The sequence below is a fragment of the Citrus sinensis genome, chromosome 5, assembly GCF_022201045.2.
Source record: "Citrus sinensis cultivar Valencia sweet orange chromosome 5, DVS_A1.0, whole genome shotgun sequence".
In the NCBI taxonomy this organism is placed as follows: Eukaryota; Viridiplantae; Streptophyta; class Magnoliopsida; order Sapindales; family Rutaceae; genus Citrus; species Citrus sinensis.
Genome location: NC_068560.1, coordinates 34,119,966 through 34,189,085, shown reverse-complemented (window position 1 = coordinate 34,189,085; position 69,120 = coordinate 34,119,966). Strand labels below are relative to the sequence as shown.

The 69,120-nt window shown below is 34.9% G+C and overlaps 9 protein-coding genes across 19 annotated transcripts; 5 read left to right on the top strand and 4 right to left on the bottom strand.

The window, feature by feature from the left end:
• Positions 1–269: 269 nt before the first annotated feature.
• LOC102630324 (transcription factor VIP1) lies at positions 270–4,207 on the top strand. Its single transcript, XM_006472904.4, has 4 exons — positions 270–986; positions 1,193–1,325; positions 3,355–3,439; positions 3,671–4,207. Exons 1-4 carry the CDS (start codon positions 427–429, stop codon positions 3,928–3,930), a joined length of 1,038 nt encoding a protein of 345 aa, XP_006472967.3. The 5' UTR covers positions 270–426; the 3' UTR covers positions 3,931–4,207.
• Positions 4,208–4,215: 8 nt separating this feature from the next.
• LOC102630025 (abscisic acid 8'-hydroxylase 3-like) lies at positions 4,216–7,547 on the top strand. 2 transcript variants are annotated; one of them, XM_052442499.1, is made up of 10 exons: positions 4,216–4,355; positions 4,448–5,221; positions 5,347–5,665; positions 5,763–5,915; positions 6,095–6,361; positions 6,452–6,538; positions 6,630–6,708; positions 6,781–6,887; positions 6,977–7,095; positions 7,208–7,547. In XM_052442499.1, the coding sequence occupies exons 2-10, from the start codon at positions 5,013–5,015 to the stop codon at positions 7,296–7,298; spliced, it is 1,431 nt and encodes a 476-aa protein (XP_052298459.1). In that variant the 5' UTR covers positions 4,216–4,355; positions 4,448–5,012; the 3' UTR covers positions 7,299–7,547. The 2 variants fall into 2 exon arrangements, with proteins under 2 accessions (XP_052298459.1, XP_006472966.1); XM_006472903.4 differs by having other exon boundaries at positions 4,347–4,870; positions 4,996–5,221.
• Positions 7,548–7,709: 162 nt separating this feature from the next.
• Positions 7,710–11,218, bottom strand: LOC102629552 (serine decarboxylase). Of its 2 annotated transcripts, XM_006472902.4 has the most exons (6): positions 10,780–11,218; positions 10,299–10,658; positions 9,460–9,691; positions 9,160–9,353; positions 8,916–9,052; positions 7,710–8,429 (listed from the first exon to the last, which is right to left on the bottom strand). In XM_006472902.4, exons 2-6 carry the CDS (start codon positions 10,597–10,599, stop codon positions 7,863–7,865), a joined length of 1,431 nt encoding a protein of 476 aa, XP_006472965.2. In that variant the 5' UTR covers positions 10,600–10,658; positions 10,780–11,218; the 3' UTR covers positions 7,710–7,862. The 2 variants fall into 2 exon arrangements, with proteins under 2 accessions (XP_006472965.2, XP_006472964.2); XM_006472901.4 differs by having other exon boundaries at positions 10,299–11,218.
• A 1,017-nt stretch (positions 11,219–12,235) lies between these two features.
• Positions 12,236–13,842, top strand: LOC102629268 (SKP1-interacting partner 15). Its single transcript, XM_025096832.2, has one exon. It carries the CDS (start codon positions 12,522–12,524, stop codon positions 13,623–13,625), a length of 1,104 nt encoding a protein of 367 aa, XP_024952600.1. The 5' UTR covers positions 12,236–12,521; the 3' UTR covers positions 13,626–13,842.
• A 10,978-nt stretch (positions 13,843–24,820) lies between these two features.
• LOC102628716 (serine/threonine-protein kinase STY46-like) lies at positions 24,821–33,656 on the top strand. Of its 4 annotated transcripts, none has more exons than XM_006472899.4 (16): positions 24,821–25,338; positions 26,143–26,257; positions 26,714–26,826; positions 26,992–27,108; positions 28,367–28,433; positions 28,543–28,653; positions 29,205–29,255; positions 29,771–29,910; positions 30,005–30,112; positions 30,957–31,030; positions 31,612–31,787; positions 32,295–32,390; positions 32,517–32,597; positions 32,683–32,733; positions 33,050–33,190; positions 33,287–33,656. In XM_006472899.4, exons 1-16 carry the CDS (start codon positions 25,157–25,159, stop codon positions 33,293–33,295), a joined length of 1,632 nt encoding a protein of 543 aa, XP_006472962.2. In that variant the 5' UTR covers positions 24,821–25,156; the 3' UTR covers positions 33,296–33,656. The 4 variants fall into 4 exon arrangements, with proteins under 4 accessions (XP_006472962.2, XP_015384188.2, XP_006472961.2 ...); XM_006472898.4 differs by having other exon boundaries at positions 24,823–25,338; positions 33,277–33,656; XM_025096289.2 differs by lacking the exon at positions 24,821–25,338 and adding an exon at positions 25,775–25,935 and having other exon boundaries at positions 33,277–33,656.
• A 6,812-nt stretch (positions 33,657–40,468) lies between these two features.
• Positions 40,469–41,942, bottom strand: LOC102627738 (extensin-3-like). 4 transcript variants are annotated; one of them, XM_052442569.1, is made up of 3 exons: positions 41,174–41,942; positions 40,934–41,038; positions 40,469–40,783 (listed from the first exon to the last, which is right to left on the bottom strand). In XM_052442569.1, the coding sequence occupies exons 1-2, from the start codon at positions 41,892–41,894 to the stop codon at positions 40,965–40,967; spliced, it is 795 nt and encodes a 264-aa protein (XP_052298529.1). In that variant the 5' UTR covers positions 41,895–41,942; the 3' UTR covers positions 40,469–40,783; positions 40,934–40,964. The 4 variants fall into 4 exon arrangements, with proteins under 4 accessions (XP_052298529.1, XP_052298528.1, XP_052298530.1 ...); XM_052442568.1 differs by having other exon boundaries at positions 40,934–41,173; positions 41,240–41,942; XM_052442570.1 differs by having other exon boundaries at positions 40,934–41,080; positions 41,240–41,942.
• A 4,886-nt stretch (positions 41,943–46,828) lies between these two features.
• On the bottom strand, positions 46,829–48,239 carry LOC127902716 (extensin-3). 2 transcript variants are annotated; one of them, XM_052442566.1, is made up of 2 exons: positions 47,220–48,239; positions 46,829–47,133 (listed from the first exon to the last, which is right to left on the bottom strand). In XM_052442566.1, exon 1 carries the CDS (start codon positions 48,237–48,239, stop codon positions 47,253–47,255), a length of 987 nt encoding a protein of 328 aa, XP_052298526.1. In that variant the 3' UTR covers positions 46,829–47,133; positions 47,220–47,252. The 2 variants fall into 2 exon arrangements, with proteins under 2 accessions (XP_052298526.1, XP_052298525.1); XM_052442565.1 differs by having other exon boundaries at positions 46,829–47,111.
• A 3,742-nt stretch (positions 48,240–51,981) lies between these two features.
• Positions 51,982–54,693, bottom strand: LOC102627431 (RNA-binding protein 2). 2 transcript variants are annotated; one of them, XM_025096015.2, is made up of 8 exons: positions 54,535–54,693; positions 54,349–54,441; positions 53,319–53,455; positions 52,936–53,230; positions 52,753–52,814; positions 52,537–52,618; positions 52,254–52,406; positions 51,982–52,145 (listed from the first exon to the last, which is right to left on the bottom strand). In XM_025096015.2, exons 2-7 carry the CDS (start codon positions 54,428–54,430, stop codon positions 52,303–52,305), a joined length of 762 nt encoding a protein of 253 aa, XP_024951783.2. In that variant the 5' UTR covers positions 54,431–54,441; positions 54,535–54,693; the 3' UTR covers positions 51,982–52,145; positions 52,254–52,302. The 2 variants fall into 2 exon arrangements, with proteins under 2 accessions (XP_024951783.2, XP_006472956.2); XM_006472893.4 differs by having other exon boundaries at positions 51,982–52,406.
• An 8,063-nt stretch (positions 54,694–62,756) lies between these two features.
• Positions 62,757–68,831, top strand: LOC102627137 (PH, RCC1 and FYVE domains-containing protein 1-like). Its single transcript, XM_006472892.4, has 9 exons — positions 62,757–63,265; positions 63,719–63,805; positions 64,264–64,353; positions 64,478–64,564; positions 64,676–64,795; positions 65,115–67,220; positions 67,330–67,476; positions 67,789–68,297; positions 68,392–68,831. The coding sequence occupies exons 1-9, from the start codon at positions 63,218–63,220 to the stop codon at positions 68,549–68,551; spliced, it is 3,354 nt and encodes a 1,117-aa protein (XP_006472955.2). The 5' UTR covers positions 62,757–63,217; the 3' UTR covers positions 68,552–68,831.
• Positions 68,832–69,120: the final 289 nt, after the last annotated feature.

Sequence of the window (69,120 nt, the reverse complement as noted above, 5' to 3'; positions counted from 1 at the left end):
ACGAATGCAATTTTATTAAATGTTTAAGTAATAAATATCAAGTTAATTCACAAGAATTATATTAACAATTATTTTAATAAGTAAATAAATACGAATTAAGCTTATTATGATTGTTTTACTTTGTTCATTACTACTTCGTTACCTTATTTTTTTTCTCTAAAGAAATGAGGGGAAAAAGAAACTTAAAAATAAAAAGAAACACTTGTCTATTAATTACATTGAATTCCCAAAATCATTTACTGTTTTCAAGGAAGCCCCGTCACCAAGTCAAAAACTAAAGTTATTACATAAGTGACAGCTTACACAACCGCGTACACTCTTTTGCGTCGCAACTCGCAATGCCGAATTATTGAAAAGTCCAACTACTACCACCACCACCACTACAAACAACGCCACCGTTTTGATCGACCAAAACGACAATTAAGAATGAATCCTAGCAAAACGACCGGCAAACAACCGATGGCCGTAGACATAGACGACATGCCGGAGACGCCTCAGCACCGTGGGATCCACCACCGTAGGGCCCACTCCGACACCTCCTTCCGCTTCGATGACTTCTTACTCTTCGACCCCTCAGACCTCGACCTCTCCGCCCTCGACCTCCCCTCGCCCAATCCGACGCCGCCACGTGGCGTCCCCATGGCCCTAGATTCCTCCGAGGACTCCTCGTCCAACAGCCACGGCCAGAAGCAGCAGAAGCAAAGCCAAAACCCGCCGAAACCTAAGCCTATCAACCACCTCCGTAGCCTCTCCGTTGACTCCGATTTCTTCGACAGCTTGGGTTTGACCTCCCCCGCTTCAGGTGGCGGTGCAGGAAACAGTGCGGCGGGGGCGGGAGGAGGAGGAGAGAAGAGAAGTTACCATAGGCATAGTAACTCAATGGATGGGTTTGAGGTAGAGTCTATCTTAGGTGACGGTGTTAAGAAGGCCGTGGATCGTGATCGCCTCGCTGAACTCGCCCTCATCGATCCCAAACGAGCTAAAAGGTTTGCTTTCTCTTCAACTTTTTCACTATTACGACGACATCGTTTGATGATTTTGTATTTATTTATATTTGTTTGCCATCTATGTGAAAGAAAATAAAAAAAATAGTATTTCATATGTGTTAATATATATATCTTTCTCAAGAGTGAAATTAACTTTTGGGAGTGGGTACAAAGATTGTTCTAATGGGATATGATCTTTTTTGTAGGATTTTAGCTAATAGGCAATCAGCGGCTCGTTCAAAGGAGAGGAAAATAAGATACACGAGTGAGCTAGAGAGGAAAGTGCAGACACTTCAAACTGAAGCAACCACCTTGTCTGCACAGGTCACAATGTTGCAGGTAAGGTTTCGTGATTGCATATAGTAGCACTAGATGAGAGAATTGTTGACCTGCTGATGTATTTAGGGTGTGTATGCGTGGTTTATGATAACCTTTTTTCTGTCATTGTTTTTTAGTTTCATACTCCAATTACAGTTGTGATCTTCTGTTAAACTTTCTTTAGATTTTCATGTACTGCACATTTTTATTCCATAAGTCTGTGATGTACGAGGTTTTTTCTTTTGGCAGATTTTCTCCACCCCCTGATGAACTTATTTTTGAGCAGTTAAGAGGGGTTAATGATAGGATGTTTTATCGATCTAATGATTACATTATTGAAAACTCTTAATTGAGTGATTCTTCGTGAAAGGTGCTTCTAATGCAAGGGGTGTCTTGTGTGCATTATTATTATCATTATTATTATTTTTAAAACTAAAGCAATGCTGTTTCTCAATACCAATTGCTTGATGTTTAAATGCAGGCTTGTTTGAGACTTCGATTTGCACTATTATTCTTTAATGCTTATTACTCCAGGGCTTGGCCATTTCTTAGATTTTTGTCCTTTCTGCGTTGCCCTGTTTTGTCTATATCTGTCCACAGTAGGAAACTAAAGTCTACCCTTCTTTCCTGTTGATTCTTTTTGTGCACTCATTATTTCACTACTATTTATTTTATTTCCCATTTCATTGGCCTTCCCATCTACATGTTAATTTCTTAGTTCTCATCAGTCATGGCTTTTGAACATTGTGTGACGCATCTCATCTTACCATCACTCTGATTCTCTGAATCCCGTAGAATATGGCCCAATCATTTGGCGGTTCTGGTGCTGAGCTTTGAGTTACATGCAATGTTGGTGTAGCTCTTGTTTTGACTTTTGTGAAGTTAAAATGGCTATACCAGTGTAAACCCAAGTTATACTGTATTGGATACACTAGATTTTGTATTATTGAAACCTTCATCTGCAGTGATCCGTCATCTATATATCACCCGCATCAATTCGTATTTTCATGTATCTTATTCTCAATTTTCAAGGTGAGAAGTTACGGGTGGATTTGTCAATTTTGACACAGCCATTAATATTAGTTGCTGTGGACTATGTATGGTTGATTTCAGATTAATTAGTTACCAATATTAGTAATTACCACATTTGCATTTTAGTGGAAGCTAGATGATATGATTGAATTTAGATTAATTAGTTATTAATATACCTAGTTTTGTCACATATACATTCTAGTAGAATCTTATAGTTATCCATTTGATAGCTTATAGATAAGTGCAAAGGCATAAATTATGGACCACGAAAAATAAACTGCAAAGGCATCAAATATGGACCACAAGAAATAAACTTTGAATATAATGATGAATATAATATTATTTGAAAGACAGTGGAGTGTACACACATGCAGGTGTAATTTAGATGTGTGCCTGTGTTTGCTGTACTGGTTAATTCTATGTTTTGAAAAGTAAATGAGCAAAGGTTCAGTAAGTGGTATGAATATCTGTCAAAAATGACATAATGTAGATGTGTGCCCGTGTTTGCTGTACTGGTTAATTCTATGTTTTGAAAAGTAAATGAGCAAAGGTTCAGTAAGTGGTATGAATATCTGTCAAAAATGACATAATGTAGATGTGTGCCCGTGTTTGCTGTACTGGTTAATTCTATGTTTTGAAAAGTAAATGAGCAAAGGTTCAGTAAGTGGTATGAATATCTGTCAAAAATACAGTAATAGTTTCCTGCAGAAATCATGAATGGTTCTTCTGGTGCTCCACATTTATCCCTATTTTCCCACTAGCTTTAATTCTTACTTAGGCACTTTTCTGGCCTTAGCTTAATTTACTTTAGAATTATACCATTTTATCTTCACGAGCTTCTTAATCACCTGTGGTTCTGTACAGCTTTCACTGTTCTGGATACGGTATCAATTTGATAATACTCACGAAAAGCATTTTAAAAAGAGGGTTGGGGAGGGGGGGGGGGGGGGGGGGGGGGGATGGTAGTATATGCAAAAGAGATCATCTATGTTCATTTACATTGTTCTATGTGATGCAGAGAGACACTACTGGGCTAACAGCTGAGAATAAGGAACTCAAACTGCGGTTACAAGCTATGGAGCAACAAGCACACCTTAGAGATGGTATTAATTTCCTGGTAACTTATCATTTTAAATGGAGTTTGTAAAGCGGACTAACTTATCCCATTCCCATTTCATGAAAAATTTCAACTCTTGAAGTTAATGGAATGTCTTAAATTGAAAAGTGTTAATATAACAATTAAAACAATGCTAGACTTAAAAGAAATGCACAATGAAAAAACTAGATTTATTTTGAGTGCTATTTCTAATATTCTTTCCTGGTGGCTTACACAGCTTTAAATGAAGCATTAAGGGAAGAAGTGCAGCGGCTTAAGATAGCTACTGGCCAGATTCCAGCTGCAAATGGGAATCCTTTTGGCAGAGGATTACCTCCCCAGTTTCCCTCCCACCAGCAGGCCATGCATAACTTTGGTGGCCCCCAGACTCAGCAGCAGCAGCAGCAGCAACAGCAACAGGTGCCTCAGCCATCGACCAACAATCAGACTCATGGGCAGTCACGCCCGAACTTCATGGACTTCAACCAGAGGGTCTAGTTCCATTCAAGAAACTTCATTGTCGGGAATCTAATCATTGAGAAAGTAGAAGGATATTATGCATGCCATTTGGTATCTCTGTAAATAGAAATGTTGGTGCGTTGCAAGATAAGGTTGTTAAAGAGTGTTGCTCCCAATCAGCCCCTTGTATCAGTTGCACATATGGCTATGTTATTCGGTAGGATAGAAGATTAGTCCAAACATGATGTAGAAAAACTAGATGGTAATGGTATAATTGATGGCTGGGAAATGGATGGTTGGGATCTTTCTTTGCTTTTGTGGAACGGTTGTAGAATTGGTATGACCCAACGGACGTCATGTTAATGATTTTTTTAAAAAAATTTTACAATTAGTAATTGAAATGCCCTAGTGGAGGGTGACTCTGATAGGGATTTGGGATCTTGAGCAACGCAGTAACTGGCAAGGTACAAGGAGACGTAATTTTCTTGACGGCAATTTTGATGATACTTTCTTGTGATTGAATCATTGAACTTTGTTTATTTTTATTAACTTGCAGGTGAGAGTGGATACAGAGATGCAATCTTCATTCATAATAATATACGAGAATAAATATTATCGGTATTATAAGTGAATTTTATGCTTTGGGAAGGAAACATTGATGAAGCCAATTGCAAACTCAACAGTCAACTTAGTTACGGGCATCTCGTAGCCATTACCAATGAGTGAATGAAAAATCAAGTGCTGAGCAATTTTGTTTCATCCACTTTTAAGTGGCCGAAAGTGACAAGTAATTGATAACATCAAAGATGTTTACCTGTCAACCCAATAATGTTAACATGTACAAACAGAGATGAGGAACAAAGCCTGCAGAGATACCAACTGAAGAATAAATGAACAGACTTAACGCCATACAAGTTGATCTTTCATTGAAAAGTATGCTCAAGGAATTTCCAACTGTGTATTACACACCAACAACATCGTAAACAACAAACTTTGTCCTACATTCCTTTCGAGTGTTTCACATGTAACAAAGTGCATAAATTCCGCAACCTATGATTTGATAAATGCAAACATAACTTTTTTTTTTTTTTTTTATCTGCCAAGTGATACAGAGACTGACGATGGAGCTAAGCATCTTATTGACCATGGTGCTCTTAGCTGTGTTTTTACTTTCATTTTTCTTCTTAATGCGATCGATGGCTTCACCAAAAGAAATGGAGGGAATTCCAGGGAGCCTGGGCTTGCCTATAGTAGGTGAAAGCTTCGCATTTTTATCTGCTTTTTCAAAACCTTCTGGCATATACAGCTTTGTGAAAGAAAGGCAGCAGAGGTACAAAAATAACATATACTAGTTCTTTATTCAAAAAGTGCATAATTTAAATTAAAAAAAAAAGAAGGTTAAAAAACGAGAGACTTCTTATCATCTCATGTACATGCATCAATTTTGCTCCCCAGGTATGGGAAAGTGTTCAAGACTTATACGTTGGGAAGATTCTCAGTGATAATGACTGGGAGAGAAGCAAGCAAAATTTTGTTAACAGGAAAAGATGGGATGGTGAGCTTGAACCTTTTTTACACAGGGCAGCAAGTGTTGGGTCCGACCAGCTTGCTTCAAACCAATGGAGAAGCACACAAGCGGCTGAGACGTCTGATTGCTGAGCCCCTCTCAGTGGATGGCCTGAAAAAGTACTTTCAGTTTATTAACACACTGGCTATTGAAACATTAGATCAATGGTCTGGGAAAAAAGTGCTAGTACTTGAAGAGGCTTCTACAGTTGAGTCTTGATTGTTGAATCAAATGGGAAAATTTATTTGTCTCCTGGAAATATTACATTGCTATAGTATTAACTAAATATTTTGAATTAATGCAGTTCACTCTCAAAGTAATAGGGAACATGATAATGAGCTTGGAACCTACCGGCGAGGAGCAAGAAAAGTTCAGAGCCAATTTCAAACTCATTTCTTCATCATTTGCATCGTTGCCATTAAAGATACCAGGAACTGCTTTTTATCGCGGTATCAAGGTAATACTTCTCAGTTGCAATATAAAAGAGTCAAATGCACACCTTATATATGCAACAGCAAATGTTAAGATCGAGATTTGAACTCCAAACCTCTTGTACCTCTCTAAAAAATCCTACCGGTTGCAAAACTAGTATTCACATTTTTTGTTTCCCTCTGGCATGATGTTTGATATGATCAGGCTCGAGATAGAATGTATGCCATGCTAGATTCTATAATTTCCAAGAGGCGAAGTGGGGAAAGCATCCAGCAAGATTTCCTGGAATCTTTGATAATAAAGCATAGCCAAGCAGCAGATGAAGAAGCTAATGAAGATAAACTAACTGACAAACAATTGAAGGACAATATACTTACTCTTCTTGTTGCAGGTCATGATACCACAACTGCGGCTCTCACATGGCTCATCAAATTCATTGAAGAAAATCCGGCTGTTCTGCAAAAACTCAGGGTAATGTTAACTTAACTTTCTGCTGAAAGTTCTAACTTCCTATGCTGGAGATATTTTACTGGAATTTGGTGATAGTTTTGATTTTCGCAGGAGGAGCACCGTGAAATCCAAGCAAACAGAAATGGTGGGTCAAATCTGACTTGGTCTGAAGTTAATAACATGCCTTATACAACCAAGGTAAGCAGCATAAGAACAAATGTTTGCTTTCAGAATCATTTCTCCATTGAAAGCTCACTGATTCTTGGTACTTACCTACATTGAAATTCAGGTAATTAGTGAAACTCTTCGTAGGGCGACGATACTGCCTTGGTTTTCAAGAAAAGCCGCTCAAGATTTTGAGATTGAAGGTACGATTCTGCTAAAGCTGATATTTTCAGCAAACTTATGAATTTGTGGTTCTAAATTGTTTTGAACTCCAGGGTACAAAATCGTGAAAGGTTGGTCAATTAACTTGGATGTTGTCTCTATTCACCATGACCCTGGAATTTTTGCAAATCCTGAAAAGTTTGATCCCTCCAGATTTGATGTAAGCTCATTTCAGTTTGTAATTTGTTCATCAACTTTCTGACTCTCTAAATGCACTCCAGGAAATAATTTGTTTTTTTCCAATGGCAGGCACCAATTAAGACTTTCAGCTTTCTTGGATTTGGCAGTGGACCGCGAATGTGCCCTGGAATAAATTTGGCTAAATTGGAAATCTGTATTTTCATCCATCACCTGGTGTGCAGATACAAGTAAGTTGAATGATAACATGTCAAAATAAAGTTACTGAGGTACAAAATGAATCACAGTTTAGGCAGCTGTATCCTGATTCTAAAGTTGTGAATTTGTTCTCTCTCATCACAGGTGGAGAGCTCTGGAGAAAGATGACTCCGTACAACCAACACTTGTCCGGATGCCGAGAAACAAATACCCAATCGCTGTTGAGCCTCTATAAAATGTCTCTCATCAGAGAAACTGCTAAAACCATTAGGAGAAGGATAATAAGAGCTGAAAACGAAGCAAGAACGAAAACCAACACAGACCAAGTAATAGTCTGTGAAGCCCAAATTCAACTTCTTGTTTATGCCCCTGCAATGAAATAAAATTTATAATTTTCGAAATAAAGACAAATTATGAATTACGTGCTACATCAAATTCACACATCGTAGAAGGATTGATTTCCTTCAATGGGTGATTTTAAGTTGCCTAGCGCAAATTTTTCAATTATTTGTAGAAGCAAATACGATGACTCTTCATATATGAATGCTGGAGAACAAATCAACAAAAGGTTAAAAACAGACAGGAAATCTCTCCAGAGTTGAGACTTCTAATTTCTGATGCAGTTTTATTTATGGCAATTTGGGAATAAATTCATTGGGACGATATATTAAAAACGTAACTAATATGAAACATTATAGAACCTGGAAAATGTTGCCGATACAAATTCTGATTCCATTACAAATAAAGAATTCTGCTACAACAAGACAACAAACTGAAACAATCCTAAGCCATAATGATTTCACTTGTGCGCAGCACAAACACAATTCTCACTTCCTATATCTGCTGCAATGCAAGGAGGCTGTCTTTTTCCATCCTCATACCATGTTGAGCGATTGTCTATTAACTCGTTCAAGAAATCATCCAGCTTGTCAATTGTGACATTGGGCATCACTACTACATGTGCAATGTTACCTTGGCAAGCAAGCTGCCACCTACGGACAAACTCTTCATCTTGAGGACGCTCAAACACAACGGTGCTGCTAAGCTCATTCAACATGGCACTAATCCCAGCATCAAGAAGGCGGTCCTTCAAGTAGTGAGCATTTCTAAGACACTTCTGGACTTCTTTCTGGAACCCTTTGTAACCTTTTCTATTGAGGGTGTACCAGAGGAAGATAGGAGCATGGCCATTTCGGCTTCCCATGATTGTGGCATCTCTTGAAGCAAGGTACTCTACATTGCTTGAAAGGACATTGATGTGTTCCATTCTCGTTATTTGAACACCACAAGGCATTGGACATCCCACAAATTTGTGGCCTGAGACACTCACACTTCCAATGGGTTTCTTAAAAGAAACCTTTGGTGCCTGCACAGCGACAAGAACAGTAAGCCCAAACGGTTTAATAAGTTCCACACAGGACTATGCATGGACCAATATTCACGGAAGGTTTCTGTTAAATTTGAGTAACAAGAAGCTACTGCACATACTAAGCTTCTGGGACTAACATTAATGCGATGACATTATTCAATAATCCACTAGTGAAATGTGACAACGTTCTTCACAAACTAATATTATGAACAGGACTTTAGGCAAAAATTGATTAAAACAATGCCTGAAGATAAACATGGAAGACAAGAAAAGAAGGTGAACAAACTTGTCAGTATCAAGCATATTTGACGAATTGATATTAACCAGCGTTCCACAGACCATGATTGGTTTATACAAGGGCATAGGATGCCATTTAATATGCAGGGGGCAATCAGCCTCTCTGAGAAATGGGCATAAAATGCAAAATAAGGCAACCAAAATTTTTAACTTTGTCTGTCAATAGTGGCAAATGGGAAGACTTACTTTTTTAACAAAAGGCATCATGAGTCCAAACAGAGCTCCATCACAATGAATGTAGAAGCGATCTTGCGTAAATCCACTTTCTTCAAGAGTTTGAATAACAAGATCAAGGTCATCAACAGCTCCTTTAACAGTAGTTCCTGCAATACAGGTAATCCATCAAACCAGGGTTGTGATCCCTGCAGACTCATACCCACTGTTCAATGTGTGAACATGTAAGGAAGGGAGCAAAGATAGAAAAACAGACCTATATTAACATTAATGATAGCTGGCTTGTCCTTGTTCTGGAGTAATTTAGCTTTAAAACCAGCACAATCAATTTCACCGGAGATCAAACAGTCAACCTTCACACATTCCATTCGATACATACGTGCTGCTTTAAAGACAGAATAATGCGATTCTCGTGATGCATAAAGAATTCCATCAGGAAACACCTCTCTCCTGCACAATCAGATTATTTTCTATATCACATATCTGTGACAGAAAAAACATATAATTTTGTAATACCGAAAGAAACACCATGAAGCTAAAGCCACAAGCTACTCACCCAACTAATATTCCATGAAGGTTGCCTTCTGTACCACAGTTTGTAATGTATCCCCAGTACTCATTATTCTCTAGTTCCCAAAGACGGGCAAACCAATCCAAAACACCAACTTCAAACTGTCTTGAATGAACACCATAGTTGCTCTCAATAAATGGATCCCCAAGATTATTGATGGAGAAATGCTGCAACTGAGCAAGAGCACCATAATCGAAGTCCAGATTATAAGGATAACCTGAAACAATGACACCAGTCAACACAACTGGTCACAAAATAGAAAAAAGAAGTAATGTGCAAAAAATGGAAAAAAAAAAAAAATCTTGGAAGCAGCAATTTTTTCACCTTCTTTAAGTTTTCCATTTTTTTAACTCAAACATCAGCATACACATAAGTAACCTAACTTGCATTAAAAATTTCTGATATTACATTACTACATGTCATCACCACCCAGTAGCAAAGAAATGAAAAAATAACAAATGATGATGATAACAATTTTCTGAGACATGGTAATGCTTAATCACGACCCATGAAACTAGGCAACTTGTTCCTCTCTTCAGGCAGTTGGCATTTAGCAACTAAACTAACAACCAACAAAACTTCCATGACAAGTTACTAAAACTGAGGAAGCACAAGTTCATCATTGCGTTTCCCGTACGGCGGGTTTTAATCATTTTAACCTTAAGCATAAATGGTGGATGACAAGCGAGTGACCGAATCATTAAATCAAACACTTTCGTTTGTAGTTACAAAAGTACCCTTCATTAACAAAAGTATTACTTCATGTTCTACCAAAACGACATAGTTTATGAAACATCTGTGGTGGCTCTGATCTTTTAATTTACCTAAATGGTGTTTGGTCCGTTCCATTAAGGTCTTCCTATATCGAGCCAAGACCCCAGCCATGTAAGCCTCCTTGTCGCCAGTGAACTCGTCGTCTGCCTCGGGTTCCGTGACAGAGAAGCACGACGCGTGTACGTTCTTCCCAAGCACAATCTCTTTCTCGGCGGTCTTATGCTTCAGCTCATGGCCGTTTTCCGTCACCACCGGAGGCACCGGTTCCGCCACCACGGCCGTTGGATCGAAGACCGGACCAAATTTCTCGGCCAACCCTCCGTTCACCTGCTTCATCATCGCTTCAGCCATATAACTTGCTAAAAATAACTGATCCTTTGATCTGAGAATGGAAATGAGAGTCCTTTGATCTGAAAATGGAAATGAGAGTAATTCCTTGTTACAGCAAGCAAATTGCTCTAGATTTTAATTTGTATTTTAACAAAAATAGAAAAATTGCAGATCTGAAATGAAGAGAAAGAGGGACCGCACTTGATTGGTGGACTAAGAGGCGGTGTACTCGTTCAATCAGACACGAGAGAGAGCTGCAAATTTGGAGAGTGAAAACAAGACGGCTCTAGCTCCCTATTTAATATTTATAGTCGCGATTCTCTGGCTGGAGAGATTTTTTTTTTTCTTTTAATTTTTTTTTTAATTCCCAATTACTGAATTATTATAAGGCTAATTACATTGTGTTTCACGGACAAGGCTAGGTTGCAGAAGCTGCAACTAACAGCCAAGGCAACAGCTGCCTTGGCCTGGTTGCATCGGCACCAACATGCGTGGGGGATTCCCATTGACTATGTTACTTGCAGAAGCTGTGACATAGCAAGGTCCTGTGTTACACAACTTATGTAAAACTGTTACGGAATTGTGGTTTGGCTATTAATAGTTATCATAATATGCCAGCTCCAAATTAAATAAAAAATAAGAAATAATTTAGTTCATCAGAGCCCGATCATGTTTATTATTTCATCTATCTCTTTTAAGCAGCATGTGAAAATCACATGATTAGACGAGTTTTCAGACATGGCATTGGAAGGAGACCCAACAACCAAAGCCGCACATGCACAATGCGCTGCTGTGAACAGCGTTAAAGATTTATCTTAAACGGTGACGTATCTATCTCTCTCCGTGCGTACATTGGTGGAAAATTTCCTTTAATCATTATCCAAATTTCATCACAGCGCAAAAAATAAAAATCATCAAAGCGAGACTCTCCAACGTGGAAAGATCAAGATTCGGGATGGATAAGTGTCGACCGGACACGTATGTGAATCACGGCAAATGAGTCTAGTAATTAGCACTCTGTGTTCCAACAACGGTAAAGATCAAGGGCATGTAGAGGGAGGGATTATCTATCTTCTTACATATAAATTTTTTGTGATTTTTTTAGTGAATTGAGAAAACAGAGCTAGATCTCAGTTTCTAGTTCTTGAGAAAGTGTTTTGAGAGTGATGAAAAACAATAAGAAATAACCAGATATATATATATATATATATATATCATTTCGACAGCATTTCTTAAGAAAGCATTTTGTGGCACAAATTGATTATTGATGTTAAAAATGTGGATAGTGGTTTGGAGATGCTGTTGGGATGTTGCTAGCTACTGTGCTTATGAATTAATTGTAATGAATACGACACTCATCGATAAATATAGATTCACTGATGATGTAGTTTATCTATCTTATTCCAAATAAGAAACTAGTTGTTTTTCATCACTTCTATGATTGTCATCTCCAATCAATATTCAAGGGGGTCGTCAATGTCCCGATACGGTATGATTATAATTTTTTCTATCTGTGAGCGATATGATATATCACTAAAAATATCAAGGATTCAAATTACAGGATCCCATTTGTATTACTGGAGGTTTTTGAAAACGGGTGTTTCGTTGAAAGGTATTTTATTTTTTATCCCAGTTTTGTGATAGTCTCGTGGCCTCATTTGATTTGTAGAGACAAGCTATGTCATTAATCGTGAAACTATAAAAGAAGAAGAATCGTGGCGTTATTGACCCCATATAATTTTTGAACTTTTTACCCGCACAAAGACACGAGTGAACTGAGCGGTGAAGATCCCCGATTTAGGTATTCAACAAAATTCCCAACAGGTCCCCTGCCCCTCCCCTCTTTCATCACACGGTATCAAGTATCAACATCCAAATCTTGGAAGAAAAGGAAAAGAAAGAAAAAATCGCCCGCGCCCCCCCAGTCCTCTACGCCGCGTAAAATGGACGCACCCCCGATCTACGGTCTCCCGCAGGACACGCTTCACCAAATCTTCTCATCGCTCCCGCTCCGCCAAATCATGATCTGCCGGTCAGTTTGCAAACTCTTCAACCAAATCCTGACGTCATCATCCTTCATACACCTCATCTCCACCCAAAAACCTCCCCTCTCCCTCCTCGCCCTCCGCCCACCTCACCACCAGCGCCACGTGTCACATTCCGCGGCCGCCCTCCACGTGTACGACCCCAACCAAAACCAATGGCTCAGATTCGATCTCAGCTTCCTCCCTTTCAGGTCACTGCACCCCGTCGCTTCTTCCCCAGGTCTAATTTATCTCTGGGGCGACTTGCCTGACTCTCCCGAGTCAAACAAGTCACTCATTGCTTGTAACCCGTTGACTCGTCTGTACAGAGTCTTGCCTCAGTTGGGCTCCGCCTGGTCGAAGCACGGATCCGTTTTAGTTGACTCACTTAACAAAGTAATGGTACTCACCGAACTCGCTGCTTTATTTTTCTCTAATTCAAATCACTGGCTTAAATTCTCTTCAAATTTGCCATCAAAACCTAGGAGTCCGATCCTTATGTTGAATTCGGTTTACGCATTATGCGACGTCGGATCGCCGTGGAGGAGTCAGTGGAAGTTATTCTGTTGTAATTTATCGAGTTTAACAAATTCACAGCAGTTTTGGCATTGCCTCGAGAGGCGCGAGTGGGGGGATGTGTTTGATATTCTAAAACGGCCTCGCTTGGTGCGGGGTGTGGGGAATAGGATACTGATGATTGGGGGATTGAAGTCTTCCTTTACATTGAATGCTTCGTGTTCGACAATATTGATATTGAGATTGGACTTGGATTTGTTGGAGTGGGAAGAAGCAGGGAGAATGCCGGTGGAGATGTACAGGTGTTTCTCAGAGTCCAGTAAGTTTAAGGTGTTTGGAATGGGGGATAAGGTTTGCTTTTCGGCCAAGAGAGTTGGGAGATTGGCGTTGTGGGAGTGTGAGAAAGGAGGGGGAGGAGAGTGGAGATGGATTGATGGGTTGCCTGGGATTGGGGATGGGCCTTGTCGTGGATTTGTGTACGAAGCTAGTCTTAATGCCTTGCCTTGATTCATTTTCAGAGGTTCGTATTCTGCTGTCAAACTGTAAACGTTGTATTGCAATTTTTTTTTTTTAATTAATGGAAAAATGTGTAATGTTGTTTCTAGTTCATTAGCTTTTTACTTGGAAGAAAATGGAAAATTGGATTAAGTTTTGGTGTTGGTGTTTGTCAGAATTCAACTGAGTAGAAGGATATAATCCCAAAAGGAGATATGTTATTTTCATATGATACCTCGTAGCTGTGTACATTATCCTCAAATTTGTCACCAGTTCACTGTTCTGTCGCCATAGCTGGTGAATGCTGCAAATTCCTGTGTTGAATCTTAGGTTGAATTGATTTTTTGAAACATGTTGTGAGAAATAATACACTTAAAAAATTAGTTTTTGGCTGGAGACTAGTTAGAGGCATATAACTAGTGCTTTTGCCATTCACTGAGGCTTAAAGATAGTCCACAAGTGGGGTTTCAGTGTGCTTGAGGTCAGAAGTTACCATGTGAGAATTGACAGAATGCACAGGTTGTTAGGAGTTCTAAGTGCTTGTTTGGTATGACTTATCCAATGGCCATAGTCTTTATTTAATCCCAAAAGTTCTTTTCACAGTTTTTTTGTTGTTTGGTTTTATTTTGAGTTTTTGCTGATTAAATAAGATATTTTCCCTTTGCTAGTAAAAGCTCAAATTTTAGGCTTTTGGGTGGAGGTTGGAGAGCTTTCTTGAAAAGTTAAATTGTCTAACATGTCCATTATTTATTTTATATTCTTACTTCATTCATTTCAGAATATAACTTTAAAAACTTGTTTCTTAAAGTAATTTTACAATTTTTTGTAAAAGCTCTCATTGACAACCCAATAACTAAAATTTTTTTAGTAAAAGCTTTACTTGAATACTTTGAAAAGTTAAACCAAACAGAGCTTGACACGCACATCCTCTAGTCACCTTATTTCCTCTATTTTGTTTTTTGGGGTGGGGTGGGGGGGGGGGGGGGGGGGGGGGTTGAGGATTAAAGAACCCGCGGCTATCGGAAAAACTACAATTAGTGTTAACCAAGGAAAATAATTCGTGGTAAAGACAAGATACACTTGGCCCAGAAAGACCCCTGCTTGAAACTCAAAAATATCTTGTGGGATTGTGACATTGTGTGACATGAGACAATAATACCACTTCTATGATAGAGCTCTTCATTCCTGCTTTGCCTCATCCGGTATGTTGTGATTGTAATCATTCCAGTTTTTCTATCATTTCAAATATTATAACCTGAAATGCTTGATCATGAGCCAGATGGAGACATAATGATAGGTGTAAGAGTTTGAAATTGAGCTTTTAGGGGGATTAGTGATCAGTTAGAAACTATGTAACATCAGAACTGGTGCCTGTTTGGTGTGGATGTCAAATCTTTCTAGCACTCACATGGCATGAATTTTGTCAGACACATGAAGGATGAGTTGCCATAAACATTATTTATAGTTCTGAAATGTTTCTTGGGGTCATATGGTTCTAGCCTCCTAATAATTAAGAAATGTCTCCAAGTTGCCTATTTAACCTTTTGAGATGATAAAGTATTTGCTGGAAGCAGTTGGCACATGTGCACTTCACTCATTCTGATGTATCAATGTAAATTCCTAGTAATTTGTAATTTGTTGGAGAAGAACCTTCAGAAACTTTCAACAACCGTGAGTTTCTTTCCCTGGAACCTTTTGTTGAGGCATCTGTGACATTGTGCCCATATGTCTTGAATTATCCATGCGATTGACTGCCATTGTTGAGGTTGTTCTAATTTATGTTGGATGATGCAAGGAGATATGAAGATTGATGGATAGTAATGTCTGTGTTTTGTTTGTTTTAGAGGTTTTGGGGCTAATGACTAAGGTGTTAAATGTAAATGTGTATATATGTTTTCTTTGAGATGGAATCTCACTTTCCCTCTCATTCTCTTTTCCGCCTTTTATTCAATGCTTTTAAGCGTGTGAGTTTTGAATTTGCTTAATGTGAGTCTGCATTTTCAAAGTTATGGAGAACCAGTCTCTGTTAGTATGGGAATCTCTACTGAAAAGCACTTTCGTAGGTTGAATAAATTTCGGTTTTCTGCTGGTAATCTCTAAGGGAGTGTTTTTGCTCATTGAGCTGGAGTGCCCACAGTGAAGTTTTTCATTCAAATGGAAACCAGATCCACATTATTTATTGAGACTTGTGTAGTTTTTTAAGCCATGCCTAGTGCCCTATGATTAGTTAAGATATTCTTGTCAAGACAGTTTCTCTGAACTGTAGTATGGAAGTAATACAAAGGCTCAAGCTTTAGATAATTTGTGCCGTTTGACAAAACGAATGATATCAACCCCACATTGATAAAAATTGAAATGGGTGTTTTCAAAGGAAAAATGTATGCATGCAAGATGTAAATTAAGGGCCTGTTTGGTAACGTTTTTCGTTCAGTATTTTTTGTTTTTTAAGAACAAAAATTAAATATATATATATATATATATATGTTTACAGCCCTTGTTTCTGCACTGTTACGATTTTTAATGGGAACGAGATCTTCTCATTCTTCATTTTTGTGAAGAAAAGCAGAAAATGACATTATGATGTTCTTCAATATTCATTTTAGTCGCCCTGCAGGGAAGCAATTATTCTAATGGTCCCACAAATGCTATCAAATTACTTGCTAAATGAGTGATGCTTTATAATATTTTATTTAAGTTTTATATTTCTAACAGTATATTAATGTAAGTGATAAAGTAAAGGTTTCTCGTTGGGTTAGTCTTTTTTCGAACGCACTATTTTTTTTTTCTTTTATTCCTTTATATTGGTTATTATTCTAGATAATTAAAATGGTTTTTTAAAATCGCATTTATTAGGTAAAAGAAAACTACATCCAAACCACAACTAAATTAATATAAAATATGTGCTATTAAATTAACAAATTTTAGATTTTCTAAAATAAATAGATATATACTAAACAAAAATTATTTCAAATTGAAACATGAAAATTTCTTGATTTTACATAATTTAATATAACTTTTATTTTGTGTTCTAAAATATATTAATGATTTTAATATTTTGATGGTAAGTTACGTCTAAGAATTATCATGAGATGATGTAACTCTTTTATCTTATACTCTTTTCATATAAATAGATATATACATAGGTAGATGTATATATTTGTATGTAAGATAATAATATATTAATTTTATGTCTTTTTTTGAAAAAAAAAATCAACATGAACAATACCTATATATGTATAATGGATTGCAAATTTCAAAAATTATAGCATAAACTCACAAAATATAATATCATTATTAAAAAAATCTTAATTAATAAAATAATTCTCCCACTCTATTTATTATTTCCAAATTTTCATATATCGTATTGAAAATAAACTATCAAACATGTTTTCATTTTTTAAAATATCACATCAAAAATATTTTTTTAAAAAGAATTTTAAAAATATCAATTAAAAAAATAATATCAAACGCATCCTAAATTTCAAGAAAAGAACGAAGCGATGTGAGAGGTTTTGCACATAATAATTGTTTGAAAAGATTTCCGTAGGTGGAGAGTTGTAGTACTAATAAAATTAAAGCCCAAGTGTGTCAAAGCACCGGCTTTGATGAGTTGTGAAGCCTGTGATTGGGGCTTGGCCATGAAGCCCACCAAATCGAATATTTTTCTTCTGGTACTCATTATATCAAGATGTAAAGCAAAAGAGTTAGAAGTCATTTTCCAGGTCTCTCTTTTTCAAGAAAAATGAAAGGGAAAGAAAAGAAAAAGTTTATAACACTCTCTCTCATTGTGGGATAAATATTTTCCCTAGCTAAGCTTTTCCTCAGGCGACTTTGCACCACTCCTATTACTGGGCAATTCACATGTTTTATGTGGATAACAAACTTGTACATCTTATTTAAATTTTTCTAAGAGTTGCTTCTATTTCAAGTGTAAAACTTACATAATATATCTACATTCATATATATATATATATATATATGGAGAGCGATGTGTGCGCACATTACCACCGTCGCGAGTAATGGGTGGCCCATGATTGAACAGCATCAGATAGAGAAAATCAAATATGGACCCCACATTCCGCACCTTTTTATTTGTTCACCGAACCTTTCAACGATAACAACCCTTAACCCAATTAAATTCCTTGGACGGTGACCATTTTTATGTATGTCTCTGTTTTTTTGCATAATGTCTGTAGCCCATCTTCAAGGCAGTTTGAACTGGTGGGCCAAATTCAAAATTTGATATACATATGGGGGAATCATTTCTCTACTATCTTTTGATCACACGAGCTAATACATGATTACATGGGTGTTGTTGTTAAATAGAGTTTGTACAATCTGCTAGACAATGGGTTTTTTGGGGGCGTCAAATTTATGTTTCATTACATTGTAGATATATTTACATGTAAAACGTTTTCAATGATTGGCTGGATGGGTTACTCTACTAGCGATTTCAGCTTCTCTTTCGACTTATTAATATTTTTAATTTGCAAAACACTTTCGTGCGTCATGCAATCATGTGGAAATGAATAAATAAATCTAGAATTACCAATCCTTGGGGGAAAATATGGATGCTGAGAAGTGAGAAGAAGCGTATGAATGCTGTCGCAACTCACAAAATGCATCCAGAAAATAACATCAATGTTACTTAATTATGGTAGACACCAGCACTTTCTTATCATTTGGCACCTGCCCACCCTTTTAGTTCACTTGTTATTTTAGATTTTTGCTCAGCAAGTGGGGATGGATTCCTGATTTCTGTTAATTATATTTGAGTGTGCATTTTTTTTTTTTTTTTTGTGTCCACATTGAAGCAGAAAACCAATCACCCAAAGCCCCCCTTGATAATTGGAACTTAATGAAATTATCAATTTATCCTTTAATTAAATAGAGTGCGTGATACGTAAGGCTATGGTTATTAATTCACGTTATCGTTAAAATTCAAACTTAGGAAACATGTACCATTTTCATCATTTAGTAACCCCTATATTTATAAGTATAACATGTACCATTTTCATCGAATTAATGTGATTTCCTTATTGTTTATATTGCCAGATTTTGATACAGAAAGCATAAATTTTTCTTTTATTATATTATTTGTGATTTTTGTGCTAGCTTGAAAGACAATGAACCCCCTGCTTCTAGTGAATTGTGAACAATTCATTTAACATTGACAACACATGGTGGGTGGGTATTTAAAAATGTTTCTTTGACGGCTAGTGATTGAGAAAGGGGGAAAAAAAATGGGAAATTGCAAATTCTTATCCCGAAAGGAATACTTGAAAACTAAAAATAAGTAAATAAAAATTCCATCTTTGGAAATTGGAATTAGTACTTCAATTAGTTTTCACCATTCTGTCAATCAACAATTTCGGCACTTAAAAAGACAGCATAAATTGATTGAGGAAATGGACCTTTAGAATCTCACAAATGGGAAACCAATTATGAGAATAAAATCTTAATCATGTCCAGAGGAGATTTTACACTCCCCATGTGTCATTTTTTATTCAACATGTATTCAAGATTTGTGTTTAATGTGTCATCACTATCAGAAAAGACAGTTGCAAAATCAATGCAAGGGACAGTGATTAAAGGTCGCAATTAAAGGCCAATACTGATCAAGATAAAATACTTTAGCCCATCAACTTTAGGATAAAAAGAATGGTCCTTTCAATTTTCTTTTATATATTATAAAGTGTCAGTGTAAATTTTACCTCAACTTATTAGGTAGAAATTTTAATTAAGGGTGGTCCTTTTAGGTTAGGGCTTTTATTTTATTGGATTCGATGATGATGAATTTATCCTTTGTTGATTTTAATAAGAGTCTACTTAACCACTAGGGCTTGCCCCGGTGGCTAGAGCCACTCTCTCACAAGTGTAAGGAAAGTGATTTGAGCCCCCACAGACGCATTGCAGGAGTTTAATTTAAATTTTTTTTCTCAAATCTTGAGTGAAGACAATCTTTCTCTTAAGAGGGGTGAGATAGTTAAAATCTGAGCGGTATCATATTAGAGTTGATGTAAACCGATCTCATTAATCGTATGATTGTAAATATCATGAGCAATAGTCTCCTTAAAAAAAAAAAATAGGAGTCCACTTTCCTAGAAGATAAAGATGTCTTTGTCGGATAATACTTTACAAACAAAAGAAAACCATGAGAGGGCTGACTTTGCCAACGTAAACTCTCGGACAATTAAGTCAGTTATTGGATTTTTAAAAATATGACTTTAGAGAGAGAAAATCAACATTTCCCCTATTGAGTCAATTTTTTGTTACCTTTTAGTAAAAATATAGGGAATATTTATAGGCAAAATTGACTTAACTTGAGTCCTGATTACTTTGATGAAAAGTGTCATTATTCTTGTGACATCTTGCGACAATCGTCTTCTTACGACCATGTTGATTGATACATGGATATGCAACTTGTCTATAGATCAAAGAAGGAAGCATTTTAATCTTACGGTGTTTTTCCTAGAATCCTAGGATCATAGGAACCTTGGAACCTATGAGGTTTTATCCTGAGTGGCTCATCCTAGAATAAAATCCTAAAAGTATTGTAACCTTTGGGGGTTAGTCCCATGATTTTGGGATCCTATGAGTCTTAGAACCTATAAGTTTTGTTCTAAATGACTTGCCCGTAAAACTTAAGAGATTTATCTTAAGTGGGTTGTCTTAGGGTAGGATTATCAACATCTTGAAATATTTTGAGTCTTGGAGCCTTAGTATTAAGAGGTTTATCCTGAATAATTTATTTTATGATAGGATCTTAGGAATCTTGAAATTTTTTGGGACTTGAAATCTTACCATCTAAGAAGTTTATTATGAGTGATTTGTCTTATAATAATATCCTAAGAACTTTTTAAATCTTAAAGTTTTCTCACTTAAAAGATTTATCTTAAGTAAGTTGTCAATTTTTTCATGGACTTTACACGGACTAAATTTATTTGCCCTAGCTGGCCTATTCTATTTTGGTTCTAGCACAATGAATCAATAGATTTGCGCAAATTTTAAGCATAAGGCAAGGGTTTGATCGTGGAGTGTGCTTCTTCTTTTAAACATAATTAAGGAAGCTAAAGAGAGAATGTTTCTCGAGAGCTGTGCATTTGGATGTCAGACCATTGTTCGAAATTGACTTGTATAAATTTTCATTAATTTATATAGTACAATTTTTAAAATACTGCTAAAGAAACTACTGCTTGTTTTTCTTTCGAAAATTAACTCACTAATTACTGAATTAATGTGTAAGACAAACTATAAGATCCAAAAGCTACAGTGCCGGAACATTTTAGAATATTCCCAATCCCAGTTTGCATTTACAAATTTGGCAAAGTTTTATTCCTAAACTAATAAACAATAAATTCCAATTGCATAATTTCAAGTTTCAGCCTTAATAATATCCACAAATTATGTCTATTTTTGATTGATTAACACTAATGAGTGGTCAAAGTAATTTTAATAACGATAATGCCTAAGCACGCAGCTAGAAGCGTTAAGCTGAGATGACCAAATTTTTTTTAATTCAGTGGAAAAATCCTAGAGTTGTGTATACTGTCCTTCATTTTGATCTATTAAGGCTTACTTATCTCTTGGTCCTAAAGTTGCTCTCAATTTGCAATTAATTAAAGAAAGAAGCATGTTATGTTGGTTGAAGGTTCTCCTAATTGTCGTCGTAGCAAAAAGGCTGATCATTAATAAACGATTTAATGCAAACATTATCTCTTAATTAACCGTGTTAAGCTATGCAATTTTATATTTTAATCAACTTCTTTTACTGAAAAATAAGTGAATAAAAGGGTTCAAAAGATTTAGACAAATATTTTCAACCTAAAGATGTATAGTATGACACAATTTTCTTAGTATTATTTTTTTTTAAAAGATAACTATACAAAAAGATATATAAAATGCACCCAAAAAAGATCATTTTCAAGTAGTGTTTGGAAAACAGATCATTCTACTAAATAATACCAGCACATATTAGTCATGCAATCAACAAGCGGATTTATTGAATTTGCTTTTTTTTGTATGAGGTTATATCCTGCAATTTGATTTTGCCTTTTATAAAAAGGATCAACAAGACAAAATAATTTGATACGTCTAAGCAGATATTACTACTTACTAGTGGCGTCAAATGGTTAAAATTTCAAAAGAAAGCGATTGCTAATAACTTATGATTGATCTGCATTAGTTTGTCAAGGATAAGATTTGTTGTCTTTAATTATCTTCAAGAACTTATTTTCATACAGGAATGCAAAATGGGAACTCTAGGTGATTCTCCTCATGAAAGGAATAATAAAATGGTGACATGGAATATAAGCGAGAAGCTAATTGCTCATGTACAAAACAAGGTGTCAAATTCTTCTATTTTTTTTTTTTTACACCTGAAATAGAAGCATAAATGACCCTTTACCTAATCGACAAATTAAATAGATAGTATATTATGTCTAGGCTTAAAAGATTCTAAGGAATCAATTCCCCAAAATATATATATATATATTGTAGTTTTCCATATTTTAAAATACGAAAAAATTTCTAGAGAAATTTTAAAACTATACGATCTTTTAAATTTTCTTACACTTTAAAATCTGGAATTGAAAAATCTCTCTCTCTCTCTCTCTCTCTATATATATATATATATATATATTCAGATTGCTAACAGAGACTTTTCTTAATGTAACCGAGCAACTACGAAATTAGTTTGTAGTTCTTGGTCATTGATGTGACCAAACGACTAAAACATTGGTGAATTGTTAAGCACGTCGGCTAAACTTCCTTGCTATGCTAAAAACAATTTGTCAAATTAAGCCAACTCTGAGGTCCCTTTGAAATTTGAGGGCGACAATTTTTCAGTCCAAAAATATTGTAGAACCAAAACGTGTGCATTAAAAATAACCATTATAGAGTAGAAACGTGCATGAAGCCATCTTAAAATTCATTGTATGCATATATAAATTTTATGGCAAGTGTTTTTTTATTGTTAAAAAAAAAAACTTGCTAAAAACATTTGCAAGCTCCGTTTTAATCGAATTTCATGAAAGCTTTGGATGCTAAACGTAAAGTCAGCGTATTCTCCTTGGAGATCTTCAACCTGTTCTCTCTAACTATTGAGGGTGTCCTCTACGGCGGACAGTGAGGCTTCAAGCGAAGCAACGCAAGGCTCCAAGACATTGAGGGAAGCGGTCTTGGACTTGTTGTGAGTCTCTGCCTCTCCTCACGTCCACGAGTTACCGTACATATAAAATTAATTATAGTTCCGTGAATTTTATGTGAAAATTACTAAAAATGTCCTCAATCTATACTCAATCTGAATCTAAAATACTAACTAAATTTAAAACATTATCTAAATTTGACCTCATTCAAACCAATTGTACTCGAATTCATTCTAAATATTTATTCGATCCAATTTATTTCGAATCAAATCAAATCAAATTTGAGGTTTGGATTGAATTTAGATGATTTTTTTTCCCAATATGAAATTCTATCCGATCCTAGTTTATGGTCGACCCTAATTAGGATCCGGCTACGGTACCACAATGGTATCATGCCACTTCTTTTGTTTTTTATGGCTGTGTTATTGTAAATTTTCATATAACCCCTTTCATTCATTTTTATTTAAACTTTGTTTCACAAATATGAAGTTAATTTCTCCCAAACCCATGAATCCTTCAACGGCCAATCAACGGCAAATCAGCTCCTCCGGTGGTTGTGGTTGGTCGTAAAAGACAGAGGAAATTGAGGGGAACAAAACCCAGGTGGTGGCGTCACCAGAAACCGAAAAAATCGTGGCGAATTGAAGCGGCTTTTCACGGCTTCGATCGGCAGCTTTTCGAACACTTTCCAGTGACAAGAATGGCATAGAGATGACCGGCATCGCACGAGCTTCCGATCGATACCAACCTTGGCCGGTGGAGTGGCTGGAAACAGAAACGGCATGCGTGTCGGGTTTGCGGGTTCGGTTTGACCCGATTCTTTTTGCTACAAGGATGACATGGAGATGACCGTCGTCGCACGATCTTTCGATCAGTACCAACCTTGGCTAGTGGAGTGGTCGGAAATGAAAACGGAATCCGGGTTGGGTTTACGAGTTTGAGTCGATCCAATTCTTTTCCTTGTTAATTATTTAATCTCAAAATTATAAAGAGTGGGGTATTGTGATATAGGTGTAATATAGAATAAAAATTTATAAATAATAAATAACACAAGGTGCTAACTAAAATATTTATATGGATGTAGTAGAAATTAACTTAATATTTATAAAGTAAAGCTTAAATAAAAATGAGTGAAGGGAGTTATATAAAAATTTATAATAATAAAGCCATAAAAAACAAAAAAAGTGGCACGGTACCACTGTGGTACCGTAGCCGGATCCATTCCCCCTAATTAATTGTGCTTTAAGAGCAAGATGCATGGATGAGTAGTTCTTTTCTTTTACCAAGGGGTGAGTCGTTTTGGGGTAAATGTGCTGTACAGTACACGGCCGCGTACTGAAGCTTGGCTCAAGCGCATGCAACCTGACAGATGTCATCTAATAAAATTGACAGGTAACCATCACCGGCACCTCCAACTTACACGCCTCCATCAGAAGAATTCCTGGCACGTGCCTAATTCCCCGGACAACACCCATCCTATATTTATTGTCTGTTACCTCTTGCTTCGACGGCGCTGTCACCCCACCGTTTCCCTAATCCATTAACGCTGATAGCGTGAGCCATGGCTTGCACTTGAATAATGAATCCCGTACGACATGGCACTCTCGTGAATTTCTTTTCAACATTTTAAAATACAAACACAGGTCAGAAAATTCGTAAGGGCATTTCTGTAACTCTGGTCTTTCCTGGAATCGGAAAATTCACAACCCTATCCACTTCACTTTTGGCCAATTATTTTATTCCATTTTATTTTTGGGTAATAACATATAGGTGTATGTCTAAACTTTTATCATTCTTCAAGTAAGAATATAATTTGTTAAATTGTCACGTTAGCTCAATTTTCCAATGAAATGACAAAAAGATCCTGTACCGTAGAGCATCGAGTCAGATTCATCTAACGGTTATTTAGGTCATTTGTGAGGGTGGGTAGTGAGGGAACTATTTGATATAAATGTAAATGTTGTATCCTTTGTTGAGAATAAATAAAAAAATGGTGGTCGGATTGTTATTATCCATTTATAATTAAAAAACGTAGACCTGCTCTCCTTGTTTTCTCTTGGCCTAACAAACCGGACATTCTCTCTCCAGAAAGTTTGAGACACAAGGAAGGAATTCCTCAGTCCTCACGCATCCATACGCTCTCTCACAGCTGCTCATCTGCTACAGCTTTAAATTTCTTAAAATTTACTTGACTAAATTACCCTCCGCTCTCCGCCAAAACTCCAATTAAGTCCTTTCTCTGTTCTTCTAGATTCTAACAACAGTCAAAGATCCTTGTCTTTCTCATCAAAATTTTTCTAACCTTCTTCCCACGTTTTCCCTCACTTTCTCGCATTCTCTCTGCTATGTGAGTTCTCTCTAAGCACTAAGCTCGAAATATAAAATATTTGAAACGCTATGGATTTAGCTGAAGGAGTCGGAGAAAGCTCGTCGCCGCCGCGTAGCTTTGGAAGCTTCAGCAACTACGATGTGCGAAACGACGTGTTTAATCGGCTGATAGAGGCCGGTAATGAAGAGGCTGTGTGTAATCCTGAGTTTCGAGAACAATTAGATGCTCACTTCAATCGATTCCCTGCTAGGTACTCGCTTGTACATGCATATGTATGTATATATGGATGTATGCATCTTTTGTGATGAGTGAAACGTTTTTGAGTTTGTCACTAAGTTTAGTGTCTCGATTTTGAATGTGAACGAAGAATGATTCAGATTGTGCGGATGGAATCCTCCACTGGTTTGTCTAGTAGATTTCTTTTCTTTTTTCTTTTTCTTTTTTCTGGTAAACGACGTGCCGTTTGACGTTGCCATATGGAGTTCAAAAAAATATGTGTAATGATTTTCGGAGATGTAGTAGTTAGGTACTGTTGGAGAAGTATTTTCGGCTTAGTTTTTATTATATGTATTATATTTTTCGATTTGTGAAAAATAGGAGCACCCTCAATAACATATATTTGCAGATTGGATCTATATGTTTATATGTTTGGTTCATTTGTTTATTTTGTTTTTACATGGTGTTTGGAGGCTTAGCATCTTGAGCAGTATGGGAATCATTAAAATTGGAAGATGAATTCAGGAGTAGGAGACGGTCAAAGACTCAATAATTTATTCTGAAATGAAATTCATCTCCCTTCCCAATTTGGGGATTTACACATATCCTCTAATCTTAAATATATGCTACGGTATTTGGCTATCCCTGAATAAATTTTTACCTTAAGTCTCCGTATATGATAGTGAAAATATAAAAGTAGATATAACTTTCCTGAAGAAAGAAACAAATAGGGAAAATTAAATTTTACTTCCACTTTTTTTATAATATCTCATCTCAAATTCCATCACTTTTTGGCTAATTAGATAATTAAATGCACATTTTTTCATTTTGGTATCAGTTATGGGCTTGATGTTAACATGGATAGAGTGGAAGATGTTTTGTTACATCAGAAGCTGCTTGCCGTTGCAAAAGATCCAGAGAAGCGGCCTGCTTACCATATCCGTTTCATCGAGGTAAAACCTTTTCCTTTATCCCAATTTTTGTCGCCATAATATTCATTATGCACTTAAAAGGAGCACTATCTCTTTTAACTTTTACTGTTACGAAAATGTAGACCAAGTGTTACTGGTGAACAATTGGTTTTATTTTTAATTTTCTTTTAGGGAAATGATCATGCAAAAGCACTGCAAATGAAGTACATAAACTGGAGAAATAACATTTGTCATTTCCTATTTTTGTTGCAAATTCTAAAATGTTCATCTCTACACTTTTTTCATTCTGAATACATTTATATTGCCATACCCTGATGCTGATGGTATGCAAAAAAATTTATGAATATGCTTACTTAATATGTGATTTTGGTCATGGTAATGTTAGTTTTGCACTTCCTCCAGTCTTCTTTGAGGATCTCATATTTTATGAATATGCTTACTTAATATGTGATTTTCCTTCTCTGTGTTGCTGGTAAGAACCTTTGCACCAGAACAGATGGTAATGATGATCAACTGTTTGTAAATAGTATTTCTACTGCAAGGCCATCTCTCGATGCAGACAACGAAGGAATTGTACCATCTCAAAAGAGGTATTCTTGTAAAGTATTCCTTTTTTTTTTTTTAAAGAGCTGTAAAGGTCTTAGTTATGCACATTTTTATCAGTTTTCTTATGTCAATGAGTGAATTTATGGTTGTCCTGAATCTATTTCCTTTTCCTTAGATAGTGTATTTAACTCAATGATTTCTATAACTAGAGTCAGGGATTCTGCAACTGACTTCGAGCCTTGCTCTAAGCTTGAAGACCTCAATTTGGATAGAAAGAATTCCATTGACATTGGGGAAAGATATGCGGCAGAGAACTCCTCTAGGAGGTATTAAAGACCTTCTTCAGCTTTCCCTTTACTCAGATTAACCTGTGATAATTTAAATAATAGCTATAAACTTTAGCTCACACTCTCCACCCCTCCCCTTCCACCCCACACACAAAATCAAGTTAAAGAAATTCCCTCTTGAAAGTTGGTGTGAGGGGGAATCGATCACTTGACCTCTTGCTTTCACTGGTAGAGACCAGGTTATCCCCTTGGATACATGCACTTTACATTTATATAAAAGATAACCAACATTTTTCTACTGAATTAAGAAATTTCTCATCTATAACCAGTCCAAATTAATATGAAGGGTCAAACTAAGACACTTTCAATGGTGACAATGACAGTGGTTAGTTTTACGAAGGTTTATAAGGGTTCTTTTCTGTTCAGCTCTCACTGCAATAATAGCGTAAGATCAAGTGGAGAGAGCTAGAAAGAGGAATTAGTTTTTGTGATAGTGAATATAGGTGATGTAGATTTATGAGCTTGTGTGCTTGAATTATTTAAATCCGTGCTTGCAACTTTTCACAGGGCAAAAGGCAAGGTGAATAGAGGTGGGAGTAGAGTGTGAGTGTGTGTTTTTGTGTGATAGAGAACGGTGCACTCTGTCTTTTGTACTCTACTTTCCAGTTCTTCTCTAACTGAGTTTTGTCTCCCTGAAGCTCTCTTATGATTTATGGCTCGGTTACAATTTCAGTTCTTGGTTCAGGCTTGATGTGAAAGGTCATCTGGGCAATTTGTCAGGAGGAATACTGGAGAACCCTACATTGGTTGGATTTAGTAGTTAGTACAGCTCTCACACTAACTAGGGCAATTCACCTAATAGCTCATGCTCTTATATCTGGTTTCCCTACAATAGTAATTAGTAAAGTCTTTTGTGAGCAAGAGTAAAGCTTTATTAGTTGAATTATTAGTTGCTTCCCTTTTGAGGTAATGGATTGCCTCAGTGTCAAATCAAAGGATATCTGAATTTGCATTAGTGGAATTACAATACGCATATGGAAATCTTCACCCACCCAAGCAGCATTTGATCCTCCCTTAATATTTATTCTTGATCGATGGACATATTTCAAATGTCTAGACAACCATTAGGCTTTAACAGAGGTGTATTCCTGGAGCACCTTTAAACTTCCTTGAAATTCTGCACATTGCATCTTTTTATTGTTGTTGTAGGGAGAAAATGAGGGATTCACACATCAAGAACTAAGAGTCTATCACAGACGTTATGTGTAATAATTGACTATTGGGAACCGTAATGCAGGCAAGAACTTGTTCCAATTCATGAAGTCGTATTTTCTACAGTTGACAAGCCAAAACTTCTTAGCCAGGTATGTGTTATGTGTGCTTACTTTCATCACCATTTGTCTGGTAGACCTACTGATCGAAGTACTGGGATCAAGACATGAATATCTTCTAACAAGGAGCTGTTTTCTTCAGCTTTCTGCCCTGCTTTCTGATATTGGACTAAATATCCGTGAAGCCCATGTATTCTCTACAACTGATGGCTACTCCTTGGATGTATTTGTGGTGGATGGATGGCCTGTTGAGGTACTTCATTAGTCTATTTGGTATTTGTAGTCAGCTATTGCCTTGTACTTCCAGGATTGCGTCTTTACTATAAAAGCCAAACAGAAATTGCATTTTCGTTTTTACAAGTTATAACTTCTGAGACAAAAAAAAAAAAACCCTTCATCTTATTTATCATCTTGTCATTTCTTTCCTCAAAAGAACATTTACCTCTCCTGTTGATTGGTTTCTGTCTCTTCGAGTATATTGCACTTCCCCCAACCCTAGTTTTGAGATAATATATTTTCTTCACTTTTAGCAATCTTTTTTATCTATTTTAGTGCCAAAGTTACATTGTATATTTGCTCAAGATTGATTGTTCATCGTGAATTATTCAAGTCATAGCATATGATACAATAATAATGTTTTTGTCTTTTAATGAGATTTGCCTAGTTGAATCTTTTGGGAGGAGTTATGCTTTACTCCAGGATGGTGACCTTATAATATATTAAGGAGCATTGTGATTATATTTCTTTTATGACAGGGATCTGTGCTGAGTCCAAATGTTGCTGACTTTGCAATGTTGTGGTCAGGATACAGATGGTTTGTATGAGGCTATGGAAAAAGCAGTTGCTAGAAGTGAGGTAACCTGTCTTTCATTCTGATCTTCTGCTGTCTATGTTTTTCGTGCGCTTTCTTACATTCACTATAAGTTGGAATCAGAACCAAGTGAGAGCAACACTTTTTGGGAAAAATATTGTGTAAAGTTGCTCAACTTTTATTGACATCATTGTTGATGTGCTCCCTCAGGAGAAGTTTTATATTATTCCTTCTTTTCTATAGAATAAAGATGGCCTACCTACATTTCTGATGTAGGACAATATTTTAGGGAGTCTTTTTTTATTAGTCATATTTGTTATGAAATTTGAGTCTTTATTTTCTTGTTTAGGTGGGATTCTCTTTATACATTTAAGATTACTTAGGCCGTAAGGTTTATGCTATATAAATAGAGTGTGTATATAACATGTTTAATCTACCTTTTGAATAAAATTCTTATTTCCTTTGGGGATTCTTTGAAACCTATTGCGGTTTCTAATTTGTTGAAGTAATTAATGAATACTAATATAACTATTTTGACCATTGTGCATCGGAAATATAGGGGTCATGGTCTGGTTCTACAAATTCTCGTTCAGCTGTAGAGAAGGCAATAGAGTCACAAACAAAATCTGAAGATTGGGAAATAGACAGGAGGTTATTAAAGACAGGAGAAAGAATTGCATCTGGATCTTGTGGAGATCTGTGAGTTGGGTTTATATGGCCTTGCTGCCTTTCATCAACTTTGTTATTTATTTTCTCTTCGTTGATGACCTTTTTCTACGGTGCTCATCGCAAGGTATCGTGGAGTTTACCTTGGTCAAGATGTTGCTGTTAAAGTTCTTCGATCTGAGCATTTGAATGATACTTTGGAAGATGAATTTGTTCAAGAAGTGGCTATTCTAAGGTGAATAGTTTGAAGTAGTTAAAGTTCATGCTATCCCTTGAAATGAATTATTACTTGTATTTGATATAATAATGTCACCGTTGATCCTCTACATAGTCATTCTGGTGCCTCTGGGAGGCACATCTACTAGCTACTAATTTATAATTGTTTGTTAATTTGATCAATTCATGTGTTGGTACTACATACTTTACCATATGCCTTTGTTTGATTTGATGTTACATGTTTAATTGATTAATCTAGTTAAACATATGAATCAACGACGACAAGTGCACTTCATCCAATACCATTCAGTTATTTGTAACTTGGTTTATCATTCTGTGTAATCATTATTCATATTTGATGTTGTGTCCCTGTGTTCATCATCTGGACTTGAGTACCATATGATGACCTTACAAAATTCATGATTTCTGCAGTACGTACATCATATAATACAATTAAGGTATGCCAATTTTATATCCAGAAAATCTACAGCACTTTGTGAATGATTAATCCAATAGAAATTTATTTACAGACTTCAATTTATTGAGTTATTGGGTATTCTTGCCTTTTCTTTGAATAAAAGATTAGAAGATCTACTTTTGATTATTGCTTGAAATCACTATGTTGTTTTCTCATATTCAACTTGGAAAATAAGCATCTAAATGCTTGGAACTTGCAGAAACTAGAAGAAATTTATCGTGCATTGGGTTATTTTCAAAATCTTTTATATTAAAAAAAAAAAGAAGGGGGGGGGGGGGGGAGCAATTTATCTTTTAGTCTTATTATATCTCTAGAACTTTTGGTTATGCTAGAATGATTTTTCAGATTGTTTAGATCTCGCATCACTTTCATGTTCTACATGCAGGGAGGTTCAACATAGAAATGTTGTTCGTTTTATAGGTGCGAGTACGAAGTCCCCGCATTTATGCATAGTAACAGGTATAAATTCGTACTGGATCTAAGTTTTACTTCCTGCAGTGCAATCACAACTAAAAGAAACCACAACCAAAATTTTCTGTTATATAGCAATTATGAATCTTAACTAAAATAGTAAATATGAAAAGACTCCAAAATGACTGATTCCCTTTTTTGTTCTACATCACGAGGTTTGGTAATTTTTCTTTTAATTATGTTCTATTTGTTATAGGAAAAGAATTTTTGAGAGAATGAATAACCTGTCCCTTAAAACCCGAAGGGTTTCTAAAGTACCTTGCGGAAAAGTTTAGCTCAGCTAAAAACTTTATGTAATCAAAAGGCTGCGGACCCAAAATTTACATTGATTTTAGGTTACTCTGCTAACACTTGTAATCGCGCTTCCTTTATACATAGCATATTTTAGCATCTGAGACATGACTTTTTGTTTTCTTCACAGTAAAGGCGATCCATGTGTAACTGGATTTTGGCTTTAGCTGTCAGAAGTTTTTTAATTTTAATCATATCTGCTCGTATATGTGCCCGTCTCCTATTTGATATTCTTTTGTTCAGTAAACTGCACCTCTGATTGCCGTCTCCCCTTGCAGAGTATATGCCTGGAGGAAGTCTGTATGATTACTTGCATAAGAATCATAATGTCTTGAAGTTGCCTCAGTTGCTGAGGTTTGCAATTGATATTTGCAAAGGAATGGAGTATTTGCATCAAAGGAACATAATTCATAGGGATCTTAAAACAGCAAATTTGCTAATGGACACTCACAATGTAAGCTTGAACATCAGTTGTACTCATTTTTGTTCTCCAGTTATATGACTGTTTTAGGCGTCTAGAGACGTGACAGAAATTAGCTTGATCCAGAACCAGTGTCCCCTTCAAAAAGTTTTTCCCCCTTCTAAGTGATAACCAATTGAGGTTACCTAGAGTGATGGTTCTCTGTCTGTTTCTATTTATTTCCAATTCCCTACCAAGAAGAGGATTTCTAGTTGTTATATCGTAAATACTTCAATCAGAATGTTATAGGTGAGAACTCAACAATCACGAACCAAAATGAAAAATTAAATAAGAAAAAAGCCAGATATTTTATGAAATTGGCTCACTTTTTCTTTGTATATGTTATTCTCCTTTCTTTTGGGTCTGGGTTCAATTTTAAAGCAGCTGACATGAGGAAATTAAAATGACTGCTAACGATAATTGTTTTTAATCATTCAATTCAAAGCTATAATAGGTTTGCAGTGTATCCTAGTGATTACGAATTATATATGTTTTCTCAAGGTTGTTAAGGTGGCAGATTTTGGTGTTGCCCGGTTCCAAAACAAAGGGGGAGTAATGACAGCCGAGACCGGAACATATAGGTGGATGGCACCAGAGGTCTGTAATTATTTTTCAGTTTCCGTTTACTTTCTTCTTATCTTCTTGTATTGCGTTGCTTATATTTAAGTATTTTGATTCACTTTGCCTATCGATATCTTATGAGATTGTTTTATCTGATACTAGGTTATAAACCACCAGCCGTATGACCAGAAAGCAGATGTCTTCAGTTTCGCTATCGTACTATGGGAGCTAGTGACAGCCAAGGTATGTCCTATTTTTACCCCTATACTTGCTTTTATATATTCATGTACAGTTCAGCCCAGACTCAGTCATTGATTTGGTATGTTAGGTTCCATATGATTCCATGACTCCTTTACAAGCTGCCCTGGGAGTTAGACAGGTGTGCACCTCTCTCTGTCAACCAATATACTGATTTTGTTCCAAACTTTGGCTCACTTTCAAATGCAGGATCAGCTGTTTAATTATTGAATTAAATACACTTATAAATTCACATGAGAAAATAGTAATTCTATTCTTTCTTATTTTGTGAGTGAGATTTAATTGAAGGGAGTTGGTGCATGAGCAAAAGAAATTTGAGCTCTAACACTTGTTCTTTTCTCTTGGAATCTTGGTGTACTCCAGAATGCTTAGGCTGCCTTGTGAAAAAAATCCCCGTGTTCATGTCTAATTGTTACATTACACACTCTCCTTTCCAGGGACTACGCCCTGATCTTCCTGAGAATGCACACCCAAAACTTATAGACTTGATGCAGAGATGTTGGGATGCAGTTCCTGACAATCGACCATCATTCTCTGAGATAAAACTTGAACTCGAAGTACTTCTCCAAGAAGTTCAGGTAGAAATCTCGAACAACTCTTTTAAATTATTATACTACTACCAGCTCCCCTTAGCTGAAAGCTAATCAAACTGCGTGTATGTTAGGAACCTTCAGGAGCTGTAAATGGCAACTGAACAACACAGACAATATCCTAAGCAACTTGTTAAAGGAACTCTTCTTGTTTTTTGTTGTCGGTTCAAATTGTTATAGAGGTGTACAACTGAGGGAAAAAGAAATTCACAAAGGACATCCAGTCCTATACAACATATAATGAAATAGACGGCGAGTTCGATGACTTGCATTTTAACTTGTAATTTTCTGTGTCTTGAGCGCTTCTCAGGTTGTAAAAATTGTTTTTTTTTTTTTTTTTTGAGTAATTGGGTGCGGAAGTTTTGAATCTGTATTACATCGGTGTTACACATGCCTTGTCATCTGTTCCTGTTGGTCTTTTTCTGTGCTAATTAATTTTTCTCACTTGTTACAAGTCGAACACTTTCCATCCATTTAAAAAAAAAAAGGAAAATTAGTTGATTGAATAACATTTTGTCAAGCTTCATAATCAGAATCTGCATAATAATAATAATAATAATGCCATATGATATATATATATGCATCGCATTGATGATGTCTGGAGGGAACAATTGAACAGAAGAGTACAGACGATAGAAGGTCTAACTTTCAAGTGCTGCAGGATGCAGAGTCGCTATTAACCAGTAAAATAAACAACTGTCGATTGAAAGTGGCTATCCTCTTTTCAAGTATTAAAAATATTTGATCCCATCCAGTTAAACATGCTTTGGCTAATTGAACTAATCGAAGAATGGGATCTTCACATCTCACCAACATAATTTAAACAATTTAATCGCCATGTGAATGAACTAATTGACTGCTTAATTAGAGAATCATATCGATCTCGAAAGCGCAAATATCTACTTGCTCAAATAAACAATTAAAGGGCAAGTAACAGAGTTGACTCTAGCCTTGCCTCATATGAAGCCTCTAAATTGTTTGCACACTAATTTGAACACAATCTCCCTAATTAAAATTAAAAAAAAAAAAGTAAAAAATATTTTGTTCTTAAGAGTATTTTTGGCATTTTGTACTAACTACTAGAATTGCGGAATTGCGTCACGTCGCTTTGATCTTATCGCATAGACGAAAGGGTGCTGTCCTAATTTTTTTTTAATATATTTTTCTATAGAATTATAATGAGAAAGTAACAAATACAATTAATTAGTATGCAAAAGAGGCGAAAAGAAAAAAAAAAGGTTGCAATCTATGACCACATTAAAATTTATTGGATTGAATCAGTAGTTCATACATAACGCGGTTTCTTTCCAAGTTGTATGTTAAAAAAATATGAAGGTAGGTTCACATTAATATGAAATAAATAAATGATTAAAATCCAAAAAAGTCAACTAATTTGAAACAAGTCACGGTATCCGAGCAATAATTAAAGATGGGAATATTTAACAGATAAAAGAAAGATAATATCATTTTATTTTCTTAATTTTGTTTGAAAAAATCATGTACAATAAACAAAAAGCCTGAGATCGTTTTAAAATGTATCTTGGCAATAACACGTCTAAGTCCAATTTATTAACTGAACTCGAAAGAAGAAGAAAAAGAAATCAGACACGTCAACATTCGATTATTGAGCTTAATAAATTTTGAGACTGACATTCAAAAGATGTATTCTTGTCAATGATATATTTATATTAGTTTTTCTTTCACACAGATGCCTTTTTTTTTTTTTCATGCGAATATATTATTAAGATATATAATTTTATAAAATCAGTGCAGACACGCTATTAAAGTATATGTTTTAATAGTATATTCACATAAAAAATAAAAGCGTATGCACCTGAGAAGTTATATATTTTCGATCTTATTAGCTTCAGAAATTAAAAAAAAAAATTCATTATGAGTTTGAAATTGACGTAATGTTAGTTCTCTCAATAACTATTCGTTATTAATCAGTATGTTGGTTTCCCACACTACCGAAAAGAAATAAAAACAAAGTCATTTTAATAATGAAGTGTATAGAACGATCGAGCTGTAGATGGATTATTAAGTCAGAGTATTATATATATAATTAGCCGACATTGACCTCTGATGAAGACGATCAAATGAAAACAAATGAATAGTTGCCACCTAATTCTCTTTAAGATAATATAGCATAATAAATAAAAGATTCTTATGACGATGTGGATAAATGGTAGCTAAGAAAATCTTACTCATTGATACTGATTACAGATTAAATTATGACTTATATGCATGTCTCAAGTCACCTAATTAAATGGGGGTTCGAACGTTACATATTAGTTAGAATTAGGAATTATCTGATGTTATTTTTTATGAAAATGATTAGAAATAAAATTCACGTTGATTTGATATGAAACAATTTTTCACGAGTCCACGAACATATCCAAAGTTGGCATTATAACGCATCATCTTGACCAACAAATCAAATTCAATTTTGCACAGCTAATTGTTTAAACATGTTGTGACAAAATTATCTGATGTTCAATTTAATTATAATTCTGATCAGCGACAGACAAGCAGCATGAAAATGGCTTTCTGGCATATGGTCGCTTATATACCTGCCCCAATAAACCCTACGTATTAAAGCGAATGGAGCAATTTGCTTTATCAACTCCTCAATTATGTAACGCGTATGCCAACGAACCAATAAATAAATTAACTAGCAACAATACACGCATAAAAGAGAAAAAAAGAAAAATTAAAGACACAGACTTTTTCATAGTTTCTCAATCAATAGAAGGTTTTTTGTGCTTCAAGAGCATTGCTCCATATTTATTTATTGCTTGTCACTTATATATACGTATTATTATGATTAATTGAAGCATACACGTAAATAATAAAAAATAAATAAGTAAATAATACTATAAGAGTACCAAAGATCTTTTTTCCCGCTAAGACACTTTTTCCTCCATAAGACATATATAGCTTAAAATGCTTAAGTTCGAGGAGTTGGAGTTGGAGAGAGGCTGGTGAATTCAAATTGTCCATATATATTTGGACAAATAATTATTGGTCCCTTGAGCTATATAATACAAAAGGCATATCAATTTTTCCTATTAATGCGGGGTCAGAGAGTTTGAGAATTTCATATCGGTTCTAATTATATAAAGCAAATTATCTATTAAATTTTTTTCATAATTTTCCTTTTTATATCTTCCCCAACAAAAAAGTAAATAACACAAAATAAAATTGGCGAGTTGGTAAAGAGAAATTAACAAATCAATTTTTCCATAAACAATTTAGAGTATTGGAAGCAACCATTATTAAGAGGTGATCAGATAAGCTTAAATAATGCCTAATGTCGACTTAAATTATTTTTCTTGTTATATATATATATATATATATAACAATGAATCTTTCAAAGTATGGTAGCTAAGAAGAGAAGATAATCTTTTCAAAGTATGCTAGCTAAGAAGAGAAGATAATTCTTAATTAGAGGTATATAATCTTGTTAACCTCCTCCAACAAAATGCTTTAATCATGTTTTCTAACTTTTATCCTCTTTATAATGGATTCGGATTCTCTCCTAGGCATTTTCTCTCTTAATTCTCCTAATCTTTTAAAGATTCATTGACATGTGTAATTAATGAACTTAAATGGATGAGATTAAATCTTACATTGCAATCTTATTTTAAAACTCATGGTAATTCAAAAGTTTTTCCTCTACTTATTGCAAATTTCTCCCCCTTCACGAAATTTAAAAATTTTAGTTATAGCGATTTTAAAGAATTCAAAGCAGCAGCTGTAAAATTAAAGAAACAACAAAACAGCAACTTGCCTAGGGCTATGATCCTTTCTTTCTTAGTTTCTTGGATCACTGGGCACTGGGGCTTCTGGCTGTCTTGTGTGCATCTTTTCAGTGACAAAGAAGGACGTCTCTAAATTGGATTAAAGCTGCTGCCAGAGCAAAGAAGTTCTGAAAAAAAAATAATAATAATAATTTCCCCATTTCTCATCATACAAGGATGGAAGATTTTTCTTATGGTGAACGACCGTCCACATGTTGTGTTTGCTTGACTTCTTTGGTTTTCCCTCGTAGTGTAGGAGCTTATTCTCCTATTCACCGCTGCACTGTTGAGGGAGTTGCAGCTCATCTTTTTTGTTATGAGTTTACAGCAAAGGATTGCAAGTGTGCCGCTCAAGCTTGCTTTAGTCATCATCTAACAATTAAAATTCCAATTTTGTAAAGGGAGAGAATCGCAGTAATTTAAAAAAAAAAAGATTATAATGTAAAATTTAATCTGAACTATTTAATATTATTAATTACAAATGTCAATGAATCCTTTAAAATTTAGGAGGATTAAGAGAGAAACTCCTTAGGAGATGATCCAAATCCGTTTATAATATAATAAGAACGATTAAAATATTTCGCGTTTGTCGGAGAAACGAGAGCATTTCATTCAAATCAGAGATGGTGAGTCACCCCCCACTTTCCTTGCTTATATTTTAATTTTCAAAAGTCATGACAATAATTTTCAACTTTTGATTATACATCAATTATTACAATAATTAGTTTTTATTTACGTCCAACACTTCACATGCATGGGCCCTAACCTAACCTAACATTTGTTTGATTAAGATTCCACAGTCTAATATAATCAACTGGGGATTCCACCAAATCCGATCTTCTTTTTTTTTTTTTTTTTTTTTTTTTTTTTTTTTTTTTAATCTTTACTTTCATTTATCTTCATCCTGTTTCTTTCTAAATGATTCCCAAATGTCCAAACCATGCAAGCGCTTTTTGTAAAATGTAAACAGTAAAAACGGCTCCTATCACTCCCGCTAGTAGTAAAAAAAGTTAAAACTTGGTTTACCTACAGCAACTCAGCACCCACTCAGCATTGCTCTGTAATTTTTGCACATGCATGCACTGAAATGGGCCACGTATTAACACATACATGCATGCATCATCATACACAAATTAAACACGAATAAATAAATAAAAATTAAGGAGGAGTGCCCTTTTTTTTATGAAAACAAAACTCAAAATATGTCAATATTTTCTGATTTAAGGGTGGTTTAATTAAAAAAAAAAAAAACTTGATTTTTGATTCTGAATTTATCTACTATTGTACTATATATGGAAAAAGTAATAATTCTTCCTTGTGAACGTCCATTAATAAATTAATTTTGAATTGACCCTATAAAACCGTTAATCTAGCTAGCACTATATATAAGAGCTAAACATTCCTCTATAAAGGTCAAAATTTCACATCGGGAAAAGACTGATCATGGAGAACATTTGGAATATTATAATGTTTTAAGGCATTAATTTGTTTTGATTTTTTTAAAAAAAATCTAATTAAGGTATCTGAAGGTGCTGGTTAAACCACTTGGCCTATAGATAGCTGAGATTATGATCACTTCACTTAGTTTTCTCTTTCAGCTAGGTATGTGTCAATGTTAATTCGTTATCTGAAAGTTGAAGAAACAAGAGAAATAAGAAGACAAATCCGACACTCTTTTGAAATAACTAATAGAATCCAACGTCAAAGTCTTACTACTTAATTTAATTGTCAAATTATCTTAAATTCTTAATGGCTATGCAGCTTTGTTTGAATAAACCCCTTTTGTATGGCTCCAGTACGTGGACGGAACCATGATTTTATGGGTCAGCAGGAGTTATAATCCAAGGGTGCGATTGGCATTAAGCTTAGTTAGCTGTAATTTAAAAGTTATATCACTAAAGTGTTTGGTAAATACTAATAATTGTAGCTTAAAAGTTATGTTAATATGATTTTTTATTTGTATAATGAAAATTTTATTATTTCTTTAATAATATTGTCAAAATTATTATTTAAAATTTATATTTACTACATATTATTAACTTTTATTTTATAGTTATAATTTTTTTTTTCACAACAGCTATAATTTAAAATCTATAGCACCCCAATCTCAAATAAAACTTAATTACTTAAAGAATAATAAATTTAAGTGGGCTGAAATAAAAATTATTTAATTTGAGGGGACAATCAGTAATTTTACATAAAATTTATCAAAGTTCAATTTTTTGGCCAGGGCCCAGAGGGTAGCCCCGCCTCAACATTATTTGGCCATGTGTACTTACTTAACAATTAACATAGGAGTATAAGAAATTTGCACATATAAAATATCGCTTCAGAGTTCGGAATACTGCATTTTAATTGAGAGGGCAGGGTAATTGTCTTAATTAATTTTTATCAATTGAGGAGAATGAAAATAATTAATTATTTTTTTGAATTAGTTCATTTTTAATTAATTAGTCAATGTTTTACGTGATAACCAAGTTGTAAGTGATTTTTGAGACTGTAACATTTTGAAATTAGGGTATCTTATACAATCTTCTCAATAAAATTGTTACAAGTTTTATATAGGTTATGAAAAATTCGGTTATGCCACGGCTAAAAGTAGGGCACTAATGATATGATAAATATAAATTTTATAAATTACATGTACGACTAGTAAATTAATATAAGACCACTAATTATTAAAAAAATTAAAATAGTTCTACAGAATTTTAGTAAAAAAAAATATTTTATTTATTTAGTTTAATTAAATAAAAAATTCACTCATCAATTGAAAAAAAAAAAGAATTATACTGAAAACAAGTGGAATAAGTTTTACTGAATTTTTTAATCATAAATCCTATATTCATTTTAGGACATTTACAAACCATTTTTTAAATTTTCTATAATAGTATTTGTCTACTGCAAAAGTTAATTAAGTGAAATTATTTATCTTGATGTGGATAGATCCAAAACAAAACAAAAAAAAAGATATTCTTATATTAATAGTTGCATATATAAAACTTTTCTCCTTACTTGTATTTGAGATTACTTTTAAAGAGGTTTAGAAAAATGCAAAACCACCTATCCTTATTAAAACATTACATATATTATACAAACTCAAAACTATCATTATTCGATTTAAATAATAAATCAATAAATATATAAAGTAGTCAATATTATAACTCAATTGATATGAAGATTTATTTAATATTATCAATAATGACTCAAACTTATAATAATACTCAAGTGTGCATTAGCACGAAATTCTGTAGCACTTGAGAATGAATTATAAAACGTATTAACAATATTTTTTAAGTTATATTAATTATTAGTTAATTAGACACTGATCTCTGCATGGAGTCATGGAGAAGTCATTGGTTAACGCACATTATAGTCGCAAGAAAAAGAAAAGTCCATGCAGGCTTTACTAAAACAACAGTCATCAATTTCAAACGTCACAATCATCGTCAAAGAGACATAAAAATCAACCACAACATACGGACCATCTTGGGAAGTATATTAATTTTGTTGTACGAAAAAGCTCTTGCATTTTGCATGCATAGAGGTTGAAAATTACAAAAGACACATGCACCTAAGATTCGATTGACACACACACACACCTAAAATCCACGATACATGAGAATGATAAGAACTTTTCTGTTTCTACATGTAGCTGTTTATTCCTCGTAGAAAACAAAGATAAAAGAGAATCAAACGCGGCAACTGGATCGATCGCTATCCTGCTCGCAGTAAAGCTTTTCATCGAACCCTTTCTTTATTCGGATACCATTAGCCTCTCCTGCAAGAACAAATTAATCAGCCACTTTTATTTGTCACTTAATCACTATGGACGCAACTAAACAGAACACTGTGCTTAAAATTGAAGTGCTTAGCGTAATTCTGATCTACTAGGCTTTACATGAACAGTTTTAAAAATAAATGAGTTTACCATAAAAGCATGAGCTATTCATGTCCACTTTCTAGTAGTGGTAAGGAGGAGGGGGAGATGCATAGACGTAAGGGTGATGTGGCGGTGGGGAATGGTAAACTGGAGTTGGTGGCGGAGGAGACTTGTACTTGTATGGTTTCTTGGGAGGTGGTGGGGAATGATAAACCGGCGTCGGTGGTGGGGAATGGTAAACTGGAGTTGGTGGCGGAGGAGACTTGTATTTGTATGGTTTCTTGGGTGGTGGTGGGGAATGGTAAACTGGAGTTGGTGGTGGAGGAGACTTGTACTTGTATGGTTTCTTGGGAGGTGGTGGGGAATGATAAACCGGCGTTGGTGGTGGGGAATGGTAAACTGGAGTTGGTGGCGGAGGAGACTTATATTTGTATGGTTTCTTTGGTGGTGGTGGGGAATGGTAAACTGGAGTTGGTGGCGGAGGAGACTTGTATTCGTATGGTTTCTTGGGCGGTGGTGGGGAATGATAAACCGGAGTCGGTGGTGGGGAATGGTAAACTGGAGTTGGTGGCGGAGGAGACTTGTATTTGTATGGTTTCTTGGGTGGTGGTGGGGAATGGTAAACCGGAACCGGTGGCGGGGAATGATAAACCGGCGTCTGTGGTGGGGAATGATAAACTGGCTTCGGTGGTGGGGAATGGTAAACTGGAGTTGGTGGCGGAGGAGACTTGTATTCGTATGGTTTCTTGGGCGGTGGTGGGGAATGATAAACCGGCGTCGGTGGTGGGGAATGATAAACCGGCGTCTGTGGTGGGGAATGATAAACTGGCTTCGGTGGTGGGGGAGACGTGTAATGGTAAGGGGGAGATGCTACTGGTGGTGGATATTTCTTTGGCGGGGGAGGAGATGTGTAGTAGTAATGGTCTGCGGAGGCTTCTAAAGGCAAGTAGCTAAGAGAGACTGAGATTGCCAAAAGAGTGGCAAAGAGGTAGGCCATTTGGGACCCCATCGTTCAATACCAAGTGGAGTTTCGTTTGTGCTCTAAATCAAAGCTTCGTGCCCTCTTTATATAGACTTGGTCTCCACCAAACTTATCACACAAAACCTTGACGTCGAACAATTTTACTGTAATGTAACTAAATCTTAATGTCAATGATTCTGGTTATGTATGAAAAGGATGTCATCAAGTTGGGACAAGTTTGACTAACTATAAGACTTTGTGGTTTTGTTTAGTGGCCCGCTGCAGGGAATAAATTAGTAAATAACAGTCCGATCCTGTTAATGATATGGCATTTTTTGCATACCATTATTCTTCATGAAGAGCTTGAAAACATGTACTTAATTACCTAACTTATCGTGAATGTTTCGGCCTTGGGTCCAGGCGGCGAGACTTATTTGAAACTTCATATCCATTTATTTATTTATTTCCCTTCACTTCGTAGTTAATTATTTTAATTTCCCTTCGTAGCTAGCTAACGTGGCTTTACTTTAAACTTCTTACGAATTCCCTTTAATGCTCTTATCTCAAGGTGAAAATAACTTTCTCCCTGAAATGTTAACAAGCAGCGGAAACAACCCAGCCATTATGTAATAGTTAAATAGTTTAATTGCATTCGTTGATAGTTTGTGGATCTTTGAATATTCAACATGAATAAACACATTAAGGAATTGTACATATAGTTGAACAAAGTACGAAATTATAAAATTACCTCAAAATTCTAAAACAAAATTCATTTTCTAAAACACAAAATTCGCAAAATGTTAAATAAAAATTGATGCAATAATTCATCTACAAAATAAAAAAAAAATTCAGTACTGAACCGAGTTTTTTTTGTTGAATATTAGATAAAAAAAATTGTTAGAAAAATAAATAAAAATAAAAATTTAAAACAATTCGAACCATTTATTCAGTACTCAAGTAAAAACTTAACTAGACACTGAATCCTATTAATAGCATAGTCTTAACGATCAACAAAAAGAATACTTAGGACTCATATAACCCTTAAAAGGGGAATTATCACTAATTCCCCTGCAGTTTTGTGAAATTTCACTAAAAATAGCGAGTACCAATTAATACGCACCGACCCCCCAGCATGGCATTAATCGATTTAATTAATGGATGTTGGTGGTCTCGCCGTACAGTACTGTCCTTCTTAGTAACTAGTAAAATAAACAACTGTTTGTGTGGAAAGACTAATCAAAGAGTCACTCTACCCCAGAAAGTGCGATCTTCACAGCCGTAATAATCATTATTAATATCACCCAATTTGAAATTTCTTATTAATTAACAACTGGATAAATAATGGATTCAGATTACGTAATTACAACGTCATAGATTATTAACAGCTTCATTAATGCAGGATCTGCTCTCCTCAGAAAGACAAACATCTGCTTGCTCAAATAAACAAATTAAATGCAGCACATGCAAAATGTAACGTGTACAGTTGACTATAATCTTGTCTCTTACGGAAGCTTCACACCACTAAATTCTTTACTTAACTCCTTTTAAATTACTCAAGAGATATCATTAAGATCTAGATCAATAAACAGTTTTAAATTAATTCTCGAAACTAACTTCAATACGATCAAAATTAAATTTGGGTCTTGAAACTAAATAAGAACAAAAAAATTCACTGTTTGTAAAAACATAAAAATAAAAAATAAAAATCTAATGCGCGTTGTGAAAAACAATTATGGAGTTGAAATATCAGTTCCTAAATATAACACGTTTTTCGGATCAAGTTGCGTGAGAAAAATATATATTTCTATGCAGCTGGCTCGCAAGTAAAAAATAAAAACTTTCCAGAAAGCATGCAAGAACTAGTCAATGCGAAAAGACGTCATCGTTCTGGCAGCGAGTACTTGTTTATCACCTTACGCTCCCACACCGACACAACATCTAGTCAATCAGTGAAAAACACGAACTCAAATTAAAAATGAGACTCTGAAAATTTTACTGCTGACAAATAATCTGTTTAAAGAAACTTGATATTGACACAAAGATGAATTGTTGCCAATATTCAGTCTATATTCAAAGCCATTGCCATATCAGATGGCCTTCTATCGCCAATCGCGCTTTGGTTTACTGATCACACACGTTACTGCCGACTGAAAGAACAAATTAAAATAATAAAAGGAAATGTAATATTGTTAATAATCTGTTCACATTTCGAGTTTGGTAATGCGACAATGGAATGATATAACGAGTACTGATTATTTCAAATTATTATTTTGTTTTCTTCTTCAATATGTAACGTGTACCAAAAAAAAAAAAAAAACACAATAATGTTTATAAATGCATTCAATGAAAAAAAAATGCAAATTGCGAAAACAATTTCATAATTTCCCAATAAGACATATATTGCTTTAAATGGATGTGGGGTTGGAGGGGCTGGCGATTTCAAAGTGTCGATTTATATATTTGGACCAAATTTCATTAATTGGTCATATGAGCTAATGACAATAGGCATTTTTAGTTTTACTTTTAGATGGAGAGTTAGATAGTTTGTGAGCTTCGTGGCCTCTCTTAAATCATTAGGGTTTGGGTTTTGTCTTTTTCAAAATTTCCTTGTGGCTCTAGATATTTTAATTAAAATTAATACATTTTTTTTAAAATGTAAATCAAATTAACGGTTTGATATTTTACTCATGCCATAAATGTGATAATGCAGCAGCGGTGTTGACACTACCACGTAAGAGTTTCAACGGAGTATATAATTTTAGAAATATTCAATTAAAATAATTCTTTCATCATGTTTAAAGAAAACGATTCCGATCTTTTTATTTGTCTGAGAAGCAACAACATCCCTACTGGCTACTGGAGTAGGTGAGTCATGCTGTGCGAACACCGCATGTGGTACTTTTTATAATTGATATCAAGAAATTTGATTAGGTGGTCGCGATGGCCACGTGTCGCTCGGATAGAGCAACTCCAACCAATGAATTGTGACACCCGATCCATCGCACACAATAACGTGCACAATCATGCACACCCGATCATCACTCTTGAGGTTGAATAGTTATAAAACAATATTTATTTAATGCATTACCACCACCTAACCTAACCTAACATTTGATCGGCAGATTAAGATTCCGTTCCGGAGTCTACTTCTACTTTTTATGCGAAGTGGAACTTTCCCTTACGAGCAGACCGTGGCTAGCTTCTTTTTAAATTTCTATATTCTAAATGGTTTCCAAAAACCATATTCCATCTCTTTAGTATAAAATAATAATAATAATAATAATAATAATAATAATAATAGCGATAATGCTGGGACGGAATATGTGCACGGAACAATGCAAAAGTCATTTAAAATAATGTACAAAAAATAGGAAAGAGTAAATTAAATTTACATGTGTGATTGGTGTTTATTGAATAGAGAAACAAATAGTTGTATTCAAATCATGCATTATCACTACCAGATGTGTGATGTAAAATATTTAAAAATTTGTGAGAACTCAAATCATTAGAGAATCGTAATTAATTTATATGGTAATTGATATTTACCCACAAATAATTTGTTTACAGAATTTACACTTTTCTGTGGACAAGATTTTGAGCATATAATAACACCGCTCAAAAGTTGATAACTTGTTTAGTAATTTTACTAGTTGAATGAATGTTCGACAGTTGCTTAATTTAATAGCTGTGCATGCATGCACGCATGAATGTAATTTTGTAAAGGTAAAGTTCAGAGAGGGTCAAAGTTCATCATGATGTTCTGGTTTGCATGAAATATACATATGACTTTACAGCTAGCTTAGGGTTATGATTCTTTGCAGACAGTGGGCCACTTATATTATATATTGAGACATAATTGCTTAAATGCATCACTGGATTAATTATTAATACATATAAAAGGCTTAAAGCTACGCGGAATTAGCTGAATGATTAGAATACTTTTATGAGTTAGGGGTTTGGGTCATGGTGTATGGTTCCAGTTTTCATGGACGCACTTCTGAATAGATTTAATGACATTAATTTTTATGTAAATAATGGAACATGAAATCATAAGACTTAAGATTTTGTACACCCGTCATAGTTAGTCGCAGATTAAAATTATTGTTTGATTTTACATATAGTCTTCTTTATAAAATTGTCAATTATATATCTCTATGAATGTCAAAATATAATCAGTTGATATTAATTATAAAGTGAATGATCAATATCGGCAACGCATGGAGTACTGATAATAATGTTAAAATTCACATCAATTGAAACATAAAATTGATATACAACTAAGAGAAAGCAGGACAAATGTCATAATTATTAGAAATTTGTGTTCATGGAGATTAAAAATTATAGATTATTAATGAGTTAGACAATGATCTGCGTGACAGCAGGCTCCATATCGAAAGAAATGAAAGTTGAAATTGACCGTCGATTGGATAAAGGCACTTGTTAACGCGCTTTTTATACAAGTTGCATGAAAGAACCTTAGCATGCATGCCAATAAAAGTAAAATTGCAATAATAACAAGCGAATCCCTAGATATTTTTTAATAATTTTTTTATTTCATAAATAAGAAGAGACAATGAGTGCAACTTCAACAAATAGATCCCTGACCCATAACCCCAACGTCGGAAAATTGAAAGGCCTTATTATTAAAGTTATACGCTATTGAGTCAAAATCTAATATTATGTGTAAAATTCATAATAGAATTCTCTTGTAATGCGAATTTTCCTAAAAAATATTTATATAGGTAATTAATAGTGAGTATATAAAAATATAAGATCAGTTAAATCTCAATCATAAAATAGTAAAAATGAATATGTTATACAAGATCTTTAAAAGTTAAAGAAGAGAATCATAATTTTATGGTGTCAATAACATATTTGATTCAACTATGCCTTTATTTGGGAAAAGATACAACAAGAGGGGCTTAAATGCTATTATCCTAAGAGTGCATCGCCAAAGGGTAAAGTCAACACACAATGGACCGTTTAGAAATATATTGATTTTATTATACGACCAACCTCTTGCATCTGCATGCAAAAAGGTTGACAATTACAAAAGACGTGAGATGCGAATTACACACAGCAACGATCCATACATGAAAATGATAAGCACTTTGCTTTTCTACATGTAACTGTTTATTCCTCTTCGGGGGGCAAAAAGGAAAAAAGATAAAGATAATTAAAACGCGGCAACTCGCTTTTCTTTTTCTCACGGTAAAGTCTCTTAATCAGCTTTCGCTTTCTTTATTTGCATGCGAATCGCCTCTCCTGCAACAACATGTTAATCAGTCTATGTCAGTGGTCACTTATTCACTTAATTTGCATATAAAAATATAACACAGTGCTTAAACTAAAGCTCAATAATTTTGAGTTTACCATAAAAAAGCATGAGCTATTCGTGGCCACTTTCTAGTAGTGGTAAGGAGGAGGGGGAGATGCATAGACGTAAGGGTGATGTGGTGGGGACGTGTAAACTGGGGGTGGTGGGGGAGACTTGTACTTATAGGGCTTCTTGGGTGGTGGTGGGGAATGGTAAGCCGGAGTTGGTGGCGGAGGAGACTTATACTTGTACGGTTTCTTTGGTGGTGGTGGGGAATGGTAAACTGGAGTTGGTGGCGGAGGAGACTGGTATTTGTATGGTTTCTTGGGTGGTGGTGGGGAATGATATACTGGAGTTGGTGGTGGAGGAGACTTGTATACGTATGGTTTCTTGGGTGGAGGTGGGGAATGGTAAACCGGCGTCGGTGGTGGGGAATGATAAACTGGAGTTGGAGGCGGAGGAGACTTATATTTGTACGGTTTCTTTGGTGGTGGTGGGGAATGGTAAACCGGAGTTGGTGGCGGGGGAGACTTGTATTTGTATGGTTTCTTGGGTGGTGGTGGGGAATGATAAACCGGCTTCGGTGGTGGGGGAGACTTGTATACGTATGGTTTCTTTGGTGGTGGTGGGGGAGACTTATATACGTATGGTTTCTTTGGTGGTGGTGGGGAATGGTAAACCGGCTTCGGTGGTGGGGGAGACTTATATACGTATGGTTTCTTTGGTGGTGGTGGGGAATGGTAAACCGGCTTCGGTGGCGGAGGAGACTTGTATTTGTATGGTTTCTTGGGCGGTGGTGGGGAATGATAAACTGGCGTCGGTGGTGGGGAATGATAAACCGGCGTCGGTGGTGGGGAATGATAAACCGGCGTCGGTGGTGGGGAATGATAAACTGGCTTCGGTGGTGGGGGAGACGTGTAATGGTAAGGGGGAGATACTACTGGCGGTGGATATTTCTTTGGTGGGGGAGGAGATGTGTAGTAGTAATGGTCTGCGGAGGCTTCTAAAGGAAAGTAGCTAAGAGAGACTGATATTACCAAAAGAGTGGCAAAGAGGGAGGCCATTTGAGACCCCATCGTTCAATACAAGGAGGGGGTTTTGCTTATGCTCTAAATCAAAGCTTCGTGCCCTCTTTATATAGACTTTGCTTTTTTACAGTTTCTCTACCAAACTTATCATAAGATAAAATTGACTTTACCAAAAAAAAAAAAATTACCCTAATTTATTTAACGAAATGCTTTCATGTTATGTTATGAAAGGGTTGCCATCAAGGTTTGGACAAATTTGACTAATTATATAATGTTAGGGGTTTGTTTAGTCGTAAGAGTATTCTGCTGGCTTGATATAAAAAGAGTTTGCGAGCTAATTAATAAGAGAATAAAGTAATAGTCATTATCCTATTAATAATTTTGTCTCCTTTTTCTTTTCTTTCTTTTCCTAGTGCAATAATTTAAACAGAAAGTCTTAATTAGTTCTGATTAATTTATTTAAATATTTTGTCTTTTTGAAGAGCTTGAAAACGTATATTTGCCTAACTTTTTATGAAATTTTTGGCCTAGGGTCCCGGCGGCTAAACTTCTCTCTCTCTCTGTGTTTCTTAATTGATGTACATTTTTGTTTCAACTTTCTCTAGTGATCTCTTTGTGTTTACTGTTTAAAATTAATACTGATAGCTTAGGTAGTGATATACAGATATGTCAGTGTTTTTGGCTTATAAATTAGCAAATATACATTGTGTGTGTATGTTTATAGTCTTCTAATATAACTAATCAAACACAGATTAGTTAGCATTAATGAATCATCTAAATCCACCACTAATTACTAACTAATCCCATCTAATCAACTCTCCAACACTTGATATTACGAATACATCCGTTAAAACAGCTTAATCGGATACGAAACATTAATACTACTTGTGTCAATTTTTTCGGTTAATTTGCATGGAAACGTAAATACGTAATATGATGATGACTCATTGACTCTCTCAAGTCTACACATAACGAAGTAATCAGAACTCTTACGGTGTCCATTTGACTACTGTATTGGTTTTACTTTTACACCATATCAGTTAAAAAAAAAAAAAAAGGAAAAAATTCCTCGTCACGTGTCGTTGATCTAATTAAATCATAAATATATAGCAACTTGTTACTTTGTTAGCTACCATGCGAGGAAAAAAGTACGTAAGAGTGGGTGAAGAGTGAAGACTGGACCAGCGTCATCTCTTCATCTCTCCTAGCAATGAGAAAGGAGGGGGGAAAAAAAAAAGAGAGGAATAATCGATAAATTAATAATTACAAGTAAAAACAAAGGTTGGCTTTGACTCTTTCTCTAGGTTTCCCTAGAAAGAAGTACGTACGCGAAGCTATAAATTTCCTTTCAACAATTGCAAAGCAGCTGGGCTTCTTCTAATTTCTAAATCAAAACAAGATCGGCTTATGACGAAGTGCTTTTGATTAAGTAATTTTTTTTTTTCCTTTTTCTGTTAGAAAAACTAGGCTACGAGAAGCTGAAAAGCAAAATCATAAATCTAGTATCGAATGGATCCATAATCGAATTTGGTAATGGTGGTTGGCAAATGAACCAAAATTTCAATGGATAAATTGCGTGGAGAGGTGTAGATAGTGCCAATAATTGAAATTTGTTTTCATATTTTCTTGACAACACAATGTCAATATTATTTAATATGTCAAGATAATAAAAGTTTTGGCACAAAGTTGGTGTTTATGTCTTATTAGGATAATTATACAGGCCATTTGGTGGTAATTAACAGTGTTTGACAATCATACTTATCTTAGGATGAACAGTAGTAATTGAATTAGTCCATTTTCTTTTACTTTTTTTTTTCGAAAATGTCCACTCTGAATAATTGCAAATACGTGTAGTTTTTCACTAAGAAACATTTCACGCGTAAAAAATGTGGGTAAAATAAAAAGCCGCAATCAAATTAATAATTAAAAATTAGCTGGGCTCAATCAAATTAATATATAACATGTGGAGCCTAGTCTTATCTTAGGTCAAGATTTTGTCCCACTCAAAGACAATAATAGTAATTAACAAATTAAAATAAAGTCACATAAAAAATGGATAGATCACAACTTCTTCCATTTACCAAAATGCCTATTGAAACATTATTACTCTTTTTTTTTTTATATATATATATATATGATCAAGTCACCGACACGAGAAGATAATATTATTCGCTTTAGAAAAACAGATCACGACTATTCAATGGTTGTGATGTGAATGCAGAATCAAACCTAAATGGTCAAGTACGGAGCCATCACCGCCGGTATTCAGTACAGCTCTTTGCTTTTTCTATCTTTATCTCTTTGTTTGGTCTTGCAATATTTTCTTTTCTGGATAGAAGATGATAAATGGTCGACTATTGGGTGGTGGTAGAGTATGTTGATTGATGAAATTTTTCTACCATGATGGAGATTGAAAATCAATTATTCTGAAGTGAGATCATAGCAATCTAGTCGATAGCAATCAATTGCGTACTATAATATTAGGCGATGGATTCCTTTTCATTTTATAAATTTTTGGTTCTAATTATGCTTCTGGGACCATCTCACCAAGCTCAAAAGTAATTTTCAAAAATTAAAAATTAATTTTAATATTATAATAATTTTTTTTAGAAACCACTTTTGTCACAATTTCCCATTCTATAACATATTTTAAAAAGCAAAAAAGAATAACTTTTCAAAATTTGATTTTAAAAATTAATTTTATATTTAATATAATTCTATATATATCCTAGTATATATTATGAAAATTTAAATTATCCTTATTAATTAGAAAATAAAAAACTTTAAAGAGATTATTATTATTATTATTATTAATTATATTGAGATAATAAATAAAATAAAATAAAAAATATTTATTTTAGAAGTCAATTATTGTATTTATCAATACAAAAATATTTTATATACATATTTACAAACGTATAAATAAATTTTATTTAATATTATATCTAATTAAATTATTTATATTTTTACAGTAGTTTAATATTAAAATTTACTAAATACATATGATTATTTTTAAAACTCCCAATATTTTTAAAAATAAATTTTATTAAATGTTTAATTAGTTGTCTTTACGATATTATCCAATTTTTGACCCTTCGTAACATGGGATTTAATGATTAAAGCCTTGTTGGGAATATGCTTTTGAAGATGCCGCGTAAAAGAATAAAAGCTTTGATGTGATGCAAAGTGTTATTTGCTAGGATATCGATGGAGACACAAAAGTTTATATTGCAACTAAAATAATGATATATGCACATACTTTTTTTTTTTTAAAAAAAATGATATATATACATTGAAAAAAATAAAAAATATAGTATAAAAGTCAGAAAAAAAAAAAGATTCTTATCTCGGTAATGGACTTTTTTTAATCCTATAGTTATGAGTATTATTATTATTTTTAAATTGCTTGGTCTTCAAATTACACCGTACTACTTTTTATATTATTTGTGCAGACATCAATGTTGTCACAGCTGATATGAGGTTAGATTTAGCATGGATCACGAACGAAAACTTCCATATAAATTTCATTACATCGGTGGGCACTTACCTCATATTATTCTATACAACGGTCCCAGCCACGCCCAAACACACGAATAAATTACTGCACTTTGTGCTTAATTGTACGACACTCACTTTCACTTTGACAACTAATGTTTATCGCTCACCCACGCGGTTATACTTCAAAGTCAGGGATTCCATCCCAAATGATAATCACACACTAAGATGGCGCGAGATGAGAACAATCATTCAAAAATCCCGAACTCATAATCTGAAAATGCTATGCCACATGTCAAACTCCAAAGTCAAAATTTTCATTACATCTAGAAATTATCGTACAACAATGCTTAGTACAGACTGACGAATTATGTTTAATCTCAGTGATCCATCCAATGATTTCTTAGGTTTGACTGCACAGTCGATTATGATTCTTCTTCATCTCACCACCCACATACTCTGTGGATCACAAGGCATCATAATAGGGAAGGGGCCAGGGTCGAGCAACTAAAATTGCAAATTACCAATACAATTTTATATAACTCAAAATATACAAGAAATGTGTACCCAAAAATTGGATTACTGTTAAACCTAGTTGTCCCCAGCCTGAAGTCATTCACCTCCTGCCTCTGGCTCCAAAAACAGACCTTGGACCTGGATTCCGAGAAAATTGCAGTCGCAAGAATTTAGAATCAGGATCATCTTCATCCATTCTATAACCTGATGAAACCAACAAGGAAATTAGCAACTCCAAGTTTTTCAGGAGACCAAGAATATGCATCTAATTTCAGATAAAGAATACAATCCAGCAATTTGAGATATCATTGTCCATCACCATATACCCAATTACCTTGCAAGGCACTCAAAGCAGTAGCTGCACAGGCCGGATTTTCAAAATCAACAAAACAAAGGATAAGGCGATCTCCACCACGCTGCATTTACCAATGTATCAGAGGTTTAGCTTGAAGAAACCAGTCACACTTGCAGTAATCAGTTCAGGTGACGTAATAACAAACCAGTCAGTAAAGGTAGGGGAAAAAATGTGTGTTAGTGGTCGTCTACTTACCAGTTTGGATTCTTTGATCACAAGTCTGACTTCTTTATATCCAACAAAAGGTCGAAATATATCTAAAAGGGAAGTAAAGGAATACAAACAACTGACAAGAAGATTTTTTTGTGTGCAAGATAATGAGTTGAGACAAAAATATATCATTTCGGCTTTTCAGTGCCACGCCATAGAAAAGGATACGAGCTACTTCCCTCTTCGTGCTGTCTGCAGGAAGTCCCTCAACATACAGAGTGCTCGAAGCATCAGGAGGAAGAGGTAATGTTTCATGGCCTGGCCTAGCTGCAGCATCAAATGGAAGCTGATCATCAATACTGCTGCTGCGAAGATTTTGCACCAGATCTGGACCAGTGGCCCCATGACGACCTGTCACACTAGGGTCAGAAACAGGCAGACGAGTCACTCCACCAGGAACAGCCCTTCGCAACCTATCTCCAGAAAATGCACTGGCTTCTCCAGAAGTAAAAGAAGAATATTGCTTCAAAATCAATTAGGATGATTATTTTAGCAAACGAACATGTGTATGCATGGCAGAGAACATGCAAGGACAAGGTTCAAGTGAGTACCGCGCTTTGGAGATAGCGATCATATGCTGATCCAATGGTACTTGTATCCTTTAGAGGCTGCAGCTCACCAAGATCATCATCTTGAGATAAATAATTATGCATATCATGACGTGACAGCACTTCAGAAGGGGGAAGATCTTCAGTATTAAAAATCAAAGATGTCAGTGAAATTCCTTCTCCAAAAGGAATGTGTGAATAAGCATGCATAGATGCAGTTGACCTACTGTCAACTCTCTACTTGCTTAGTGATTTCTGTTAAAGTAAGACCGATGAACATGGACTCCATCGTAAAATGGAGAACACTGAATGAATCCAATTCTACAGGAAGATCCAAGAATACATGATCCATGCAGAAGAATGACTTTCAGTGTCAAATAATTACAAAGTTGGCAAGGGACATGAATCTCTCATTAGTCCAAAAAAAGGATAGATAAATCTTCTAATTTTGAAACTTAAAACAAAAGTTGTAAATAATTCTGAACAAATTTATCTGTCACTTAGCACATTCACACCCTTCGATGGCTCAGTTTTGAATTGAATTCAAACCCATTATTCATGTCCACTTCTTTATTTCTTTTCGAGATATAAATCACAAAATAGAATACACACACTCATACAGTCATTCTCTCCTGCTATATCTGAATATAAATCACAAAATAGATATATTCTCCTAGAATATAGGATGCGCTGCCCCAAACGCACACATACAAACTACAAAGATTATGTTATCAGTATTGAAGTTGACAAATTCTTTTACCCTGCATCTCTTCACACAGAGTCAGTGCTCCAAATTCTACCAAAATGCTAATGTCATAACCCTTATCTGTATAAATTTACATAAAATTGCAACTTTAGCTCCCAAATCGGAACATAAATTAGAGAATTTTCTCATGCCATGGAAATAAAACAATAAAATCCTATGTAATAACACCATGGCGATCCATGGTTAACTAGTTAAATAAACAAGCTCACCAAAAGGAATCATATAATTGGAATTTTAAAACAAAAAAGAAAGTGTAAAAGAGCGTACCGTAATCGGACCGGGGTCGTTTAAGCATGCCACCAGAAGGGAGCAGAGAAGCCTGTTGACGATTCCAGTAACCGTCCGCCATGATTATTATCTCTGTATATTAAGAAATTGAGATTTAAGATTAAACAGCTAATTATTACAAAAGCATAATATTATCGATAAATTAAAAATCGCCGATTAACATGCCTTGGCGTTGATTATTGGGATTTGCTAAAACCCTAGGGCTCTTCCTCTGCTCTCTATTATTTTTCGCAATTCACACCACTTTTTTTTTTTTTTCCTCCTTTTTATTTTGTCGTGTGTTAACAGTCTAATGCTTCGTCATCAAGTTGTCACACTCTATGGAGCACGTGGTGTCGTGGTCTCCAGTTATCTCGTGCAAAAAAGAAGTCCAGGATTTTATTTTATTTTTGGGCTTGGCTTCCCCCAACTCTCTATCTTTGGGCTTCTACATTTAACCCAAGATCTCTTCCACCCTTGCTCGCCCTTTCAAATCGATTACCAACACGTGATGATAAAAAATCAGACGAGAGTAATGCATCCATCAAATAAATTATTAAATTCTTTTTTTTTTTTTATGATTCTAGTAATTAACCTTTTTTTTTATAATCAATGTACACATATGTAGTGGTAGAGTTACAAAAAAAAAAAAAAGGAGATTATGGGCAGCTTAGCTACAGTAAATGATTCCTTATTCAAATAAATTAAAAAGAATAGATGCGATGAAAGACTCGAAGTTATATTTAATCTCATTAAAAATCATATTGAACGCGAAAAAAAACATTCTCCGACTCCAACAATGCATATTTAATATTTTATTGAATAGGAACACTTAATATAAATATTAAAATACAACCCACTTATAATTTAACAATCAATATTCTATTGGAATCTACTTGATAGTTGTGTTGTGGCATGGCCCAAAATGATTAACCCACCCCAAAATAATTGGGGTTTCCAAGTCTGTCTCTTTCAAAATTCTTCAACAGTGACCACAAACATCACCAAAACTGTACTTGCTAAAACTCAAGTTCAATAAAGTGCACAAAAATCACCCTCCACTTCAATTATGGTGAACTACTGAACTTAAAAGATATGTTTGTCAGGAATGAAATGAACATGACAAATTTTGGGGCCAAAGTGCTTTAACATCGGGGGTAACCCTTTTCTCCCACTAACTCGAACATAATTTTTGCCATCATTTTGTGCTCCCAACAAGTTTGAGCTGTGTACATGCTCTTTTCTATATGCGTCAAAGATGACATGAAATGAAGAAAAGCAAAAGAAAAGTGAAAAGGAAATTGGTTGCTTTGAGATTTTGTCTGGGTTTTGAAATAATGTATCAAATGTGCTACTGTAACAAGATCGTGACTAATAGTATTATTTTTCACAAGCTCACACTATATAATGTTACAACTTATTAAGACTATATGTAGATAAAATTGCAGAAGTGGACCTTTGATTTTTTGAACCACATAAGAATTCGTAGTACATGGATCTCTTGAAAGCTCACCTCAACTCCTTTTTCAACTATCTATCTGACCCAAAGACTTTTATTCATCTCACAAATCACAATATACCTGTATGTATGTATTGTAATCTAAGGTCTATTAAAACTCTAGAATATATACATTTATAATATAATCCATAAATCTACCGAGACTGCCTCATAAATTTGCTCCTATTAATAAAATTAGAAAGAAATTACTCCAATCTCACTTTCCTTTTTTTTTTTTTATATTTTTTCCCATCCTTGGTGAAAATGTGAAAGAGACTCACGGGCTTGAATCGGTGGCCCACCAATGGGTTAATCCCAATGCCTAATGCCCCCACTTTTCTCTTATAAAATTGATTAATTCAAAGGAATGGTATGAACTAAGCACTCTCTTATAGCTTAATCCTTCAAATGACAAAAGTTAAATCCAAAGGTGCGTGGTACGCGAGTAATATTATATAGCATTGTATCAAATTTTAGAGTGATAATACAGCTACAAACTTTTGTACAAACTGATGTGGCATTAATTCATTAGTTGAATGAAAATATAAAATAATATAAATAAATTATGTGGACCAAGTAATATTTAATTCAATAAATTTTATCATGTTACATCAGTTTATATAAAATAAATTTATATAAGAGTTTGTGGCTATATCGTTACTCTAAATTTTATGAGCTCATTAATAAGCCACTAGTTTCCAAAACAAGAAAAAAAAAATTGAATGAGTCAGTAAAACTACCGAAGAAAGGTTGTGATAATGGCTTCTTATCATGAAATTGCAAGCAAAGTTGAAATGGACAACATAATTGTATACATTAAATTTGAGATTAGACAAAATAAATTAATAACAAACACTTGGAGTAATTATGGAAGGCCTACTAGGGTTGGGGTCCATCAATTTAGTACTTTTTTTTTTAACTGATTAAGCATCAGGTTACTGTATTACACAGAGATATTTATAACTGCTATGACAGCATGTCATTACACTGATATTTACAATCATATATATATACATGAGACTACATTATTACACTTTTAGTCTATGAAGCACATACTCAGCTAAATATCCCTCATGGGGGAGGGATGTTTCTACTTCACTCGCATTTCGCAAGAGAAAAAAACGTTGTAAGTAATCTCCACACAATTATATTTAATTGAGGGAGGTTGAGTCCGTCACTTTAGTACTAATGTTAAAGTTTCAAGTAAAGTCTTTCAACTTACTTTGGAAGCTAAACTTAATCCAAGCAATTCACGAAAGGGAAGAGGCATCAATAAATAACCCAAAACCCCAAGTCCCAACAATTCAACCTTAACATGGAAGCGTGACCCACATGCAAATGAACAAGCCGACAGGGCTAAGTAGACGGTGTAATTGAGTCAAATCAAAGCGGCCCTAGCCTTAAAGATTTGGCTTCTTGTCCCTTGGAAGTAATAAATAATGTAAATAGAAGCAACTCTCTCATCATTCATGCTCCATTTGATACCGCAGTTATCCAGCAAGTTCAATAAGTCGGCTTTCAAGGTGATTATAGTGTTTTTATTATGATAATTTGATCATTGGCTTCCACAATCACTCACTTCGCTTCTTTATTTTCTCATTAATTTATAATTGAAGCCTAACTTCTGTTGACGAAAAGTGTCAAGATTTTCTTCAAACACATCATCACTTTTCCATATATTTACATAACAAATTATGATCTCACTAAAATCTCTTTTTAACTATAAATGTAAATGAAAGAGTAGTACCGCACATGTAGTGAGTTTGTATATATCTCACTATTTGATGTTTGATTGTTTGTGACGGACGAATCAAGTATTATCAATGTTCAACGTTATTGTATGATATAAAATATAATGTTTTATATGCTTACAAATTTTCCTTTTATATTATCAATACAATACGAAACTAAATCTTTTTTTTTATATTATTAATCAAATATTCTATTGAAACTCGTAACTATATTTGATGAAATGTCTTCAGTGTAATTAAAAATGTTGTAATGTGGGGTTGGAGTAAGAATACATTTTTCATCATAATTTACGGCTTTGCTTCAGGATCAAGTGGTTACGACACAACCACCTAGTGCACAACTAGTTTTTTTTTTTTTTTTAAATAAATGTTAGGAACGAATTAGTTGCATCTTCAGGAAATCAAACTCGATAATAAACTTAGATACAATAGGACCTGCTTTGATTGGCAATTCGGATATTTATAACATTAATCCTTAAAAATCAATAATTATGGAAAGTTTAAAATAATTATTTTTTAGCAATAATATCCAAAATTAATCCCAATTTTAAGTTATTCAAAATTAGTACACCTGTACCTAAAATCACAACTATTTTAAAGTTATGTTTGAGTTAAGTCATTTCTTCCCCAATAAATTAAACCGTTAAAATATGAAATAAATGCGACTATTTAGTATATTAAGAAAAATTGATATTATTTTGTCACAACTTTGTTCTGGTTATAACGTCGATTGTTTAACTAGTTTTCTTAGGATATATGTTAAGAAATTGTAGAAATCAAAAAATAGAAATGAACGAACACATTTAATGCCCAAACCAAACACGTTAGATTTTGCTTTGCTTTTTTATATGGTAGTCGTTAAGTTACATAATCATGTAACTTATATCAACACAACATTTACTACCACTAATACACATTTGATTTTTGTTATTTATGTTTTTATGTTAGTTGTAGCAAGTGTTGGATTGATGTAAGTTACATGATTATGTAACTTAATAAGCACCCGTATGTACTATGATTTTCCATTTTTTTTTCTATTTTGTATTTCAAATAAGTAAACACTTAATTTGACCTTTACGAACATGTGATGACTCTAAATTAGGGATGGCAAAATCCAGGTCCGGGTCCGGGTTCAACCCGGAAAAATTCGGGTTTTCGGATTCAGGGTTTTGAACCTGGATCAATGAATCAATATTAATTTTTAAAATTCTAAAAATAAAAAATTAATACATTTCTAAACAATAACACATCTAGACTAATAAATAAAATTAATTAAAAAATAATATTAAAATTAGATATCCGGGTCCGGGTTCCCGATGTCCAGGTTAACCTAAATTCGGATCTAGACCCGAATATATCAAGGTTATTAAAATTTATTCCGGATCCGAATTTTTTTATATTCTAATACGGGTTCAACCCGGCCCGAATTATCTGGATTCGTCCGAATCCGGATTATTTTGCAATCCCTACTCTAAATACTGAAGGGGCATCCTCTTCGTTTTTCTATTTTTTCCTTGTTATTAAAATGCCAAATTTATACAGAAGTCAAAGCGGAAAATGTTGGATATTTTGGAAGTCTAGTGAATGGGCGGCTGAGATGGTTCGGCCACTGAACATTGAATAATCCTCGATCACCGTCCAACTCCAACTCCAACTCCATGGCACAACCTGCGCATCAAGGGGTAATTTTTAAAAACCTCCCCTGAGGTTTTGGCTTGTTGCAAGTAGATGGCGAGAATTGATTTATTTGTAAAAAATCTCCTACCGTCAGTTAAGTTTAACATTGACCGTTAGTTGACCGTGCAAAGACAATATTACCCTTAACAATAGTTTATAAACGAAAATAACTAAAAAAAAACCAAAATTATTGGTGCAAAAAGCACAAACCCTATTTTTTGATAATTTTATCCTTGTCAATTCTAAAAATTTATAATATCATAGTTAAAGATTATGACTATTTTATTTTTAAATTTTTAATTTTATCTTTCTTGTAGGAATTTTAAGGAAATATCAATAATTTAAAGAGGATTTTTTAATTTTTAATTTTTAATTTTTTTATAGAAACTTTAAGAAAATATCAATAATTTAAAAAGTGTAAAATAGCTAATAATTTTGATTTTTTTTTAGTTATTTTTGTTTATAAACTATTGTTAAGGGTAATATTGTCTTTGCACGGTCAACTAACGGTCAATGTTAAACTTAACTGACGGTAGGGAGTTTTTTACAAATAAATCAATTTTCGCCATCTACTTGCAACAAGCCCAAACCTCAGGGGAGGTTTTTAAAAATTACCCGCGCATCAAGATGGCATGGGTCCCACAACTATGCAACTAATAGAGCACCATCAACCTACGTGGTTATTCACCTACCGAATCAACAAAATACAAAGGGGCCCGTACTTCAATAAAAATTCTCCAGATTTTGAGGGGTGATTTTGTCATTTCAAGGTGGGTTCTCATCTCTCGAAAGTCGAAAGCGAAGAAAGATCACAGACTCGGGTTTTTTACAGTTGTAAATACCATCACTTCCTTTTTTCTATTATTTTTAATTAATTTATGAAAATTTAAAAAAAAAAAAGAGTGTCACGAAACGTCGCCGTAGCACGATTTCTTAAAAAGTGTTAACTGAAAAGTGCTGGACTGATTTGACCCGGAATCGAATCATAGGTCCCCGGGCTTTGATACTTTTTGTTAGCTTCTGCCTTCTTGCGCCTGCGCGTTGCGTTCCCTTTACTAGCAAGTTTTAATTATGACACGCAACCAAGTTTAAGGAGCGTCGATTGAACTTAAAACATCGTCTTTCATACTGACCAACAAAACAATTTAAAAAGAAAAATTGAAAAAAAAAAAAACAATTAAGAAACGTCGCCAGTGAATTCAATGGAACCAATCGGTTAGGTACTTGATTACTATCCAAGTAGGCAATTGAACATACTCCCCGTTAAACAATCTTTGATGAGATAACTCTATTCCTCAGTGGCAATTGCGAAGTTGGAGGCAACCACACGACGTTACTATTTTTCTACCCATTTCATATTTTTTAACTCGTATATATAACATTTAGTTATAATCCTTGTAACAACTATTGCGATCTAATAGCTATAACCATTTGCTTAACATTGAAGACGTTTCGAACTATTAAGTGAAACTAATTTCAATATGAGTAACCATGATATTGGTGAATGTAAAATATAAAATCTATATTTTGAGTGATGTAGTATATTTGTGACACTCTTTGATGAGTGTTATAAATTCACTCATTGATAATGGGATAAAAAAAAGATTAAACAATTAAAAATAAGTTTATTCGATCCATATCATCATGGTGATTATGAATGTAAAATTCTTCTTATATCATATTCAAAATTTTAGATCTTGTTAGCATGGAGATTAAGGGTGCGTTTGGGATTAAGGTTGGACAGCTGTAGCTTAAAAGCTACAACACTAAAGTGTTTGGTAAACACTAACTGCTGTAGTTTTTAAGCTACGTTGATATGCTTTTTTACTTGTATAATATAAAATTTATTATATCTTTAATAATTTTATCAAAATTATTATTTGAAATTTATATTTACTATATATTATTAACTTTTGTTTCATAATTACAACTTTTTTTTTTCACAGCAGCTGTAGCTTAAAAGCTATAGCATCTCAATCCCAAACGCACCCTAAATTGCCGCACTATAAGGTGAATGTGATAAATAACAAATGTCATGTTAATATAACATTATATAAGAATTATTTACTATTTTAAATGGTGCGTGGAATATTATCCCGCACGATACTACATTTGTTTTATTGTTTTTTAAAATTTTATTAGTGTTTTGTGGGCGCACATTAATTAACAGTAAGAGTTAAATCAGTTCCCATAAGATTAATAATATACATGCCTAGTAGCGATGGAAAACCAATTTTATGTTGTATCAATGGATAGAAATAACACAACCACTTGGCAGGTGATATCATCAATTTCTCATGTTTTCTATATCATTAAACAAAATATATTAAAAAAAATGGTATTAAGAAAATAAAAAATGCAAATCGGATACAGAAGATCCAAAACATTTCAAATCGAGCCATCCCTAGATTTTATGCTAAGAAGGATGAGTTCGAAAGTAATGGTCTTATCACCACATCTCTCAAAAGATAGAGACCACGCGACTCTTGTTCCACCAACGTACTACATTCTCCTTGGTTGACTCTAAAATCCAGACTCAACCCTGCGCACTAAACGGCACCATATCTTCGGACTCGCGTGCTTCCCGGCTCACCCACCCCAACCCCGGCCCAGACTTGGTTCAGACTCCCCTCGGTTCTTCTACGTGCCACGTCATCCCTTGTGAGGGCCGTTTTAGTCATTTCATCAACAATAACCAGTTCACCTCAAAGCAGACGCAAGTACAAAAATAACCCTCTAACGCGCCTCCTCCTTCTAAACGACAACATTACGTTCACAGACTTTTCAGACCAAAAGAACAAGTACAAGTCACAACATTGCGCAATCAGAGCTCTTCCCCAATAATAAGGTCATTTGGTACATACTTAAATGATCGTTTTTCTATTCTAAAAATAATTTTAGGGCTTAATAAAAAATTTCGATGATGTTATTATATTTACAAACTACTTTCATAAAACAACAGTGTTACATTAACATAAAAGAAAAAAAAAAAGAAAAAAATCACAGTTAGCATATGTACATTGCCTATATTGGATTTGATTTATCATATGTTATTGATTCTTATATTTTTAGTGTCTGTCGATTTTATTATTTATTATTAATGTGCTAGTTTTGATAAATGTTTTTTAATAATACTATCTTAGTCATATAACAATTTAATAATAATTAAATTAGAAAGTATAATAAAAATATTATTATTGTCATAGTATAATACTCACAATAATGGTGCATCAATGTCAACTTAATCAGTTTGAATTTCGTCGACAATAGAGTTGATGAGGATTCATTAGAATTCAAATTTATGAAATTTAGAAAAGGAAAAACTATCATAAAATAAGAACTGGAAAAATTTAAAAAGAGGCTATTTCCTTGCATCCAGCCAGGGGCTTTAACCTTTTAGAAAACTCAGAAAATTAAAAAGAGAGAAAAGTAGAAACAGCAGTAACTGCTGATGCTGAAATAATTTTTGTAATATTAAATTAAAATAATAATGGCTGCTTTGGAAATGTCTATTCATATTTCTTGTCAATCTCAGGCGATTTCCTCCTACTTTTCGTTTTTTTAATTTTCTTTTATTTTATCATCTTTGACTCCCTCCGTACTTTTTATTTTTTATTTTTTAACTCACAAGACAGGAGAAGAGACTCTGCCTCCGGTTTTTTTTTTTCTCTCTCTCTCCGGTTCCTGCGGTTCTCTTACGTTGGACTAGAACTCGTCCGCCGGCGAGTAAAACCGCAGCTCACTGAAGACCTCTAGATCTGTGAAAGCTAGTAGTTAGCGTATTTCAGCGGAGCAGAGAGAAAAAGAAAGAAGGAGGTGTTGAAGTGTTGATGGTGAAATCGCACGGCGGAGAAAGAAGAGCCGTTAGCTGTGTATATGATGAACGGTGGTTTTGTGAGGGATCGAAGAGGGAGGTGGCGCTTTGGTGAATCTCTCACATGGAATGGCAGATCTTGTTAGCTACGGAAATGCCGACCGTGATATTGAGCAGGTCTCCTCATCATTTTTGACATTTCTTCGACATTTTTCTTCTATTTTTCAAAATTCTGTTTTTTCTCTCTCTCTTTTTTTAAACTAAAAATAATTTTTTTCATCGACACTGTTGTTACGTTTATTAGAAACCGAAATTATAAAGTTTAATAATGAGTTTGAGTATTCTAATAATAGAATAAAATTTAAAGCGTCTATCGTATTTCTACATTACAAGTATGATAATGATTTTTATTTTTGGAGCTAATTTTGTGAAGTAACTTACAAATAGATATTTCTCAAAGTTTGGTTTTTAATTTATGTATATTAACTATCTTGATAAGTTCACGTGATATGCTTTGTGATACTTCATGATATCTATCGAATGTCACTGTGCATTTTTGATCTAGAGAAATTACCCGCGACCATTTCTTGTTAACGTAAGGTTTGTAAACGATCCTGCTGGTTTTTGCAGGCATTAATTGCTTTGAAGAAGGGTGCTCAGCTTCTCAAATATGGTCGTAAGGGAAAGCCTAAGTTTTATCCGTTTAGACTTTCTAATGTAAGTTTTGTATCTTAAAGCCTTCAATTTGATTGCTTTGAGATGCTAATGCTACAATTTCCATTTGGAGATAGGCTTACGTTTTATGCCAAAATTTGCTGAATAATGAAGGGTTTGTGTGGAAATTTATGACTGAAAACTTATTAATTCTCATTAAGCTAGGAGCAATAAAGTTCATAATCATCTCGCCAGCTTTGAAAATCAGAACAACTGGCTTTTCAATAAGTTCTGATCCTTTGGTTCCACAATCTTAACAACTAATAGAAAGTTTGGACTAAAATTTAGACCACCAGTTGGTGATAACTGAGAAGATTTCTAGTTATGATTATTCTTATTGGTTGCATTCATGAATGTTTATTTAGTGCGCTACTTTTTGTTGTAGTTGTACTTAGTGAGCCTTTTCCTTCCATGCTGTTCTGGTTTTATTCTATGACTTATTATTTCTTGTATAATCACAGGATGAAACATCTTTGATCTGGATATCAAGTGGTGGAGAAAGAAGTTTGAAGTTAGCCTCTGTCTCTAAAATTATTCCTGGACAAAGAACTGTGAGATTTCTCTACTTCAATAGTTGATTTTCCTGTTATTTAGCATATCCAAAATTATGTAATTAATGGTTTTAGGTGTTAAATTTCCAAAACATCCATCCTAATTCTCTTGATATGCTATCAGGCTGTTTTCCAACGGTACCTTCGCCCTGAAAAGGATTATCTATCTTTTTCCCTTATATACAACAACGGAAAGAGGTCACTTGATCTGGTTGGTGATCAAATTCTATTCACAAATATATGATCACTTTATCTTTGTTCTTCCCTAGTTTTCTTCTTCTATTACCTGTTTAACTGTAAACATGATGTTTGTTGCTTTCAGATTTGCAAGGACAAAGTTGAGGCGGAGGTGTGGATTGCAGGTCTCAAAGCATTAATATCCTCTGGCCAGGGTGGTCGCTCCAAAATTGATGGTTGGAATGATGGAGGTCTCTACCTTGAGGTAATTTTACCCGTCTGGGGCTTCTAGTGGTTGATTTCTTATTGTGTTTTTCTCCAGCCCATAATCATCTTCCCAGGTACTTGATTATGAGAATAACGCTTGTATTTGTACAGCTGATCACTTGTTTTAATATCTTTATCTAACTGGTGAAGTATATCATATTTTGTTAATGTGTTAGTGAATGGTGATTTTTCTCTTCGTGCTCTGAATTTTATCAATGTTAGAATACTCAACTGGATAATTTTTATTGTTGTTTTCTTGTTGTAAGATATGTTACGTACTGGGTCTGATATGCATATTTATGGTCAATTAAATCCAGGATAGCAGAGACTTAACATCAAATAGTGCAAGCGACAGTTCTGTGAGTCTTACACGAGATATTAGCTCACCAGAGGTTTCTGTCAGTTTGAACCACCCTATTTCTTCTCCTACGAGTTTTCAGACTGAGGGTTCTATCTCTGTAAATTCTGAAAGATCACATGTAGCATCAGACAACACAAATATGCAAGTAAAAGGATCCGGTTCAGATGTTTTTAGAGTTAGTGTTTCTAGTGCCCCCAGCACTTCAAGTCATGGTTCTGCTCCGGATGATTGTGATGCTTTAGGTGATGTGTACATATGGGGTGAAGTCATATGTGATAATGTTGTTAAGGCTGGGGCTGATAAGAATGTTAATTACTTAGGCACTAGAGCAGATGTGCTTCTTCCCAGGCCATTGGAATCGAATGTAGTTTTGGATGTACATCATATAGCCTGTGGGGTCAGACATGCTGCCTTAGTGACTAGACAGGGAGAAGTTTTTACATGGGGTGAAGAGTCTGGAGGAAGACTTGGCCATGGTGTCGGGAAGGATATTGTTCAACCTCATCTTCTTGAATCTTTGACAATGACTAGTGTTGATTTTGTTACCTGTGGAGAGTTTCACACCTGTGCTGTTACGATGGCTGGGGAGCTTTATACATGGGGAGATGGCACACATAATGCAGGGCTTCTTGGACATGGTACCGATGTCAGCCACTGGATACCCAAGAGAATCTCAGGACCTCTTGAGGGACTTCAAGTTGCATCTGTAACTTGTGGTCCATGGCATACAGCCTTGATAACATCGACAGGCCAGCTCTTTACGTTTGGTGATGGAACATTTGGTGTCTTAGGCCATGGTGACAGGAAAAATGTTTCATATCCAAGAGAAGTAGAATCCCTCTCTGGGTTGAGGACAATTGCCGTCGCTTGTGGGGTGTGGCATACGGCAGCTGTTGTGGAGGTTATTGTTACACAGTCTAGTGCAAGTGTTTCATCAGGAAAGTTGTTTACTTGGGGTGATGGAGACAAAAACCGTCTTGGACATGGAGACAAGGAACCTCGACTTAAACCCACTTGTGTGCCAGCATTAATTGATTATAATTTTCACAAAGTTGCGTGTGGCCATAGTTTAACTGTTGGCCTGACCACATCTGGTCATGTTTTTACAATGGGAAGTACTGTATATGGTCAACTTGGGAATCCGAATGCTGATGGAAAATTACCATGCTTGGTTGAAGATAAGCTTGCTGGGGAATCTGTTGAAGAAATTGCCTGCGGTGCTTATCATGTTGCAGTCTTGACATCCCGGAATGAAGTATATACATGGGGTAAGGGTGCTAATGGAAGGCTGGGCCACGGAGATGTTGAAGATCGGAAAACACCAGCTTTAGTTGAGGCTTTGAAGGATAGACATGTAAAGTATATTGCTTGTGGTTCAAATTATTCTGCAGCTATCTGTCTTCATAAGTGGGTATCTAGTGCTGAGCAGTTGCAGTGCTCAGCATGTAGACAGGCTTTTGGGTTTACTCGGAAGAGACATAATTGCTATAATTGTGGACTTGTGCACTGCCATTCCTGCAGTTCTAGAAAGGCATTAAGAGCAGCATTGGCTCCCAATCCTGGAAAACCATATCGAGTGTGTGATTGCTGTTTTGCGAAACTGAACAAAGTATCAGAAGCAAGTAACAGGAGGAATTCTCTGCCTCGCCTTTCAGGTGAAAACAAGGACAGGTTAGACAAGTCTGATCTTAAGTTGTCAAAGTCAGCAATGCCTTCCAATGTGGATTTGATTAAGCAGTTAGACTGTAAAGCAGCAAAACAGGGAAAGAAAGCTGATGCATTCTCCCTTGTTCGCTCCTCTCAAGCACCCTCTTTGTTGCAGCTTAAAGATGTTGTGCTGACTACTGCTGCTGATCTGCGACGAACTACTCCTAAACCAATTCTTGCTCCATCTGGAGTAAGCTCCAGGTCCGTGTCTCCTTTCTCAAGGAGACCCAGCCCACCGCGATCTGCTACACCTGTTCCTACTACATCAGGACTTTCCTTTTCAAAAAGTATAACTGATAGTTTGAAGAAGACTAATGAACTTCTGAATCAAGAGGTGCTTAAGTTGCGAGCTCAGGTATATTATCTTAAGTTTTTCAATCTTTGTACGTACTTGGGGTTTGCTTGTGAACATTAAAAGTTTCAAATGGACTACCTTAATCTCATTGGATATAAATGTGATGTAGGTTGAGAGCATGAGACAGAGATGTGAGTTCCAAGAATTAGAGCTTCAGAAATCAACGAAGAAAGCTCAAGAAGCTATGGCTGTCGCTGCAGAGGAATCTTCAAAAGCTAAAGCGGCAAAAGATGTTATTAAGTCACTGACTGCTCAGGTTAGTATGTTTATGTGGTCCAAATTCATAAATCATTGGGTACTGGGACTACTTTATTTTGTTTTATTTTCTACATCATTCTTGATCATCTCTTAGTGCTTGCTATATCTTCTTTTTCTTTGACCGCCATGTGGTAGCAGATATGCTATGGGTCTCACCCATTGGTTATGAAGAACTTGAAATTTGGAATCAAACTTCACAATCCTTTTAAACACAAAATTCTCAATTTAGGTTCTTTCTTTGTTTAATTTTCCCATTGGAAATAAAAGATTCTTACAATGTTGTACTGATTATTCCCCTGTATCAACACAGCTTAAGGATATGGCTGAGAGGTTGCCACCTGGGGTTTATGATCCTGAGAACATGAGGCCAGCCTATATACCAAATGGCTTGGAAACAAATGGTGTGCATTATTCAGACATGAATGGAGAGGGCCATTCAAGATCTGATTCAGTTAGCAGCTCTATCCTGGCCTTTCCTACGGGAGTTGACTCTGTTTCGAATAATGGAACTGGTGGCCTTTCGCAATTTCTCAGGGAAACTACTGGGGCCAGTGGGAGAGATGATCAGCCAGTTATTAGACTGCCAAATGGTAGTGTTGGTGTTCTTACAAATAGCAGCTGTGTGTCAGAGTCTTCAGAAGGCAAGGAATCCATGCCTTTACAAGACAGCGAGAATGGGACGAGGCCTAGGAGTCCTGCATTGTCTGTCAGCAGTCATCAAGTTGAGGCTGAGTGGATTGAACAGTATGAGCCTGGTGTGTATATAACCCTCGTGGCCCTGCGTGATGGAACCAGAGATCTCAAAAGAGTGCGCTTTAGGTAGGTTATTGGGTTTTTCATTTTTATTATTATTATTTTTTTTTCATTTTGAGTTACAAATTGACGTGAAATAATTCTAATATGACTTCTGCAGCCGGAGAAGATTTGGTGAGCATCAGGCAGAGACATGGTGGTCAGAAAACCGTGAAAAGGTGTATGAAAGATATAACGTTCGTGGATTGGATAAATCATCAGCTTCTGGCCAGGCTGCCCGAAGACCAGAGGGAACCCTCTCACCGACTTCCCAAACCTAGCAAACTGATAGAGCCGTAGAGGGAGGGAGAGGGCCAAAGTGGACCCGGTTTCAGAAGCCAAGCCAAAACCCTTTTCTTTTTTTTCTCCCCTCTTCCATTTTTTGACTCCCTCCTGCTTCCCTTCCAATTTCTTTTCACTCTTTAATTTATCTCTTTTTTTTTTTTCATAATTTAATTTCTGGGTACCTGCCCTTTATATATCTGTTGTATTGTAGTGTATATATAAAATCGTCAAATCCTCGATCACCTGAGCAAAAAAGTTTTTAGTTACTATCTTTCACCATCCCTGCAATTCTTTAACCGTTTTACACTCTGACCTTTAAAACTTAAAACTTGTCCAATATTTGTTTACTAATATGACGGCAAATTAATCTGTGAGACTCAAAAAGGGAAGGGACGAAGCAAAACTGTATCTAAAGTCTCAAATCACATCCTTGAATTTAGTTAGCACACTTTTGGGATGTTCGAATTCAATACGACACTTTTTGGGATGTTTGAATTCAGTTTGAGCATAAAAATCCAAATAGCACCAAATGCCTAGCCGCTTTGTTCCGTTCAACAAATAGCGC

Excerpts from the sequence above, each read along its gene's own strand:
- LOC102630324 (XM_006472904.4), top strand. The coding sequence starts at position 427 with ATGAATCCTAGCAAAACGACCGGCAAACAACCGATGGCCGTAGACATA. Across the intron at positions 987-1,192 it reads GATCCCAAACGAGCTAAAAG|GATTTTAGCTAATAGGCAAT; the intron begins GTTTGCTTTCTC and ends TCTTTTTTGTAG. Across the intron at positions 1,326-3,354 it reads CACAGGTCACAATGTTGCAG|AGAGACACTACTGGGCTAAC; the intron begins GTAAGGTTTCGT and ends TATGTGATGCAG.
- LOC102630025 (XM_052442499.1), top strand. The coding sequence starts at position 5,013 with ATGGAGCTAAGCATCTTATTGACCATGGTGCTCTTAGCTGTGTTTTTA. Across the intron at positions 6,362-6,451 it reads CTGTTCTGCAAAAACTCAGG|GAGGAGCACCGTGAAATCCA; the intron begins GTAATGTTAACT and ends TGATTTTCGCAG. Across the intron at positions 6,709-6,780 it reads TCAAGATTTTGAGATTGAAG|GGTACAAAATCGTGAAAGGT; the intron begins GTACGATTCTGC and ends TTTGAACTCCAG.
- LOC102629552 (XM_006472901.4), bottom strand. The coding sequence starts at position 10,599 with ATGGCTGAAGCGATGATGAAGCAGGTGAACGGAGGGTTGGCCGAGAAA. Across the intron at positions 9,053-9,159 it reads TATCATTAATGTTAATATAG|GAACTACTGTTAAAGGAGCT; the intron begins GTCTGTTTTTCT and ends CCTGTATTGCAG. Across the intron at positions 8,430-8,915 it reads TGATGCCTTTTGTTAAAAAA|GCACCAAAGGTTTCTTTTAA; the intron begins GTAAGTCTTCCC and ends GTCGCTGTGCAG.
- LOC102629268 (XM_025096832.2), top strand. The coding sequence starts at position 12,522 with ATGGACGCACCCCCGATCTACGGTCTCCCGCAGGACACGCTTCACCAA.
- LOC102628716 (XM_006472898.4), top strand. The coding sequence starts at position 25,157 with ATGGATTTAGCTGAAGGAGTCGGAGAAAGCTCGTCGCCGCCGCGTAGC. Across the intron at positions 29,256-29,770 it reads AAGCAGTTGCTAGAAGTGAG|GGGTCATGGTCTGGTTCTAC; the intron begins GTAACCTGTCTT and ends TCGGAAATATAG. Across the intron at positions 31,031-31,611 it reads GCATTTATGCATAGTAACAG|AGTATATGCCTGGAGGAAGT; the intron begins GTATAAATTCGT and ends CTCCCCTTGCAG.
- LOC102627738 (XM_052442567.1), bottom strand. The coding sequence starts at position 41,894 with ATGGGGTCCCAAATGGCCTACCTCTTTGCCACTCTTTTGGCAATCTCA.
- LOC127902716 (XM_052442566.1), bottom strand. The coding sequence starts at position 48,239 with ATGGGGTCTCAAATGGCCTCCCTCTTTGCCACTCTTTTGGTAATATCA.
- LOC102627431 (XM_006472893.4), bottom strand. The coding sequence starts at position 54,430 with ATGGCGGACGGTTACTGGAATCGTCAACAGGCTTCTCTGCTCCCTTCT. Across the intron at positions 52,815-52,935 it reads CACGAAGAGGGAAGTAGCTC|ATATATTTCGACCTTTTGTT; the intron begins GTATCCTTTTCT and ends CTTCCCTTTTAG. Across the intron at positions 52,407-52,536 it reads TGCTTTGAGTGCCTTGCAAG|GTTATAGAATGGATGAAGAT; the intron begins GTAATTGGGTAT and ends TGGTTTCATCAG.
- LOC102627137 (XM_006472892.4), top strand. The coding sequence starts at position 63,218 with ATGGCAGATCTTGTTAGCTACGGAAATGCCGACCGTGATATTGAGCAG. Across the intron at positions 64,565-64,675 it reads GAAAGAGGTCACTTGATCTG|ATTTGCAAGGACAAAGTTGA; the intron begins GTTGGTGATCAA and ends TGTTGCTTTCAG. Across the intron at positions 67,221-67,329 it reads TGCTTAAGTTGCGAGCTCAG|GTTGAGAGCATGAGACAGAG; the intron begins GTATATTATCTT and ends AATGTGATGTAG.